The 72089-nt window shown below is 48.2% G+C and overlaps 5 protein-coding genes and 1 non-coding gene across 6 annotated transcripts; 2 read left to right on the forward strand and 4 right to left on the reverse strand.

The window, feature by feature from the left end:
- Positions 1-3654: 3654 nt before the first annotated feature.
- Positions 3655-4459, forward strand: EI90DRAFT_3128254 (uncharacterized protein; the record flags this gene model as incomplete). The annotated part of the gene is made up of 2 exons (XM_039064075.1): positions 3655-4158; positions 4211-4459. The coding sequence occupies 2 exons, from the start codon at positions 3655-3657 to the stop codon at positions 4457-4459; spliced, it is 753 nt and encodes a 250-aa protein (XP_038912733.1).
- A 7477-nt stretch (positions 4460-11936) lies between these two features.
- On the reverse strand, positions 11937-12413 carry EI90DRAFT_3018825 (uncharacterized protein; the record flags this gene model as incomplete). Its single annotated transcript, XM_039057264.1, has 2 exons — positions 11937-12081; positions 12157-12413. 2 exons carry the CDS (start codon positions 12411-12413, stop codon positions 11937-11939), a joined length of 402 nt encoding a protein of 133 aa, XP_038912734.1.
- Positions 12414-12729: 316 nt separating this feature from the next.
- On the reverse strand, positions 12730-14008 carry EI90DRAFT_3231753 (uncharacterized protein; the record flags this gene model as incomplete). The annotated part of the gene is made up of 5 exons (XM_039066504.1): positions 13632-14008; positions 13442-13571; positions 13324-13392; positions 13085-13270; positions 12730-13017 (listed from the first exon to the last, which is right to left on the reverse strand). The coding sequence occupies exons 1-5, from the start codon at positions 13973-13975 to the stop codon at positions 12730-12732; spliced, it is 1017 nt and encodes a 338-aa protein (XP_038912735.1). The 5' UTR covers positions 13976-14008.
- A 2039-nt stretch (positions 14009-16047) lies between these two features.
- Positions 16048-16121, forward strand: EI90DRAFT_t189. The gene has a single exon. It is a non-coding gene; the product is annotated as a tRNA-Ala (tRNA).
- A 1510-nt stretch (positions 16122-17631) lies between these two features.
- EI90DRAFT_3146597 (pyrroline-5-carboxylate reductase) lies at positions 17632-18848 on the reverse strand (the record flags this gene model as incomplete). Its single annotated transcript, XM_039065434.1, has 6 exons — positions 17632-17759; positions 17817-17888; positions 17941-18187; positions 18235-18403; positions 18459-18771; positions 18824-18848. The coding sequence occupies 6 exons, from the start codon at positions 18846-18848 to the stop codon at positions 17632-17634; spliced, it is 954 nt and encodes a 317-aa protein (XP_038912736.1).
- A 42277-nt stretch (positions 18849-61125) lies between these two features.
- EI90DRAFT_3128263 (uncharacterized protein) lies at positions 61126-61751 on the reverse strand (the record flags this gene model as incomplete). The annotated part of the gene is made up of 2 exons (XM_039064076.1): positions 61126-61243; positions 61309-61751. 2 exons carry the CDS (start codon positions 61749-61751, stop codon positions 61126-61128), a joined length of 561 nt encoding a protein of 186 aa, XP_038912737.1.
- Between the last annotated feature and the right edge of the window lie 10338 nt (positions 61752-72089).

Genomic DNA, 72089 nt, shown 5'->3' on the forward strand with positions numbered 1-72089 from the left:
CTTCAAGATAGTGATGCCAGGAATGGAAGGCTTCGTAAATGGCTAGGAGCTCCTTGTCATGTGTGTCGTAGTTGAGTTCCAGCACCGTCAATGTCTGTGAGCAGAAAGTGACAGGTTGTATGTATCTCTTCAATGGTACAATGAATAGAAATAATACCTGATATTGCATAGTCCAAAGTGTCAGTTTCAATGACTAGTGGCACATCGGGAACCCAATGCATCAATATAGGAGTGGCAGTAACTTGTGAAAAGTGATAGATGCTCCATGGGCTTCATGGAATTTCATGGAGTTCCATGGATTTTCTGACAAATGACATGACTTTTACAGCCTCCCATGGGTGGTCACGGGCTTCTGTGGATGTTCATGGACTCCCATGGATGTTCATGGACTCTCATGGGTACCCATGGGTGCTCATGGACACCCATGGATGCTCATGAACTCCCAAAGGCCATTTATGTGCTTGTTATTTTGCTCTGTTGCAAGGATTTGACACTCAATGCTGCCACAGTGATGTGCAGATGGTCAGAGCAGAGGGGGGGGGTTTCCATTGTTCAATCAAGTGTGAAGCAAATACATATTGCCATAATTAATGATGAAAGTTACTGAAGACAGGTAGCACTGACATGTCTATATTCACCAATACTATTTACATAAATTTTTCTGTGATCAAAACTGATGGAGATGTATGCATGTTTTTCCCTGGGCTCCTCACATGTATGATGCACCTGTGATTGGTTGTAAGGATTGTATTCCCCACCCTTGACCATATATGTAGCCTCATTATGGCATGTACTGATGGACTGGGAGTGTGAGGCTACACCAGTGCTTAAACAAGCACACCAACATATTCAGTGGACACTTGCAGTTGTGGCACAAAAATCAAAGTTCATATTTATTATTATAGAAATGGGATTTTCCCATTTTTAGCCTCTTACAGGCTCTGTGGAGTACAGTATCCCATGCCATGTAAATAGTTAGTATCCAACAACTATCATCACACAAAACCTGACCCAACCATGTTATTGTAAACCCAGCTCTCACAACCTCTGCCACATTATCTGTAGAATCATCCCTATGCTGACCCCCTATGCTGCACCCAAAACCTATGGAAATGGACCAATTCAGCCCCACAGTTCTAACATTTATACAGACTCCTGTTGTCAAAGACTGGATTTGAAAGGGAGGTATGACTCAGTGTTCAGAGGGCTTTGGCCTCAGCAACTCAAGCCAGGAGCACTGTGCCCAGTAGCATGTTGGGGCCCTAATTTGCAGATACATGGGAAGTCTAGGTGGAGGGCCCATAAATGGCAGAAACCAGGCAGAGCTGACATAACAGGGTCAAGGGTTAGTCAACTGAATATTACTGGCAACTTGGGTTACAGGTTTAACAGACAACAACCCAAGAATGGAGAGGGCGGTCCAAAGGCAGACTTGCAGGGCAGGCAACTAAATGGCCAAACGGAGTCAGGGGTGCACTTGTGGACATTGGAGCTGTCTGGAGGCCTTTGGGGTTCCATACTTAGGGAGGTGTAAGTAATATATATGGAAATGGGGAGGTGGTGACCATTGGGGGCCTCTGAGGTTGGTATGAGTGGAGCAGAGGTAATCAGGGATGGCTGGAGGTGACAGAAGGTGGTGGCAGAGGATGGATATGACACCTGTGAAGACATATGTATAAAGGCTTTTGGTTGGGTCCCCATCTCTGAGTCCTGCAATTTCAACTAATATTTTCACTTGCTATAGTATTGTCAGGGCACCTCACCTGAACATACAACCCTGAAAACCCTCCCCCCAGTCTCTCCCCATTTTTCCCTATTTTTCCATGTGTATTTACAACCAGGAGACCACATACAGACCCATGTGACACCCTTTCCAAGCTGTGGGAATGTGCCTGGCTTCTGCCTGCAGTCACACTATAAACTGGCACAGTCCACTTCCTTTTATAGTAGCTTAGCAGGGATAGGGAAACTCACCCTTCTTCTCAACTCACTCCCCACATAGCCCCTTCAGTGAGTTTGAGGAACTACAGGCAGGATCTAGTGCCCCACTGCCCAGAACACTGCACACACCCAACTCCGAGGTCAGGCTGCCCCCATGCACTGTCATGGACTTCTGTGGACCTCCATAAACATCCATGAACATTCATGGACATTCATGGACCCTTCTAATAATGCTCCCATGGGTATTCATGGGTATCCATGGGCATTCATGGTACCCATGGAATTTCACAGAAATTGGAAGATAATGTTGTACATGGGCTTTCATGGGTGTCCATGGGTGTTCATGGCCCCCCATGAAAACCCATGGATATCCATGGAGCCCATGGGAGATATTACACTTTTCAGATGTTACTCCCAGCTATCTGGCCCCCCTTTACTCTAAGCAATATTAATGACATAACTGTTAGCCAAGATTGCATGAGATATTTATGTAGTTAGAATGCAGGTACTATTCATTGCACTATTATCACTGTCATGTCACCCCTTACCCATTATTGCCCTTCCATCCACATCATCTATCTTCCTATCTGATGTCATACTTCTATCAGTTACCATGTGTTCCCAATGTAGCCACGCTCTCATGAGTTAGCGGAGCTCATGTATATAAGGCCCTTATGCCAGCTAGGCTAGCTCCCTAGCTTTGATATCGACTAGTTTCCTGGTGTCAGGGCATACACCCTGACCTAGCCCATACCGCATCCACACCCGCACTCGCACCCGCACCCGTGACTGCACCCAGCTGTTGCACTCCCCGCGCACGCCCTGTGCCGGATGCTCAGTGCAGCCGGATGGCCCGGACCTCGGGTCTCGGGTCTCATGTGACTTCCGGATATCTCCGGAAGTTTTCGATGTATTGTGGCCACTGTGGGAAGATGAGAAGTTAACTTCCTTCTCATCTCTGACCCACAGTAGGCAAGTTGTATATACTTGCCTCTCTTTTATATACCATCTCTGACCCACAGTAGGTTGTGCCCTGGACAGGGCTAGTTACACCTAGGACTGTGGACCATAGGGGAGGGTCATGGGGACCCGGGAGTCGTCCCCTGACACCTGGGGATATCTTTACACCATGAATAGATGCATGGACTCTGACAATAACCCAGTCAATGTACATTCCCGTCCAATGCAACATGTTCAAGTTTGATAAGTTCCACATATCAGAACATCTTGAAACTGGAGATCCCTAACAAGCAACCAATACTCATCATCTATGCCAACTTTCAGAGCTATTTGCACACTCAGTCTGAAGATTGAAGGCAGTTAAGCGCCAACCACTGAATCAGCCTCATAGATACTTTTTCAATGATTTAAACTTCTTGTTTTACAATGACAACTACATGAAAAATAGGCTTAGAAAAGAGGTCAACAGGTAATGGACCTCCTATGAAGAATTCAAATGCCTGGATGGCCTACAAACCCTGCACTGGTGGTTGTTTGCTGATCAGGAGAAACCCGGATCCAAAGTTGCTTCTGGTTGAATTGTGCATCCATTTCCCTCCTTTGTGTGCAACTCAAACTGCTGAAATGGGTCAGCATGCTTCTTCAAACAGTGCTGTGAAGTGAAAAATATCACAGGAAAGGGATCAACTCAATAAATCAGCTACTGAAGCATGGCTTAAGGCATATGAAGAAGCTTCACATTGTGAAGCACCAATGCCCTCCATTGGGAAGGTTGCCACTCAGTTTCCTGGAGTGGATAGAACTACCCTATGGTGCCATCTCAAGCATTCCCAGGATTCCAAACCTATTTCAGCAGCTAAACGTGGTCTTCTGACACCTACAGAATCTCAGGAACTTGTGGACTTCATTAAAGAAATGGGTGATCAGGGGTTTCCACTCATGTACAAAAAAATCACTGAATATGGACTTGCAATTGTGCAGATTCACAATGAAAATATAAAGTGCATTGGCCATAACTGGGCACAGCGGTTTGTTCAAAGGTTTGAAGATCAAATTGGTGCAAAAACTTGCACGCTTCTTGAGAAAACCCATGCATCAGCATTAAATCCTGAAAATGTGCGACACCACTTTGATCTTCTTTCCAAGACAATCCAGAGCTATGGGATCCACCCAAGAAATATCTACAACTGTGATGAGACTCGAATGTCCCACTTTGACAAAAAGTGGTGGTATTGGCAACTTCCAGACAGGGCCACTGTAGGAGGGACGAGCTGGTAGTACCCAAACAGCACTATATAATGGTCTACAGACATTACCTGGGACCCAACAGGCAGTACAGAGCCACGAGTTTTCTGGTGACACAGTTACAAAAGAGAACTTCCTTGAAATCTATGGGACTGCTCACCTTAAAGCCTTTACCAAGGAGAACATACTCAAGGCATTTCAGAAATCTGGAATTTGGCCACTCAATCAGGATGTTGTGACTCCTGAAATGATGTGGCCAAGCACTATGACATCACTTGATGCAAGTTCAGCAGTCCCAGTGATGCTTCCCTAACCAGTTAAAAAGGGAATGAACTTCTTCTGCACCATGTGTGAGCGTGAGGCAGACTACTGGCAGCATAGGCAACATGAGATGCAGTCATCAGCTCAACTGGACTCACTCCAAGAAGCCATCACAGGGACCCAAACCCCCAAAACATCTCGGATAACATGCTATTCTCCTTATCGGGCACCTAGAACTCCAAGAGAACATTGTCAGATACCGACAATAGACCCAAATTTACTCTCACCTTTCCTTCCTCCCTCATCTGCTGAGGATGTATTCTGCGAGTCTCTATCTCGCTCATCTGCATCAGTTTTACTCAGTCTAGTTGTCTACCATCAAATATGACATTGCTACCCCCAATTTATCAAAGCATGCACCACTCAAGAGGGCTCCCCCCACAACACACTGCCAGCACCACCTGTGGTAACCTGAGCTAATCAACTCCACATCGAGGATGAAGTACTAAGAGAGGATGTAAATGCATTGGACAATGCATTAGCCAATGTTTACAAGGAGATGCAAGATGGATTTGATGCAGCCAATACACCGATCCTACTGTTGGCATCATTCCTGGAGCAGTTCCTCAAGCAACATGCAGAGAAGGAGAAAAAGCACAAGAAGGATAGGTGCTGACTGCAGACTGGGAAAGCTGTTGTGTTGACAGAGGATGAGATGTTGGATTTGATTGAAAGGGCAGAAGCACTGCAACAGGTGAAGCCACATTAAGGAGTACATGAAGAGAGACTCAGAAGAAACTTGTAGGAGAGATTGCAGAGCTCAGGAAACTGAGGGCTGAAGCATGGGAGGCAGCTAGACTGGACAATGAGGTGCTGCTGGAGAATTGGGAGGTGATGAAGGAAGTGCACCGCAACCAGGGTGAGAAACCTCCACAAAAGCCATGTGTTGCCATGCATGCAGAGGTTTGGGCATTGGTAACAGAGTGTCATATCCATCCCTGGCCATCGACTTCCGATCCCTCCAATCCCTCTGGTCTACCTCCACTCCTCCTTCACTAACCTCGGAGCTCCCGTATTCCACAACCCCCTTGGTACCCCTTGATGGTCACCACCCCCTCCTTTCAATTTATTACCTACACCTCCCTAAGTACGGAGCCCTGAAGGCTTCCGGACAGCTCTGACGTCCGCTAGCGCACTCCCACCTCCGCTGGGCAATACACTCGCTTGCCCTGCAAGGCCACCTTCGGGCCTATCCCTCCTTTCTGTTTCTGGGTTAATGCCTACCATTCCGTTAAACCCGTAACCCAACTCGTCAGTAATATTCAATTGGCTAATGTCTAACCCTGTTAGCTCGGCTCTGCCATTTGCGGCCCCATCCTCGTTGTAACTATATATACTCAACTTGTACATAGGTTACACCTCAGTAATAAAATCGACTAGAGTTTACCCCCTTCAGTTCTGGTTGCCAGTTTAGTAAGTTAGGGCATGGACGTTGAAAGAGGGCTCGCAGCTCTCTATGCCAACTAAGCTCATGGGGGCCAAACTCCCTAAACTCCTACTTTCTTGATCTTCTCTCTGCTTATCTCGATCCTTAACTCCGTGGTGAGTTCCCCGGGATTTCCGCAAGGTCCAGGCTCAGTGTCCACTACTCACTCGTTGTGAGCTAGATCACTGCCCTTATTCCTACTGTTGGAATTCCACACACTCACACCCTCTCTAGCGCATCCTAGCACCTTAGAGAAAATGGGGGAGGGGAGAACTTCTTTTCAAAAATCCGGTATGTACAGGATTATAAGAAATAATTATTTTTAGAATAATTGATGGGAAATATTGGTACCATATGGCACCTGCATACCTTATTAGGCGAAATAATAAAAAAAGGGTAACAGTAACAATAAAAGAATATCAATCAATATCTGAAATGATGGCAAAATATGAAAATATAAGAAAATAAGCGATTTCTCAGCGAGTTTATGGAATTAAGAGCCTAAATTGGAAATGTAGCCGGAGATAACTCTCACGCAGCCAATGAGCATTTTACCAATTTATTAGACGCCGTGGGAACGAGTGAGGCAGGAATTCTGGGTTGCTGCTTGAGATTCCCACGCCTGCACATGCCCGTGCCTAACTTGCCCAACATAGAACTCTGTCAATTCTCCACCGATTGGGACATTCTTGATATCGTCAGAATCGTACGAATTAGGACTATTTTTAGATACCGAATCCGTATCGAGTTGTCACATGAATGGAAGGGGTTTTCTAATCATGGAAACGGGTATCCGAGCCGGTGCTGCGTGTGGGCAATTATCCCACCTACAACATGTTACTTGGCACAGTGCTCCTGGCATAAGTCGCTGAGGCCGAAGCCCTCCGCCATGGAGACATTCCCTTGTCTCAACCTGGTCTCTGACACAGAGCCTGAATTGGAGGAGCAGGCCAAAGAGGATAATGTTGGTGATTCTGAGTGCTTGGGGAGCTCAGGTGAGGATGGAGACAGTTCAGAGGAGGAGGATGAGTAGTGTGTTGCATTGGGTGGAAATGCATTTTCCATTATGAAATGTGCCATGTCAAAGATTCTGACTCTGCCCTTGAGTTTTAATCCCTTGATCTCCATTTTTTGCGATTATTTAGGTGACTACCTATTACACACTACTGTACTGGCACGACCAACAACCGGCTGGGTTGGGAGCATGACAAAAATTTTGTTTGGACATTCTGACTGGCATGGCTGCATGATGCGTGACAGTCAACCAGCAACCTTGGGAACTGCATGACACAACCCAGCCCTGGGGTGTTTTATATCCGTAAAATATGCAGAAAATTTTCGTTCTGTCCTGCCTTTCAAGTCCTACTGCTCATTATGGATGGGTTTGCTCTTGCCAGTCACATTGCTTTGTGTGCAGAGGAAACCATCATGCTGTTAGCAATATAGATACCAATTTAGGAAAATTTGAATATAATGTTTGCACAGCCGCCCAAATAGCATGACACCGGACTTTTGAACCGCTATACTCATGTGATGTGTGACAAATTTTGAAGAAGTACCGGACTGGCTGCCCTACTGGTTGTTGGTCATGTCAGTACAGTATCCCCAATTGTTAGAACCGGGCAGATTCGGACAACTCCGGAGTGGAATCGGAGACTTAGCGTGGAAGGACCTCGGCCTCAGCGACTCAGGCGGAGCGCTGTGCCATTGCTGGTTGTCCTGGGGGTCCCTAATTTCGGATCTAGCAGAGGGAAAGTCTCTTGGGGGGAATTCATGTCGATTTCGGACTAAACCAAAACAAGTATGTACAAGCGCCGATATATATAATGGAAGGGGCAAAAGCACAAGGAAAACAAAGGGTAACCGAATCGGAACGAAGACGTCCGAAAGGGAACAAAGGGTAGAGGGAGCGGAGCGGTACCGAAGGTCATAAGGCAGGACCTGTGATACATCCGAAAAGAGGTAGGGAGGGCGAGGCCCAGAGGGGCAGGAGGATGAGGGGAAGTGGGGATGATGACTAACTGGCTAGAATAGGAAGAAGCAGTAGTCCAAATAGGGATGAGGGGAAAACGCGAGAAATACATTACAAGCGGTGAGAGTGCCGAAGGCAATCCGTGAAGCTCAGGGGTTGCGGAGCTTACGGAGGTTACGGAGGCAGGGTTGAAAGTCCGAGGGATATTGGCAATGGTGTTTACGTAGTATGAGGTCACCAATGCAATGGACTAAGACCAAGGTGGAGTCAAAGTCCGAGGTAGGGACTATGATGGAGGCTCGGTGCAAGGTACGAGCGGTGTCCGAGTGCGAAGTACGGGACAGCGGTGGAAGGTCGTAACTTGGCGGAAGGGTGGCGGAGGAGTAATGGAGGGAGGAGAGAGGGGACAGGTAAGGGGAGAAGGAGTGGCGGAAAGGAGAGTAGTCAGGTCCGAAGGTGAGTATCGGAGCGGACGGGGGAAGCGTAGGAGGATAACGGGAGGGTGGAGGTGTTGTGAAGGGGGAGCGGAGTAGTAGGAGGGTGGCGAGAGGGGCGGTGTTCGGTCCGAGATGAGTATCGGAGCGGACGGAGATAGGGTCGGGGAGGTAAGGAGGAGGTGTGTTGCCAGGACCGAAGGTGAGTATCGGAACGGCAGCGGTAGGTTATGACTCCGGAGGTGAAGAGGGTGGAGGTCCGGAAGTCAAGTCGGGGTCGGGTATGCACGGATATGACACCAATAATAGTACCCATTGCTGCTGTCATCGGTGTGTGAGGACCATGGGAACATGAGTCGAAAGTGCATGTGCATTGACTGGGTTATTACTGTAGACTGTTGTGCTTGCTGTACCATTAAAATGCTCAAACGGTGAGAAACGGCACTGCCGTGCAGCATCTAATACCTGAGGCTTTGAATGGCAGGGTGGCGGTGTTACTCTGTTTGACTTCCTGTTTACAGCGAAAACCGGTTTATCAGGGAAAAGTTGTGCAACTGGAACCCTGTTAGTATTCTCCTTCTGGATTAGGAGGTCTTCTCACTGGACCCTAGTTCATATATGTCCCGTTTGCAAATTGTACATAATGTTTGCCGCTTTTGGTGAAGTTGAACATAAACAATAGCCAACAACATCCAACAGCCCTCATGTCCCAGCCTCCCCAACCATGCCCCTCGTACACTGCCTAAGTGATGACCTAAAGCTTCATATCCCCTTTCTCTGGATGGACAGTCTGAATGTTCAGCAGATATGTTGTACTTTATCTGTCAGCAAAACCCTAGTTTACAAAATCCTGAACCACTGGCACACCAACAATACTATCCAACCCCCATCACTTTGAAGAGTTGGATGGCCATGCACTCTCCCAGGAGAGGCTGTCACTTACATTGAGACCCACCTTGACAATGATGGCACACTTCTCTTGGATGAGCTTCAAGCCTGTATCCATACTGAATTTGGGGTTGATGTTGGCATAAGCACCCTCTGACGAACACTCAACTCACTTCTTTACACTCGCAAACAAGTAACTAGGATTGCAATAGAAAGAAATGAGGTCCTCCATGCTGCTTTCAAATGCTGCTATGCAGAGCTGGTCCATGACCCTGACATGCTCATTTGTATCGATGAGAGTTCAAAGGATGAATGCACCGTTGCACGTTGGTGGGGGTATGCCCAGCTTGGGAAGTGTTGCCCAGTTCGATCTCAGTTTGTTTGAGGGACTCGGTATTTGATTCTCCCTGTCTTAGGTGTAGATGGTTATCTTGCATATGAAGTTTTTGAGGGACCGGTAACAGGAGACCGATTTGTTGAATTCCTTCGTGAGCATGTTGTCAGTCTTACTCGCTGTTGTTTCCCTGATGAACCACTAATGTTTCCTTGCAACTAGGTACCACTTATGCAACCATACCCAGGACCACAGAGTGTCTTCCTCCTGGACAACTGTTCCATTCACCACAGTCAGGAGGTATGCACACTTATTGAACATGAAGCAGGTACAGTATTAGCTCTATTCCCATTCTCTTCCTTGATCTGATCAATCTAGGTGGCCATTTGTTGTATTTGCCACCGTACTCACCAGACTTTAATCCAATTGAGGAATCATTCATCAGCAAACCTGGAACGGACCTCTCAGAGCTCTCAGAGCTTTCAGAGCTCTGTGAGCAAATTGACCCTTTTGCTGTGCACCCTCTACACATAGAGTCAAGAAAATATATGATTTTGTTCTCATAAGGATGCAGAAGTGCAAAGATAATATGGATATCCATTTTTGGAAATGCATGTAAAATAGCCATCATCATCACTCGAAAAGCTCTATGAGCTCTATGAGCCCAGTGGGCTCATAGAGCTCATAGAGCTTTGTGTTTTTTTTTTACTAATGAATGGTCTTCATGTCTCCATGGAATCTGCTGAGTTATCTTGGCACCAGTAGTGCAATGGTAATATGGATATATGTTTCTGTAAATGTGTGGAAAATAGCCATCCTCATCACTCCAAAGGCTCCAAAGGCTCTATGAGCTCTATGATCTCAGCAGGCTCATAGACCTCATAGACCTTTTGTGTTTACTGATGTATCCATGGAATATGCTGAGATACAGCACCTTGTTTATTGCTATTTGCAAAATTTGAGGAAAACTCCAAAATTCAAAACTTTGCACTTTTGGCAATGTAACCATGCATGTTATGTAGGGTATAAATCAGTTTTGAAAAGTGTCCCAAAAAGAGTAAATTTAAATACAGCCCAATAAAGCAAACAGAAAGCTGATGTATCCTTCAGATATCATCCATACATCCATACCAAGCCTTTTCAATTGTCAAAATTGGGTGAGTTTTGGGTGAGAAAGGAGATGAAATATATAGTGTAAATTTTTGGATTTTGGAGTTTGCCTTGAAATTTTCAGATAGCAAAAATTTTATGATAGAAAGGTGATTTCAATTTTTTTAAATTATTTCTAAATGTCCTGAAATTTCTCTCCCTAACATTTACCAAGATTTCTGAATTTTCCCTGATTTTTTAGAAATTTTCCTTTTCTCAATTTTTTTTGAAAGTCCCCCATTTCTCCCTGAATTTTCTGAATTTTCCTTAATTTTCCCTGCCTTTTTTTCAAGTTTTTAGAAACCCCCCAGTTCCCCCTCATTTTCCTCCCATTTCCCCCTTCATCCCCCCCCCCCAATTCCTTCTGCAATTTTCCCCCCATCCCCCCCTTCAATTTTCCCCTCATTCCCCCCCATCCCCCCCCTTCAATTTTCCCCTCATTTATTCCCCCCTCATTCCCCCCCTCATTCCCCCCCTCATCCCCCCCTTTAATTTCCCCTCATTCCCCCTCCCAATTCCCCCCCAATTCCCCCTCAATTCCCCCCCCTCATTTTCCCCCTCATTTTCCCCCTCATTTTCCCCCCATTCTCCCCTTATTCTCCCCCCCCCATTTCCCCCCATTTTCCCCTAAGTAATTTCGGATTAACCCTATTTATAACCCTAAATTCAGTGTATATATCAATTGGGTTGTGTGCCTTTGGTGTGCAGTGCCACATGAGGGGTTGCAAGTTAAGTAGACTGTTGTCCAGTTGACCCTAGGGTAGGAACTTGACTGTGGCCAGTCACATGATACTGTAGTCAAGCTTTTTATTTTTTTGAATTTTTGTGAATTAAACATGGGCTCAGGGTGCCCATAGAGCTAATAGTCCTCTGTGGGCAAATATATCTCTATGAGCTCTCAGAGAGGGGGACCTGCAATTTTCAAAGTTCTTAGCTCTGTGAGCTCTGTGAGCTCTGAGAGCTCTATGAGCTCTCATACCTCCTGGTTGGGTTTGCTGATGTTTTCATTCATCAAGACCAGGATGCACTGTCAATATGATGATGCAGTCCACCATCCATCTCCTTTGTCATTTATTTATGATGCATGTTCTCAAGTTAGCGACAGTCAAGCCCAAGGATGGTACCGTTCATGTGGATACTTTTGAGCCCATCCAAATATTGTCATAGACTATGTAGATATGGCAAACATACATATAGACATGTTTCGTGGAGTTATTCACAGCAAAAATGGATCATCATCATGGGTATACAAACAAGGGTTGTCAGTTATGGGGTTGAAGAACCCTCCACAAGTGGGGGATGCATCCAATAACCCCCCTCAGCAACCATCACATAATCCTCAACCCCTTCATCATTGTGAAGTTTTTCTTGTTCCTCCACAAACTGATCCCACATGTCCGTGCTGTTTTGGCTAATGGGAATGTTGAACACGGGTCTTCCATCATCATATGTGGGGTCTCAGCCATCCTTGTATTTCTGCCTGTACATAACTACTGCCCAATCATCATCCAGTGCCTTGCGATTCTGGCCAGCTGAAGAAGAGCTTGCCATGGGATTGGGTGGAGAATTGGGAGGGTCAGATGCATGTTGTTTCTCTACCTTCCAGTTCCAAAATTCGGATGCCGCTGCATGAAATTGCTGAAGAGGACCCAGATGGAGGCCCAGAGCATGCCGGAGGTCATTATCAGAGCTCTTCCCAAGATGACCAGCTGGATATATCTCCTCTTCTTGCATACCCAGCATGCAAGAACTCTAGTCCTCACCACGTAACACATCACACCAGGTGACAAACTCTTGAATTGATGAGTGTCCGAGGATCAGCTTTGTCTTCTGGGGGCTACTGTAAGGCCGGTTGGGGTGCCGGCCTTGGTGACTCCTCAATCCTCAGGCTGTCGAGAACATAGACTGTATGGAGCTAGTATTCGACAGGGGGGGAGGAGAAGAGCAAAGCCCCTTTCCCCGACCCCGGACACTATATATATATACAGTTGTTTTACATTGTTTATTACGAAGAGTATTAAAGAATAAATGAATAAATGAAATGCGCGCAAAGCGCGCATCATCCCATCCCTGTCCATCCCTTACAGCTACCCAGGGGTTGGACCGTTGTAATTTGCTTTTTGGGCGATGGCACTTTGTCAGCATGTGTTGGAGGAACAAGCAATGCTGATGCTTTCGGGTTCAAAGTGGAGACCATGGCCACAAGGGCAAGTGTCATGAGAGTTTCAAGCTGATTGTTAGCTGGTGGATTTCCAGGGGTGTGGGACTGGGATTTGGAATGGTGATGGGTAGTCAAATCAAAATAATGACTATTAGGGGGACTGTTCAATGATGCTGTGCCCTCAATCTGCCATGCAAAATTGCCATGATTGTCACATACTAATATTGTCTGCCAATTTGATTTCAAAACTCACCCAACTAGATGCCCAGTGCTTCAGAGCATGTGGAGACAACGGTATGCACAGGTCACCAGCTTTACAGATGAAGCAGTATTGTCCATTAGTATGGTGAGGATCAATGCATGCCCACTGCTCTTGAAGTTGAACCACTTTTGCAGCACGTTCTGCCTCCAATGGGGTAAGATTTGTGATGCTGGGTGCCTGGTTTCTGGAATGTACAACCATAAAAATGACAGATCTGAAATAAAACTCACTTTACCCACATTGCCATAACCAGGTGGCTCATAACTCGCATGCCAATGTGCATTCGTAGTACTGGGAGTCTGTATTTGCAGTCAATAAACAACTTTTTCTATAATAAATGCATCTTACCGGCTGCAGCATTGCTTGAAAGTCGTCCAAGTTGACTTTTATGGTGATAGTGAGCAGCATCTGGCTGCGAATGGCCTGAATCATTGACGAAAATTCCACATTTGTCTCAATTAGGAGTCGCTTGCTCGCACTGAAGATGAGGATTAGTCAAAGCCTGAAGGATGAATGAAAAAGGGACTGTAGTACATACGCTGCACCTTCTTTGTGCCATTTGAAGATGGGCCATTTGCCAGTGCCATTTCCCAGCACATACACTGTGGAATAACCGGGACCCAATGCCCCGAGAGCAGCCCCCCAAAAGATGGATGGCTCAATTTCCCTATTGCTCCCAAGGACATCAAGTTGAAACTGCTTCTGGATGGTGTTGGGTTTCTTGTCCTTCCCATCCTTGCCCTTCTTTGGCACCAAAAGCGCAACTGTAATGCGTATTGGCTTGAATTGTTCACTGTACTCGCTGTTGGCATCTTCTTCTGTAGCAGGTTGGCTGCCTACACGGTGTGTGGGCATCTTTTCTAGCTGAAAGTTAGTGAGCATGTCAGTGACAAAGAGGGGAAAGATTTGGAGGGGGAGGGGCAAGTTTCAAGACAGGCTTTCAATTATCTTCTATTTGATTTTCCAATTCATGGCCGTTGCTGCCTGTCTGCCATGATCTCTCAAACACTTAGACCATTCTGGGATTTTCGAGATCAGGCAAGTCACTGGCTAGTACTTGCATAACATTCAAGACACACACCCTCACATATTATTGATGCTCTATGAAGCCCCCGGAGCTCCCAGAGCCCCCTAGTCCGCCATCATGCCTCAGTACCGAGTTTAGCCAGCTGCTGCCTCTCATACGCATTCTGTTGACATGTTTTGACAGGAAGCAAGCGATTCCCTTGTTAGGAACTCAACAGTGGGGGAGTACATAATTACCATGCTTATGCAAGTCTATCCCCTTTTTGCTATTTTCGGAGTGAACAGTAGGGCTCCTAGCGGATCGGATCGGTCCGGATCCGGATCAGAATCCATGGATTTTAGAGGTTTGAAACAAAAACCGTATCCAGCAGTTAGAAATCCGCGGATATGCAGATCAACCGCAGATTATAGATAATATGTTCCAAAATTATATTATGTTGGAACGGCCCTGATAAGAGCTTTCTAACAATACCAAATATGTCCATATTGGTGGAGAACTGACAGAGATATGGGGAAAATGGCACAAAAGATGGGTGTCAGATGTGTTAGAATGTGCGGATTCGGACGACTCCGGAATGGAATCGGAGACTTAGCGTGGAAGGACCTCGGCCTCAGTGACTCAGGCAGAGCACTGTGCCATTGCTGGTTGTCCTAGGGGTCCCTAATTTCGGATCTAGCAGAGGGAAAGTCTCTTGGGGGGAATTCATGTCAATTTCGGACTGAGGTTACAAGTTACTAGGTACATTGTATATAAGGAGGGGTCCAGAATCAAAAGGAACAAGGGTAGGACAAAAGGAGACAAAGGGAGATGGAAAGAGGAACAACACCGAGGGTCAAGTGTTTGACTCAATGGTGTTTCCCAAAGGAGGAATGAAGGGCCAAGGCCCAAGAAGGAAGGGAGGATGGGAGTCGGGAATGGCTAGCTGACTGAATAGAAAGGAAGCAGCAGCCCAAATAGGAATGAGGGAGAATAGCGGAATTGAAATGGACAATGCAATAGTTGCAAGGTCCGGAGTAAGTCCGGAAAGTCCGAACTCGGAGGTTAAACTCCAGAATATTGGCAAAGGTAATTAAATGGAATGAGCTAACCAATACAATGGATATAAGCGGAGGTGGGGTCAAAGTCCGAGGTCGGAGCTAAGACCAGAGGTTCCGGAGACGGAGACGCGAACGGGATTCCGGAGCGGAGGTCTGGAGTCGGGAGCATAGGTTTTGCGTACTCGTCTGGAAGGTGTCGAGGTTGGGGTCGGACCCGGAATGTTCCGGAGTCGGACCGAAGGTGGTGTTGGAGCCGGAGGTGGGATAACCTCTTGGGAGTCGGCAAGGAGAAGGTGACAGAAGGGAAGGAGGGCTCCGGAAGTCGGAGTTCGGAGTTCCAGGAGCCCGGAGCGGAGGTCGGGATTGTATGGATATGACAAGATGCCAAATTTGGAAATAACGGGCCTGGGTGGTTAGATTGGACTTGAAAAAATTGGGAGAAAATATGGAAACATAGGAGGGGTATCTAGGAAAGTGGGATATATTTAATCCACGGATAATCCGCCTATCTGCGGACTAGAAACCGCGGATATTATCCTCTCAAAAGCCACAGTAGAGTAGCAGTTACAGTAAATATGGGGAATTTCACCCTTATTTGCCTCAGATCTCCTGCATATCTGCAAGCAATAAATCATGTGATAAAACTGCGGATAATCCGCAAATCCGCGGATTAAAAACCGCGGATATTTTCCTCTGAAAATCCAAAACCGGATCCGTGAATTTCCGGATGCGGTTGCGGATATCCGCAGATCATCCGATCCGCTTAGAGCCCTAGTGAACAGGGTTCTCACTTGCACAACTTTTCCCTGATAAACCGGTTTTCACTGTAAGCACATTCATATCCCATCACCAATACATCATATTGTTGAAATAACCACTTCAGCCTAACAGGGTGTATGGTGTAATGGCTGTGCACACTGAGTTCGCGATCCAGAAGACTGGAGTTCGATTCCCAGTATGTCCAACTTTTAGGTTTCCCTAAAAGACCACGTGCAAATTCCAACACATATGACCACATGAGTTCCCATCAAACGGGACAATCCCGGCTGACCAAACCTGGTTCGGTTCTGCTGCGGTTCGGTTCCCGGTTCGAACCGGTTCTCTGTGAAGATGCAAAATAAGTAGTCGCAGAAGCCTAGGCAGAGCCAGAGACTGCCAAGTTCCTTTTTCCACTTCCGAATACGTCGATCGCGTTGCAGAAGCACCAGCTTCCTTCTCAATGGAACTACTGCCACTCTGAGGATGTCACGTACCCAGGATTTGGCTAATTCGATTTCGGTTTTCGAGCAGTTCACAAGAAAGTGGGCACTGTTGGTACTGTGCAAAGAGCGGAGTTGATAACTGCGAATCGATGCTGGCATCTGGCCTCTGCCAACGTTACGGTGCGTTGTTGATCCACATCCAAATATCTAGGGATCCAGAGATGTCCCCAATGAGTTTTTCAAGCAGCACGAAGGAATATGAAGCTTAAAGGTGACATAGCTGGTGAAGAGTGATGTCGGGGACTGAAAATCTATGGGGGTCGGCAAATGACCCATGTTGATGCCGATGCCGATGCCGGTGTTTCTATCTACTTCTTACGGACTCGGTGTCTTCGATCCACATTGGCTCCTTTCTCTAGAACCGTCGGGAAGCGACCGCACCACAAGCGCTTCCAATTGTGATCACAGCTGATACCATCAGCAGTTGTACAGAAAGAATTCCAATATTTTATGGACATTGAAAACATGGAAACAACATTCTGCACGATGAACTCTAGCTTCTCTTCAGGGCTGGTGTTGCGGTCGTCGGGACCGCCACTTTGCGCTTATGACACTCAGGCATCAGCGCGGAGAGTAATACCATCACATTCAGCACCCGCACTCGAAATACCGCACGAGGCGAAATTCGTAGTTTCCAAATTTGCTTTGCAAATTGTGGGTCCACCCGTCTGTTAGAGGACAACACCGTCCTGTCCAAAACGAGCCGGTGACGACGAGTTGCAAGGACTCCATTCTAAATGGGGCCCGTTTTTCCGTCGCAATGAAGATATGGCGGCTGATGAGGACACGGATAATCCGCCCACCTCCAACAGGTTTGAGCGTCCGAGAGTCCGTAAACCGAGGAATTCGCCTACAATTTCCTGCACTTCTGGTTTCATTATTGTAAAAAAAGGACAGTGATCTGCCTGGCTTGACTTTGATTGCCTGCTTCTCGTATGCCATATGATCGGGGTTTGTCCGAATATGATTAATCTCGTCGAGGGGAGGTATCCATGTCAAAAAAATTGGAGTACATTGTGCTGAGTGGGACAATAAGAAACAAGCACGCAGCACAAATACAAACGCCGAAACACGGTCCTAAACACCCCGCCGTGACAGGCGGCGTCCACCAGTTATAATGGATTCTTTTTTAATCTTGTCTGTGGCACATTATAATGCATGAATTCAACCACAACACACCTTTGTTTGGCGATTAAAAGAAAATAGCTGCTCCTAATGCTTCGTGGGCTGTCCAAGCTCATGAGCTTTGATAGTTGCCACCTGAATGGCTCGAGCAAAAGTGGACCGTACTCTGCCATCTTCCAGAGATAGCAATCCAGCAATCGTACATCCACCTGGTGCTGAAGCGGATCATCAGCCACCAATGTTGAATTCTCAGGGAAAAATAACCAGCTTACTCGTGACGGAATCTTTTAGCGCTGCCGGATGAATGCCTGTCTGTAACACCATGCGAGCAGTTCCCTGTACGGCTGGTGGAAATTGTGCCATCAACAGATTGACGTTACGAATCTGGCTGCTTACTTTGAGCCGCTAGCTCCAACGCCTCGACTCTAGGTAATCCCATCATCACACCCCCATCCGCCAGAGCCTCAAGCACGATTGAGACAAATGCTGGTCCAGATCCGCACAACGCCGTACATGCATCAAAGTGTTTCTCATCAAGGAAACGGCATCGACCAATGGAGGAAAAGATGGCAAGAATAATTTCACGCTCGTTCGCTTCGCAGGCTGAAGGAAGTGTTGATACGATAGTCATTCCTTCGCGAATCTGTACATTATCAGCTACGCCATTAGACGAGGATCAAGAGCACTCGCTTTCGATGGCGTATTCGGCATGGCACGAATAACTCTAACACTAGGGTCTAACCACTCACTTAGCTGGTTAATAGTGACCCCAGCCATGATACTAATGACGAGTTTCCCTCGGATGGCCTCTCGCATCCCTTCCTCTGTGAGTATTGCTTCGGCCAGTTGAGGTTTACAACTCCAGCCAGTTTGAGCATCGCTAAGGTAGTTAAAGGGGAAAAGAGAATGCACACCAGACCAGCACTACATCACTATCTCGCACTGCTGCAACGTTTTCTCCAACGAAAATGTCTACGAGGTTTGCCAGTTCCCCGAATGACTCCCAGAACAACTTGCGTAATTTCTTGGCACTTTCCTTACGACTTACGGTGGCCAAAAATTTTGACGGAAGTGCATCTTCCGATACACCCATCATGTATGAAGGGACAGGAGTGGATGTACCGGATGATGGAGGATGATCACCAAAAGTTTGAACGGGACTGTTCCATCGCGTCTCCAGGCTTGAAATCAAGCCAGAGGTGATCGCAATTCCCATCGTTCCGCATCCTACCATCAGGAGTATCACTAGGCGCTAATAATACGAGCTAGCTATGCATACCGAGTAGGCAAAGCTTATAGCCCATTGACGATCGGTCAATGGTGTGGCTGTGTGCTTCCATTGGTAGCGGGGCAGAGATCTCCGGTACAAATATACGGAAACAAAGGAATGACCTTCGCGATGAAGGCTCATATTTAGATATGTAAATTGTTAAATTCAGCCATACTTCGTGGTTGTCCACAATCAAGCATCTTGTTAATTGGGCTGTATCCAATGAGAATCAATCATGGCACAGGGGAAGATCAATTATGGGGTCCGGAGTGTTTTGTTAATGGAATGCCGACTCGTTTGGATTTCTTTTTTTTTTTGGTGGAACCTTCGATAGCTTTCGCAGGCAGGTATGCCTGAAGTTTGTGAGGAAGGGCGAGGCCTTCTAGTACACGAGAGTCATGTGCCTGTTGTGGAGGAGAATTGCCACCATTGGGAAATGCGTTTCCGCACTGGCAAATGTATTAATATTGCTCCGTGTGACCCACTACTGCCGGTTTCCATTCAATAGTACACGTGACAAATTTCGGTTCCGCACTCGCTCGTTGGTGTGAAAGCAAGCCTGACAAAGAATAGCTCATATCTCTGCAACCAGATGAGCTAGGGACTTGCGGTTTCTTTTAAAAGGCATGTATTTTACTCCTACAGATTACTTTACCACCGATAATCCTAATTCTCGTTTTTTATAAATTCATGTTTGTCACAGTCCCCCCCATTTTTCTCAACAATGGCTGGATGGAAAGGGATGAAAATTAGGCAGTAGGTAGTTCTTGTAAATATCTCAAACCCATTTTTTTTTTCTAACTGATAAGCCTTTTTTTCGTTTCTTAATAAGGTTGTGTGCCATCACGGTGACTCACACAGTCCCCCCCACATTTTTTTTCTAACCAATAGGATTTTTTTTCGTTTTTTAATTAGGCTGCGGGTTCATGACAGTGCTCAATACTGTCCCCCCCAATTTCCTCAACAATGGCAGGGTGCAGCGCAGCGAAAGTCAGGTGGTGAGTTCTTCTGGCATTTATCTCAGACCCATTATTTTTTCTAACTGATAGGATTTCTTTTCGTTTTTTAATTAGGCTGCATGTTCAAGACTGTGCTCAATGTGGCTTGGCACTGTCTTCCTCGACAGCAGGGTGTGGTGCGGTGAAAGTCTGGTGGAAAGGAGTTCTTGGATGTGGCCTGGGATCTCTCTTTTGTCTAATTGATAGGAGTCTTTGAAAAAAATTGTATTTCCATGCATGTCCATCAACCCTTCCTTTACGCAATCCCCCACTCTCAACCTGAGCTTACATCACCACCATCCTTTCCTCTCCATTCTCCTCAGTACCTCTCCCTTATGGAGCATTATATTCCATGCCAATCCTTTTCCATGCCTGCTCTTCCTGGGGCCAAACCAATGGCTTCTTCCGGAGACATGCAATTTGTTTTCCATTTATTCTTCCATTTGCACTTCATATTCCATGCACAATGAAAAGGGGAAGCAAGCGGGCAAATGCACAGGGACCAAGGGTAGAGGCCTTGCACTCAGCACAGAAGAAAATTCAGCCAGAATCCCTGGAGATGGCTTCTCCTTCGGACCCCCTGTTCATAGGTCAGGCTGTGGACCATAGGGGAGGGTCATGGGGACCCGGGAGTCGTCCCCTGACACCCAGGCACTATTGTGGTTGGGGTCACATGGGAGGAGCCACGTCATCTCCGCACACAGCCGCACTTCCCTGGGTATCTCCACAGGAGATCCCAGAGGTGTGCCACTCTGTGAGCAGGAATGCATGCAGCAGGCATGGCGATCAGGGGAGCGGGGTTAGGTGTGTAGTGATACATAGAGAAGGGGAAGTCGACCGTGGAACAGAAAGAAGGAAAGAGACAAGAAGAAACAGGAAGTGATAGTGGGGGAGCGGAGTAGGGTGGCATGGTGCGGGGTCAGGTGGGGTGTGCCCTGACAGCCACCCCCTGCGAATGGTGGACCGGAAATGGTTCTCATGCCGAATGCTCCTCTCCAAAGCGGTCCCATTCCAGTTGGTCCCTCTATGTGGCCTACAATGTACGCTGCATATCCTCCACCATATCACTATCCATACCCCTTTCCAGATCCAAGGACTGCTTTCCTCCCTCATCACTACCCATTCCCAGGTGGTTATAGTGCTGATGGTGTAGGCAGGATAATCGCCCACGTGCAGAGCCGGCTCGGATACCCGCTTCCAACATTCAGAAATCTACTTTCATTCATGCGACGACTCAGTACAAATTTGGTATCCAAAAATAGGGCTAATTTCTACGATTCCGACGATATCAAGAACGTCCCAATCGGTGGAGATTTGATGGAGTTCCATGTTGGAGATGTTAGGCACAGCAGGTCACGGGCATGTGTGAGCGTGGGAATCTCAAGCGGCAACCCAGGATTCCAGCCTCACTCGTTCCCACGGCGTCTAATAAATTGGTAAAAATGCTTATTGGCTGTGTGAAAGTTATCTCCGGCTACATTTTCAATTTAGGCTCTTAATTCCGCAAATCCATTGAGATATCGCTTATTTTCTTTTATTTTCATATTTTGCCATCATTTCAGATATTGATTGATATTCTTTTATTGTTACTGTTACCCTTTTTTATTATTTCGCCTAATAAGGTACCCAGGTGCCATATGGTACCAATATTCCCCATCTATTCTTTCTAAAAATAATTATTAGATATAATCCTGTACATACCGGTTTTGAAAGGAAGTTCTCCCCTCCCCCAATTTCTCTAAGGTGCTAGGATGCACTAGAGTTGGTGTGAGTGTGTGGAATTCCAACAGTAGGAATAAGGGCAACAATCTAGCCTGCAACGAGTGGGTAGTGGATTTGTTGAGCCCGGACCTTGCGGAAATCCCAGAGAACCCACCGTGGAGTTAAAGATTGAGCATAGTCAAGAAAGTAGGAGTTTAGGGAGTTTGGCCCCATGAGCTTAGTCGGCATAGAGAGCCATGAGCCCTCTTTCAACGGCCACTCCCATACCTATGGAGATTATCACTGGCAAACAGGATTATTGCAGTTAGCTCCACAAAGCAGTGAGGACCTTACTCCGCCCCCTTCAGCATTCCCCACTGTTGAGCACTGGCTAGACGAACTCGAGAATGACTCAGACTTCAATCTGGATGGACTGCTCTTCAGTCAATATCTGGCAGAGATCAATGACCTGGGGTACCTCCACATAGATGAGTTATCCAGAGCTTGTTTGAGCGATGGGCTTCACAGACTTGGGGTCAAAATCCCTTGTGGTCTTGCTGAGAAGCTGTGCCATGCAATGTGCCACAAAATCTGGAGAATTTCACAGGACTATATGGCAACTAGATTCAACTAGTTTATCATCCCCATCGTTTATACATTAATAATGTTACAATGCATGCTCAGTCTACATCATAACCACAATCTCTAAACCAACCTTTCACATCCTCAGGCAAAATGCTACAATAGGTATTGCACAAATGGTTTTCAATCAACATATCATTCTCAGTATTCATGACATCCTGAAAAGGTGTGCCATGATGACACAAAAGGTGTTTGAAGGTTGAAAATGACTCTTTGATTGGGTTGTAGTCTGGAGAGTAAGGAGGGAGATAAATCAATTTGCATCCCCTGAAAAAAGTGCAAGTCACCAACCAGGCCCCAAGAAAACTGGAAACTTCAGTGTACTTTTGCTCAATCAGGTCCTTGATTGAGCATCAGCAAACCTGGATGCGGAGGCCTGAGAGCTCATAGAGCTCTCAGAGCTCCCCAAAGTAGTCAAAGCTCATAGAGTTATATTTGCACACAGGGGACTATTATCTATATGAGCTCCCTGAGTGTTTAATTTATCCGATATCAAAATTAAAATTTAAGAGCATTGACTCTGGCATCATGTGATGAGTCACAGCCAAGTCCCTACCATGCAGGAAACTGAACAAACTGAGCTTAACTTTCAGTTCCCAGTGCGGCACTACACACCAAGGGTATATAGCCAAATTAATATATAGACCAAATTTAGGGATATACATATACAGTTAATCTGAAATTACTTAGGGAAAATGCGGGAAAATGAGTGGAGAAATGGGGGGGAAAATGAGGGGAAATTTGAGGGGGGGGGAATGGGGGGGAATGAGGGGGGAATGAGGGGGGAATGAGGAGGGGAATGAGGGGGGGAATGAAGGGAAATTTGAAGGGGGGAATGGGGGGAAATTTGGAGGGGAATGGGGGGGGGGAATTGAAGGGGGAATGGGGGGAAATGAGGGGAAAATTGAAGGGGGAAATTTGGAGGGGAGAATGGGGGGGAATGGGGGGAAAATGGGGGGAATGGGGGGAAAATGGGGGGGAATGGGGGGAAAATGGGGGGGAATGGGGGGAAAATGGGGGGGAATGGGGGGAAAATGGGGGGGAATGGGGGGAAAATGGGGGAAAATTGAGGAGGGAATTGAGGGGGGGGAATGAGGGGAAATTTGAAGGGGGAAATTGGGAGGGGGGAAGGAGGGGAAAATCGAAGGGGGGGATGGGGGGAAATTGAGGGGGGGGATGAAGGGGAAAATGGGAGGAAAATGAGGGGGAACTGGGGGGTTTCTAAAAAGTCAGGGAAAATTCAGAAAATGGGGGACTTTCTAAAAATGGAGAATGTCCAAAAAATCAGGGGAAATTAGGGGGAAAATCAGAAAATTTGGGATAAGTTAGGGAGAGATATTTCAGGAAATTAGGAATAATTGGAAAAGAAATTAAATCACTTTTTTGATAATTCAATGTGTATTGGAAAGTGCCAAAGTGGGGCAATGTAGCAATGTATGTTTCAGTGTTAGAAAAGTCTCCCACCATGTTTTGGTGAGCCAAATAACCATGGGAAATTTGGTGTCAAAGGCTTGGATGATATTTGAAGAATACATCAGCTTTTTGTTTGCTTTATTGGGTGGTATTTTTAATTTACTTCATTTGGAACACTTTTTTAAAACTGATTTATACCCTACATAACATGCATGGTTACATTGCCACACTTTGGTGCTTTCCAATTCACATAGAATCATCAAAATTGGTTGAGTTTTGAGCAAGAAATGAGATGAAAGATAAAGTGCAAATTTTTTGAATTTCAGAGTTTTCCTCATATTTTGTAAATAGCAATAAACAAATAAGGTGCTGATTTTAGTACACACAAAAGGTATATGAGCTTTCAGAGCAATGACAATGGCCATTTTACACACACATATATCCATATTATCTTTGCACTACTGGTGCCAAAATAACTAAGCAGATTTCATGGAGATATGAAGACCATCCATTATTTAAAAACAGAAAGCTCTATGAGCTCTATGAGCTCAGTGAGCTCATAGAGCTCATAGAGCTTTTCAAGTAATGATGCTGGCCATTTAATATGCATTTCCAAAAATGTATATACATATTGCACTTCTGCATCCTTAGGATAACAAAATCATTCAAACATTTAATTTTCTCCACCCAATGTGTAGAGGGTGCACAGCAAAAAGACTCAATTTGCTCACAGAGCTCTGTGAGCTCTGTGAGCTCCCTACCAAGTTTGCTGATGAGGGATGTTTGTATATTGAACAGTTGTCCATTATGATAATGGAGTTCTTGAGTGGGAAGGGGTTCATTTCTCTTAACAACTTGTGAATAAAGTGATGAAATGCCTCAGTATCATAAGATCCTTTTCATGCTTCAACATACAATGGGCCATCCAATGACAGCCCTGGGAGCACTGAGAACCTATGGAAAGATCTGAAGATTAGTTCCTCAGCAACCCAAGATAAAGTGCACACCTTTTGCCCTTTGAACGGCTTGAATGAACTGTTGCTCTGTACCCTCTTTGTGACCATCCTTGGATCCGAAGTGAGTTGCGCTTCTCCACAGCTGTCTCATCCACAAAGACAAGCTGGTCAGCAAGGTAGTTGTCAGTGATGTCCTGGTGCCACTCCACATGCTTTTCATCATTGCATTCCTGAGCTTTGCGTTGCACCTAATTGAAAGACAAGTTGCATTACAGTAAACAAAACACTTGGTTGTTCATACCTTCCTCATAGTATATCCTTGATGACACAGGGTCTTCCAGATACAGGACTGGGAGACAATTGTCCCACGCAGCCCCACCTGCATTCGGACTCACGCATTTATCCCTACAATCTGGGTTTTTGACAGGCGGCCATGAACAAAAGCTCAGTAAGGAAGATATCCAGGTATGTATTCTATATTCTCATCTAGCTCATTTACCTCAACTTTACATAGTTTCTTATTGGCTTGCTGGATGCGCGACCAGACTTCTTTTTGGATGAGCTTCAATGGAAGCTTATTGATTGCAACTAGAGGGGGTCCGAGAGCTCCAGTAGTGGGCCGAAGCTTCTCCAGGAAGCCCGGTTCTGCTGGGTGGTACAAGAGGCTCTAAGAAGGACGCGGCCTCAGCGACTCGGAGGGAGCGCTGTGCCTCCGTTATGTCTCAGTTAGTCCTTGTATTTCTTATGTCTGAGGTATCTTGTAGAATGGAAACGGGATTCACTCAGAGGGACTTTGGGTAACATTTTAGTCGAGATTAGAACTGAGGGACTACAGGTTCTAATCTATGGGTATTTATAAAGAGGAATGGAAAGGACTTAGTCAAAGTCCGAATGACAATGGGACAACACCGAAAGGTGCCGAATGATATCTTTAACGGGGAACCGAGGTGTCGGACCAAGAAGGGCAGAGTAAGAGGCCGGAAAATGAATGGGAACGAGAAATGGGTAAGGGGGGGTTAGCCGACTGAATGATAAGAAGATAGTTGTGCTAAGAATGGAAGGTGACTAATAAGTGATGACATGAGTGAGATCACTGAAGGATGCGGGTAACTCCAAAAGTGGAGTTGTGTATCCGAAGGATGTTGGGTGACTCAAATAAATGAAATGGGTGGAGGAATGGTTTAAGGGTATGTCACGGGATGTTGGAGGTCCATTGGGATATCGGAGCAAATCCGGAGTCTCTGAATGTTCCGACTCAGGACCGAGCTTCCGGGATGGGAGTGGCCAAGGTTCAGTGTGCTGCAACCCAACCAGGGCTGAGACAGTCAGGAGGGAAGGTGACTTGGGGAGTGGGGAGGCATGGTGTAGGGGATGGTGAAGTTGTTAGGAAGGAAGGTGTGGTGTGGTGGGAGTGCACGGGGTCGGGATTATGGGATATGACACCACCTTTGTTCAAATCAGGGTTGAAACGGCCAAACCTTCTATACCATGCATGCCAGCGTCTGACAGTGTGGCTGCTGACAGCAGAAAGAAAGTCCATCATATCTGAGCCTAGATAGGTGTCTATGTGGAGCACAAGCGCTTTGAAGTCATCACCATCAAAGTGAATAGGAGCCATCGAAGGAACAATGTAATGTTGGAAAGTGCCATTAGCATGCACCCACAACAGATGGCACAGTGCTCACAATTTTCATATTAAAAACACCTAAAGATGCATTACCCATACTTATTATATGGAATGGGAACTGAGGAGAGTGGAGAGGAAAGGATGGTGGTGATGTAAGTGTTAAGAATGGTAAAGGAAAGGTTGATGGGCATGTACGGAAATACGATTTCATTTGAAAACCTCTATCAATTAGACAAAAGAGATATCGGGCCACACATGAGAACTCCTCTCCACCAGACTTTCATCCTATTCTACCCATTGTCAGAGACCAGGTTGAGACGAGGGAGTGTCTCCATGGTGGAGGGCTTCGGCCTCAGCGACTTATGCCAGGAGCGCTGTGCCAAGTAACACATCCGTGCCCTAACTTACTAAACTGGCAACCAGAACTGAGGGGGGTAGGCTCTGGTCGATTTCATTACTGAGGTGTGGCCTATGTGCAGGCTGGGTATATATGTAGTTGCAGTGAGGGTGGGTCCGCAAATGGTGGAGCCGAGCGGAGCAGGGCTAACGGGGTTAGGCATTAGCCGATTGAATATTACCAACAAGTTGAGTTATGGGGTTAACGGAATGGTAGGCGATAACTGTCAGAGACCAGGTTGAGACAAAGGAGTGTCTCTGTGGCAGAGGGCTTTGGCCTCAGCAACTTGTGCCAGGAGCGCTGTGCCAAGTAACATGTCCGTGCCCTAACTTACTAACTGGCAACCAGAACTGAAGGGGGTAAACTCTAGTCGATTTTATTACTGAAGTGTAACCTATGTACAAGTTGGGTATATATATAGTTACAGCGAAGATGGGTCCGCAAATGGTGGAGCAGAGCTAACAGGGTTAATCATTAGCCGACTGAATGTTACTGACGAGTCAGGTTACGGGGTTAACGGAAAGGCAGGCGAGTGTATTGCCCAGCGGAGGCGGGAGTGCGCTAGCGGACATCGGAGCTGTCCGGAAGTCTTCAGGGCTCTGTACTTAGGGAGGCATAGGTAATAAATTGAAAGGAGGGGTGGTGACCATTGAGGGGTACCGAGGTGATTGCGGAATATGGGAGCTCTGAGGTTAGTGAAGAAGGAGTGGAGGTAGACCGGAGGGATCAGAGGGAGTGGAAGTCGATGGCTGGGGATGGATATGACACCCATCCACTGTTGAGGAAAGGACATCAAACCTGAGGTGAGCCCGCAATGAAGACAGAACCCAATTAAAAAACGAAAAAATATCCTATCAATTAGAAAACAAGGGGGGGTTGAGATAAATACCAGAAGAACTCACCGCCTGACTTTCGCTGTGCTGCACCCTGCCATTGTTGAGGAAATCAGGGGGGATGGTATCAAGCTACATTGAGCACTGTCATGAACCCGCAGCCTAATTAAAAAACGAAAAAAAATCCTATCAGTTAGAAAAAAAAATGGGTCCAAGACATATGGAAGAACTACTCACTGTGCAACTTTTATCCCATTTCACTCAGCAGTTGTTAAGAAAAGTGGGGGGGACTGTGTGAGTCACTGTGATGGCACACAACCTTATTAAGAAACGAAAAAAGGCCTATTGGTTAGAAAAAAAAAATGGGTTTGAGATATTTACAGGAACTACCTACTGCCTAATTTTCATCCCTTTCCATCTAGCCGTTGTTGGAAAAAATGGGGGGGACTGTGTCAGGGCACACCCACCTGACCCGGCTCTACCTGGGCCCATGTCAGGGCAATAGCCCCGAACCCCAAGCCACATGTAATTAGATACATATAGTCATGTGGGTAAGTGGGAACCTCCGGGTAACTGCTTACACACTACCGTAAAATACACACACTTGTATCACTTACGGCTCTGTGTGCTGAGCTACCCTGAGACCTCACACCTTTTTAAGTGTATGAAGTGTGTTTTACAACACAACCCACAAAAACTATCCAATCTTAACATCTGACTCGGTAGTGCCTATGGTGCCTAAACATGCCCACAAGGGCAAGGTCGCATCTGCAGCAACGCTAAAAAGAAACGAGCGGTTTATTAAGAAACCACAATCTCCCATCATGGGAGATTCAAACCAACAGCCATCGTCAGACGATGACAAGGATCAACACGATCTGGCATTAGCAACCACCTCAGGGCTGGCCCCTGAAGGTTTTAGAAACTTATGTGGAGTAAGTGCGGGGCCTAATACCCCTAGAACTCCATGACATACCGATCTAACCCAAGCTGGGGAAGATCCTTCACCTCCTCACGAGGTGATTGACTTGTGCAATAAACGCATAAGCGCTGAACGATCAGCTCAAAAAGCTGATCGGATAGAGTTGCAGGAAACTCCAGGGCCCAACTATCCCCTGGAGTCCTCCCTCATGTCCCCAAGTCAAGCCCCAAAGGCAGACAAAGGGAAACAAAGGGAAGAGCCCCTGCATCAGCTATCCGAAAAACTACTGGACTTGTTCCAGGTTCCATCCGAATGGAGGACAGAAAGCGGAGACCAACTTCTTCTCAGGCTGAAAGCCCGAGAAGGTGCGAAGATACGCCCTGAGAGCAGGATCTCCCAGAGTGTGGAAGCTCCAAAAGAACTTCCGCTGTTTACACTCCCCCATGCCATGCCAGACAAGGCAAGGTCGCCAACCTCGGAGGAGGTCTCCGAGATAATGAAGAGGAGGCGAACTGAAATGAGGGAGTTCACTGAGGAAGCCTTATGGAAAAGTAAGGAAAAACCAGCGAACAGACCCCTCTATGAAAGGGAAGCACCCTCTGCAACAGCCTCACCTAAACAAAGTGAGCATGGAGTGTTCACTCCAAGAACCCCTTCTGGAACCCCCAGAAGCGGCAATGTCAACTGGGGAGAGTCACTGCTCACCCAACCAAACTTCCTCCTGGAAAACCAGGAATCGCGCATAATAAACGCGATAAACTCAATCCAAAAAAAGATCGAGGAAACGAACCACAATAGTATGGCTCATCTAGAGATAACTCTAGAAAGAATGGCCAACGCAATCGACATGTTGACTGAAAAAATCAGCGAACAGACGGACTTGCTGAAGGAAATAAACTTCTCACAAAAAAGTTAGGAAACAAATAAACACCCCTGGACCACGGGCCAGGACATAAATAGAACTCGTGAAAAATTCATGAAAAGAACCACCAGTGAAAGCACACTGGAGTATCATCAGCGACTCGACAGAGACACTAAGGAGATCCTTCTCCCAAGGATAGGAGAAGACGATGCCGAAAGAAGGCATCGTTCAGAAATTAGGAGGAGAATTGGCACATACCAAAGGTTCAGCCAAACGTCCACTTACGACAGGCCTCTCGAACAGAGAGGCAACTCAAACACACACTCTCAAAACATTGAGAGAATCCAAATACAACTTCAGGTGAATTCGCCTGAAACCAAAGAAACGCTGCGAGGAAGATTTCCTCCAGCGAAAACCCCCCCAAGGAGAGATCTCCATTGGATAGCGACCCTGCAAAGGCAGGGGAGCAAGAGGAGTACCTGGAGAAATGGTACGAAAAGGCCATAAGAATGGCCAAAGTGAGAATACTCACTCCTTACCCAGAAGGAGTGAAGCCTGAAGCCAAAAAAATGGGCTGGCATTCCCTGACAAGAAATGGTCAGGGGAGAATGACATGGAATCGTTCTGGCAGTGGTTCACAGAACTACTGGGATTCCTCACTTCACGAGGATGCAAAGGTCCCCAATTCGATGAAGTCCATCTGGACTGCTTGATTCGTGGATTAGGGGGGCCCACGTTCGACCTCGGAATAAGACTCCGAGACGAAACTCTCCTCAGAGGAGATGAGGGCATGTTCCTCAAAGTTCTCAACATATTGATGAGAACTTTCATTAAAGCCACTGCTGCATTGAACACGACAAAGAAGTACTGCAACGTCAAATACAAAGCGGAAAAAGGCCTAAAACAGTTCTACCTAGAACTGTCCAAAGCAGTGTCCCAGATGGTGACGCTGCCAGACCAGGCATCTTTCAATGCCAGGTTCCTAAACTACATTCCCCTCGAATGGAAGAGGGAAATGATTGCTCATGATAGAATCAGAGCAGACTTCTCCTCAAATGAGGAGATGTTAAAAGCAATATCTTGTGTAGACGAGATAATCGACAGGCTGAAGACGTCTTCAGCCTACAAATCAGGATACTATACCTGAACAACTACCATGGCAACCACGAGCCATGGTAGAGCCCTCCCATCGGGAAAGAAGGCTGAAGAGCTGAAACCCAGATGGAAAGAGGATACATCCTCGAAAAACTCGAGGAAAACTGACCAAAAGTCAGTTCCAATTTGCGGCAAATGCGGCAAAATAGGGCAAACAAAAGATTGCCCAAGACACAATGTAACGAGCGATGAAAAACCAAGGTGCATAGCTGCCATGGAGATCGCGATCACAATGGAAGATGAGTCAAAAGACTCATCAGACAAGAAACCAGAGAACAACTCTGGTAACTCCGGAGCATCAAGCTTCGAAGTAGAGGACCCATATGAAGGACCTCAATACTCACCTGACTCAGAGGGTGAGGAAGTCAACGTTGGGACCATAAGGATGGGCCCAATGTCAGTCGTCGATCACGATGACATAAATTACAAAATCAAACTGGCTGTAGCATGCCAGTTAGAAAACACGGCAGATGAAAAAGTTGCCGAAGCCTTGGTGGAAGCACCAAGAAAAGATGCCTTGGGGAAATACACCAAAGTACCCAGGGAAAACAAGGACAAACGGGAAGAAGGACCAAAAGTCCATCGAAACCCAGTCCCCCTTGTTTGATGCGTAATTCCACATCTCAAAAGACACAGGAAAATACCCCGCAAACAGACCGCTCTCAACAAAGAGAATGCTGACAGCTCACATAAAAATAGCAGGCATAAAAGCCTATGCGCTATTCGACAGTGGAGCCGAAATGGACGCTATATCACCGGACTTTGTCCATGCAGTCCACATCCCAATTCTCCAATTGGAGAACCCAGTCGTCCTTCAAATGGGGATGAAAGGAACAAGATCACAGATCCTGTTCGGAACAAACGTGGATGTTGAGATCAATGGCCATGTAGAAAAACACTACTTCAATGTAATTAACATCGATAGATACGACACCATATTTGGCACCCCCTGGTTAAACAAAAACCAGGTAAGCTTAGACTTCCGGTCCCACAAAGTGAGAATGGTGAACAAGGGCAACATAGATACCCTTGGAGTAAACGAAGACTGTGTGACGAGATCACATGGATGGAAAACTCGAGCAAGAGCTCGAGAACAACCAAAAAAGAAGCCCCCCTGACAGGGAGGCAGGATTGAAACACACTGTTAAAACCAGGTGGATTCGGACAACTCCGGAATGGAATCGGAGACTTAGCATGGAAGGGCCTCGGCCTCAGCAACTCAGGTGGAGCACTGTGCCATTGCTGGTTGTCCTGGGGGTCCCTAATTTCGGATCTAGCAGAGGGAAAGTCTCTTGGGGGGAATTCAGGTCGATTTCGGACTGAGGTTACAAGTTACTATGTACATTGTATATAAGGAGGGGTCCGGAATCAAAAGGAGCGAGGGTAGGATGAAAGGAGACAAAGGGAGATGGAAAGAGGAACAACACCATGTCAGGGCACACCCGCCTGACCCCGTGCCGCACCCCATGCCATACCGCACTACCCCGCTATCACTCCCCGTCTCCCCTCCTCCACTTTCCTCTCTCTCTCTCTCTCTATTTCTATTTCTATTCTACAGTCGATTTCCCTTTCTCTATGTACCACTACATACTTAACCCCACCCCCCGATTGCTGCACACGCCGTGCACACTCCTGCCTACTGAGCGGCCACCTCCGGGATCTCCTGCGGAGGGGGTGGGAACAGAAGAAGCAGCCTTCTTCTCAATTTCGCACTTCAGGTAAGTACCGTAGCTTTCCCCTTTAATGATAACCTCAATTTCCCACTTCAGTGGTCGGGGACGCTCACCCCGTGACGGGATCGCTGCTACACACAGCCACTACTCGTCCCACTGAGTCCCGCGCGCAGGGACCTCGCCGCTTTCGGAGCTGTCCCTGACACACCGAGGGTCAAGGGTTTGACTCAATGGTGTTTCTCAAAGGAGGAATGAAGGGCCAAGGCCCAAGGAGGAAGGAAGGAGGGTGGGAGTGGGGAATGGCCAGCTGACTGAATAGAAAGGAAGCAGCAGCCCAAATAGGAATGAGGGAGAATAGCGGAACTGAATAGAGCAATGCAATAGTTGCAAGGTCCGACGTAAGTCCGGAAAGTCCGAACTCGGAAGTTCCGGAATATTGGCAAACATAATTAAATGGAATGAGCTAACCAATACAATGGGTATAAGTGGAGGTGGGGTCAAAGTCCGAGGTCGGAGCTAAGACCGGAGGTTCCAGAGATGGAGACGCAAACAGGATTCCGGAGCGGAGGTCCGGAGTCGGGAGCATAGGTTTTGCATACTCATCTGGAAGGTGTCGAGGTTGGGGTCGGACCCGGAATGTTGTGGAGTCGGACCGAAGGTGGTGTCCGAGCCGGAGGTGGGATAACCTCTTGGGAGTCGGCAAGGGGAAGGTGACGGAAGGGAAGTAGGGCTCCGGAAGTCGGAGTTCGGAGTTCTGGGTGCCTGGAGCGGAGGTCGGAATTGTATGGATATGACACACACCTCAGGGTAATTGAAAGAAAGTACCCTGAAGGTTGGCCCAATCATAGTCCGGAAGGACCAGAACTTCCAGACGTTGAAAGAGGGCTCACGGCTCTCTATGCTGACTAAGCTCGTGGGGCCAAACTCTCCAAAATCCTACTTTCTTGACTAAACTCGCTATTCTCTTGATCCTTAACTCTGCGGTGGGTTCTCCGGGATTCCGCAAGGTCCGGGCTCAACTAATCTACTACCCACTCATTGTGGGCTAGACAGTTGCCCTTATTCCTACTGTTGGATTCCACACACTCACTCCAACTCTAGCACGTCCTAGCACCTTAGAGAATTTTGGGGGAGGGGAGAACTTCTTTTTAAAAATCCGGTATGTACAAGATTATAAGAAATAATTATTTTTAGAAATAATTGATGGTGAATATTGGTACCATATGGCACCTGCATACCTTATTAGGCGAAATAATAAAAAGGGTAACAGTAACAATAAAAGAATATCAATCAATATCTGAAATGATGGCAAAATATGAAAATAAAAGGAAATAAGCGATTTCTCAACGGATTTGTAGAATTAAGAGCCGAAATTGGAAATGTAGCCGGAGATAACTCTCACACAGCCGATAAACATTTTTACCAATTTATTAGACGCCGTGGGAACGAGTGAGGCAGGAATTCTGGGTTGCCACGTGAGATTCCCACGCCCGCACATGCCCGTGCCTAACTTGCCCAACATGGAACTCCATCAAATCTCCTCCGATTGGGACGTTCTTGGTACCGTCAGAATCGTACGAATTAGCACTATTTTTATATGTCAAATCCGTATCGAGTTGTCGCATGAATGGAAGGGGTTTTCTGAATGGTGGAATCGGGTATCTGAGCCAGGTTTGTGCGTGGGCGATTATCCTGCCTACAACATACCACATCTGGAAGGTCTCTCCATGAACAACCCCGAGTTTGAAATACTCAGGGAGTGGTGGAGAGAGAAATTCGAAACCGTAATGGCGCCAGTGCCATTAGAAATGCCTCCCTTGAGGGAGATGAACCACCGAATCCCGTTGAAGGATCCGAACAAGAAATTTCGGGAAAACACCCCGAGATGTCCTGCAGCACTGCAGGAAGCACTAGCGACCAAAATAGATCGCTATGTAAAAGCAGGATGGTGGTATCCCGCAAACAGCGAGCAAGCATCCTGCTACTGTGTCAGGGCCCGGCCTCGGACTCGGAGGCTCCCTGACCTCAACCCCCATCTAACCTGTCCTCACACTATGCGGGGCATGAGATGTATAGTAAAAGGAAAGAGAATATATACACTTGCCTATGCAGGGCATGAGATGAGAAGAAGGGTAAAGGTCTCATCTCCCCGCATGGTTGCTATATAAAGGAATGGGTCACATGCCCACAACTATACAGCTCTTAGAGTTGTGTAGTGTGACCCGGAGGGAACATCCAGGTGGCAGTGCCAAGCATGGGAACGTTCTGGGCGAGTTGCTCGCCCAGAACTGTGGCTGTGACCCGTGGGAGCATTCTGGGCAAGCTGCTCGCTCAGAAAGTTCCCACGCTATCCCGTGTGCACGGATACACAACACAGAAAGGCAACAACAAGGCGGCGATGGAGGAATGGAAGGAAGGGATTGGTTGGGGAGTCTGGGGCACCCTAGGGCAGGGTGCTGAACCCTGACATACTGTGTATCTGCAAAGCAGATGGATCTTTGCACATGGTAATAGATGCGAGGAATCATAACTCAAACACGATCCTCGATGTCACACCAATGCCAGATGTGTGACTGATCCAAGAATCAGTCGCCAGAGCAACATACCAATCCAAGATCAATATGTCGGATGCATATGAACAAATACGCATGGATCCAGACGACGTCCATAGGACGACATTCTCTATGCCCCATGGGACATACAACTCGAACACGATGCAGCAAGGAGACTGCAATGCTCCCTGCACCTTCCAGTGCGCGCTGACCTGGGAACTACGAGGAGAAGTAGGCAGATGCCTACATGTCTGGTTTGACGATATATTCACCAGCACAAGCTCGGTGGAGAACCACAATAAAGCATTATTGTGGTTGTTCACTTGCCTAAAGGGGGCGAAATTCTACACAAGCCGGAAAAAATTCCAGCCATTTGCCCCAATCCTAGACGTTGTAATGGGGATTTGCCGGTGCACCCTAAACGAGCCAAATCCCGCGATTCTACTACCCTCAGCAAGCACCTCACATCCATCACATGTAGCCCATATCCACTCACACTCCTTACACATATTTCCTATTTTTCCTAATTTTTCTGATTTCATTTCCGGTGTCTAGAGGCCGATGTTTCCATTTTCTTATTGTCATGTGATACTCTTTCCTTATTTATCTATCGGACTCTTCCGAGACCCGCTGTATAGTAGTAGAGAGTATTAGCACCACACTCTAGAGGACCAATATACCCCACCTCTTACCTGACCTCAGTGAGATTTCTATCCCCCCTCCTTCCTGTTGCGAGTCTAGTTGGATAGACCCATTACAACGTTCTAGGAAGCCATGTGGACGAACAAGGCATCCACGCTCAAGTGGATAAAATGGAAAAATCCGCAACTGGCGAGAGCCAGTAGACCACACAGGAGTCCTAAGATTCCTGGGAATGGTAGAATATCTATCAATATTCATGCCAAACATCAGTGGCTACACAGGACCACTGCAAACAATCTGCTCAAACAAGCAGACATTCAGGTGGACACCACTCCACCAGAAATGCTTCGACGAGATTAAACGTCTAGCATGCAGGGCTCTGATCCTGAAGCCCGTCCAGTGGAATCCACCGGAAAGCCTCTCAGAAGAAGAGAGGACCAAACTCCATGTCTGGGTCATAACAGACGCATGCCCAGCGGGCATGGGCGCATTAATTGGACAAGGCAAAAAGTGGCAGACTTGCTGCCCGGCCGCATTCATGTCCAAAAAGTTCACCAACACACAACATAGGTACTTCGCCTACGAGCTCAAGGCACTGGGTGTCCTCGAAGCACTCATGAGATGGCAAGACGATCTCATGGGAGGCCGTGAATTCACAGTAATCACGGACCACAAAGCTTTGGAATATTTCAAAGCAAAAAACTGCAACTCAGGTAGACACCTGAGATGGCAAGCCTTCTTCACAAGTTTCAATTGCGAAATAAAATATGTGGAAGGCCACAAGAACAAAGTGGCAGATGCACTCTCACGGTACTACGACTCGTCAACGGACGAGGATCTGCATTTTGACGACTATGTGTCAGCGGACATCCATCTGGACAAAAATGCAGAAGATACTATCCCCGACAGAATCAAGGAATACGAAGAACTGCTGCTAAGCAGTACCCTGAGTAAAAACTCAGAGAGAAAGAGACTCACAGCAATATGTGTGAGAAATACCCTAGAGGAAGCTCTAGGGGGGAGCACCCAAAATCTGGAAGAAATCATAATTCCAGAAGAGAACCTTCGAAAACAATTCGAAGAGAAAGACCTCATTGAGGCAATAAAATCTGGATACTCGCAAAGCCAGATCCACCGGGAAATCCTAGAGAACCCAGGGAATTTCAAAAACTTCTCCATAAAAGATGGGCTGATAACCTGACTTGGAGAAGGAGGAACAACCCAAATAGTAGTCCTGAAGGGGAACTACAAAAGGAAGTCCATTTGAGGAATAATCCTCAAAAACATCCACGAAACAATTGGACACTTAGGATCCAAGAAAACAGTGGAAACCCTCTGTCAACACTTCTGGTGGAAGTTGATGAGGAAGGATACCCACAAGTTCTGCAGGTCTTGTGGAACTTTTCAAACAACAAAGAAAAGCACCAGGAGAAATCCCAGACTGCTTCACCCACTCCCAACACCAGAGACACCATGGTCGTCAATAGCTATGGACTTCACAGGTCCATTCCCAACAAGCTTGGGATATGATTACCTCTGGGTAATCATCTGTAGGTTGACGTCCAACATCCACCTAATTCCAATAAAAACAACAACGAACGCACTAGAACTAGCATTCGTATTTCTTCGTGAAGTTGTAAGACTCCATGGTCTACCACACTCAATCATATCAGATCGAGACTCAAAATTCACGTCAAAATTTTGGCGTGAACTGCACCAAATACTCGGTGTGCAGTTGAAATTCACAACTACATTCCACCCGCAAGGTGATGGCCAAGCGGAAAGAATGATACAAAAGTAGTACAAATACTACACACGATGGTTAGACCAGATCAACGTGACTGGGCAGCGAAACTGTCGATGGCGGAATTCGCGATCAATGCGAGCTCAAACACATCGACAGGATTTGCCCCATTTGAATTAATCTACGGCTGTCATATCCATCCCCGGCCATCGACTTCCGGTCCCTCCGTTCCCTCCGGTCTAACTCCGCTCCTCCTTCACTAACCTCGGAGCTCCTGTATTCCGCAATCCTCTCGGCACCCCTCAATGGTCACCACTCCCTCATTTCAATCTATTACCTACACCTCCCTAAGTACGGAGCCCTGAAGACTTCTGGACAGCTCCAACGTCCGCTAGCACACCCCCGCCTCCGCTGGGCAATACAATCGCCTGCCCTGCAGAGCCCACCTTCGGGCTTATCCCTCCTTTCCGTTTCTGGGTTATCGCCTGCCTTTCCGCTAACCCCGCGACCCGACTCGTCGGTAATATTCAGTCGGCTAATGTTTAACCCCGTTAGCTCCGCTCCGTTCGGCTCCGCCAATTGCGGACCCGTCTTCACTGTAACCATATATATATCCCGCTTGTACATAGGTTACACTCCAGTAATAAAATCAACTAGAGTTACCCCCCTTAGGTTCTAATTGCCAGTCAGTAAGTTAGGGCACGGACGTGTCACTAGGCACAGCGCTCTTGGCAGAAGTCGCTGAGGCCAAAGCCCTCCGCTACGGAGACATTCCTTCGTCTCGAATCTGGTCTCTGACAACGGCCATATGCCAAAGATATAATACACAATCACGCTGCTCAAACAATCCAGGCAAATAAGAAAAGACACCCAGACCCGCCTTCGAGAAAAGGCGAGCTTGCATACTATGGATAAGCTGAATCTACCCAAAGGAAGGGCAGGAAAACTAAAGCCCTTATACATAGGGCCTTATGAAATTCTGGAAACATTTCCAGAGACGTCAAACTACGTCCTCAAGTTGCCACCACAACTTGAACAATGTGGAATCCACCCAAGATTCCACGTATCCCGGCTTGTACCTCATGAGCCGAATGACCAAGAAATTTTCCCAAATAGGGAAGTAAACATATTCTACAATTTTGGGGAAGACCCCAATCACGAAGCAGTAGTTCGTGAAATCTTAAACCACATGTGGGTCCACAACGAACTCTGGTTTAAGGTCAAATGGGAACTAGGGGACACCACATGGGAACCCCTAGGAAATTGCAACAACCTCGTCCACCTGGACGAGTACCTCACATTACAAAATGTAAGGGAACCAGAAAAACTCCCTATCAAAGAAGACAGGGAACTCTCGGCATCACTATGCCCCCAAAAATGGAGGCAGAGGAAGTAAAGCCGAGGGACGATGGCCCACAGCCAAGAGCATGGGAAAGTTCTGGGCGAGTAACTTGCCTGGACAGCCACACCATGTACTAGAGATCACATGGGCCAGGCGAGTAACTCGCCTAGACCACGTGAACCACAGGCTCACGTGTAAAAGCACACACAACTGCAGCGAATCCCATGCATGCAAGAACAAAAACCCCTCCCACCACCACGAGAAACATAATGACGAAATGTCGTTCTCTGGGGGAGGCAACCCTTGGTTCGATCCAAACAAGCCACCAGACATCGAAATATGACAACCCAGGGAGCAAGGCTCCCTGGAACAACAACAACACCAGGCGCAGATAAGCGCCATGGACTACACAACACATGCAGCACAAATGAGTGCCGTGAACCAACAACCATCCACATTGCTAACAGGCACCACATACCCCAGCCTCCTCAGAGGGGCTTCCAACCATACGTGGTGCAAACTGCACTGATGGCGCAACAAGCACCATTCCAGGGGCAGCATTTGCTGCTGCAGCCCCAGGCATACTCCCAGGGAACTTCCCTGGCCAGATCAACCCCTGGATTGGCCAATTCGGCCCAGGTCCAACCAGGCTACAATTGTTATGAGGGTTCCCCTCAAACTGGATGGCCGAGCTTGCAGCGCCTTTGGCGCTGCGCTGCAAGCTTGGCCATCCAGTTTGGGAGGAACCCTCTAACAAACCGTACTGCAATTTCAAATATATGCCATCTTCATTTGTATGCAAAGTGTTTAGTTCAGGCAATGATCTATTTGTTGCAGTAAATAAACTCCATACCCAATCCAAGAATCTGAGCCATACCCACAGATTGAAATGTGCATTCAGTGTCAGGGATTGCTTGTCAGTCCAAGTCAAGTATCACCCAAAAACCTAGTCATAGACAAAGCTGAGGTTCCAACCCTCAGCAACACATAGGGCTATATACATGAGAGATATGAATCAATTGGAAGAAAAAGGATCAACAGAACTAAATGATGAGGTAGGCAACAAACAGGGAGATACTCAGATCAAGGGGTGGAGTCAGATCAGGGAAAGGGGTGAGAGAGTTATGGGCTGATGCAGCTACATGCAGTGATATATGTAGTCATATGCTATGTCCCTGACATTCAGATTGGCCCACAAAGATACTGTACTGGCACGATCAACAACCTGTCACGTGTCACGTGAAGGTCTTGGATTGAATTGAAAATCAACAAAATTGAATTGATTTATGGCTCCAGTAACTCCTGGAGGCCATGGGAAGAGGTTGTTGGTTGTGCCAGTACAGTAGGCCAATATGGGTCTGATCTGCTAGGAGCCCTAGATGTCAGGTAGAGGGAGGGTGCATGGACACTCCTCCACATGTATGTGGGTTAAAGTCTTGGCAGGTGACTGATAAAAATGGAAGCAGGATTGCATATATACATGCTACCCAGGGAAATCGATGTTATTAAGTTGCCATCATAGTGTTACATGCTACCCAGGGAAATCAATGTTATCAGAGACAGCTAGCCATGTGTTCTGCACTTGCTCCCTGTCCTTACTCCACATTGGTCACTGCAGGGGCTGTCCTGCTCTGCTCCATATGGCATTATTAAAGAGATACGTTCCCACCACACCACAGCCCCATACCCAACTTCCCAACCCCCTACCCGACCCAACCACCAACCCAACCCCCCAACCCAACCCATGGGCAATTACTTTCCAGGGATGCATACACACACACACACACAGCACACACACACACACACACACACACAGCACACAGCACACACCACACTGCACTCACACACCACACTCACACACCACACTCACACACCACACTCAGCACTCAGCACTCAACACTCAACACTCACACTCACACCACACACCACACACCACACACCACACACCACTCACACTCACACCACACACCACACACCACACACCGCACTCACACACCACACTCACCACACTGCACTCACACACTCCACACTCCACACCACACACACACTCCACACACTCAGCACTTGCACACACACAGCCCTTACCCAAACAAATGCATGCCTTGCAAGCTCAGCCAACAAACCACTGTCTCAACCCATGGCAGTTACTCTCTGGGCATACTGTGCTGCTGGATGTGACTGCATGTACAATGCCTCGCAAGCTTGGCCAATAATGTATAGATGTCAGAGGAAGAGGACCCAATCAATCAATCATCATCTAAAAATACATATTCAGATACATCAACATCATATGGGTTTTCATGAAAATCAAGCTGTTCACGTCTAACATTATCTCGGAGCAACATTCCCTGAATCCCACCTTCTGGATTATTGACTTTTTGGAGACGGGTCAGGTCAAATGATGTTCTGAATGCAATTCCCTTGATTGACTTGACCCGTGAGATTGCAACATATGATAATCCAACTGCAAAGTCACTTGGTCCCAAATCAATCACTGCCCTTTCAAGTGTTAGACCTTGACTCTTGTGGATGGATATACCCCATGCAAGTGTAAGTGGAAATTGGGTACGGGAAAGTGAGTGTTTATCCTGAGTCTCCCAGCGTGTAGTGAAGGGGATAATGGGCACAACTGGGCAATCTGGATTGTTTTGAGATAGCCACTTTGCATCCACTGGGCCAGTGTATGTTGGGAAGCATACAAAAACAACCAGAGGGATGTCTTTAGTGGGATCAGCATCTGGTGCATATCCAATATGGTCCACTGTCCCACGAGCACCATTCACAAGACCTGCATTTATATCAATACCTTGTGGGGAAGACCATGTATTTATATGTCTCACCTTTATCTGTCCAAATATTTCGAGTGAGCATGACAGAAGCACCTTCTGCTAGCAAGATCTCACTGTCCAAACCTTCTGCCTCATCTTTTGATGCAGCTGCTGCTCCTGCCCCATGGTTTATTGCCTTGATACGAACAACAGGCTTATTCAATGAGGCTAATCGATGAAGGTTAAAGGTATCAACAAGCTCATTCTGTGGGAGAAGATGAATTTCTGTTGAGAAACCCTCTCTTTCATGCTGGGGGAGGTTAGTCCACATGCGTGGAACCAGAAGCTGGTTGAAATCTTCCAAAGTGACCTCATTGGTTCGAAGACGTTGAAGGAAATCACGGAAATGTGTCTGCTCTCTATCTGCACCCTCTTGGCAGAAGATTTGTTTTAGCGTTATTGACTCAGGGATAGAATGGTAGAGACGATTTCCAATGCGACTGAGGTCATGCTTCAGATTGGCTGTGGTAAATAAAGGGGCTTCACCAACTGGTGGAAGTTGACAAAAGTCTCCAAAGAGGAGCAGGGACATGCCAGCCAGTTGGTTATCTGCTGCTTCAGGAAAGATATCTTTGAGGCGACTGACAATCTTTCCAGCAGTTCTACATCCAACCATTGACTTTTCATCAAGAATGATCAACTTGATGTCCTTCCACCTGTCTTGGAGGCGTGCTTTCCCAGAATTTGTCAACCCTACCCACTTCTTGGCACCAATTCCCAAAGCATAATGGATTGTCCAACCCCTGATCCCAAATGCTGCCACCCCAGTCGGTGCAAGACGCACAACAGGGGATCCTGGAATGCCATATTCAGTAGCTATCTCATTAAGGGATGTGCAAATGGCCCCAATGAGGAAGGATTTTCCAGTCCCAGCACTGCCATCAATGTTAATGTGGAGAGGGTCAGGCTTAGGGTTTATACGGTCCCGAAGGTGCATAAATAGTGCCTTGAAGTATGCCATAACCCGAATGAAGACAATTCTCTGGTTGCCTTTCAGTTTCTGGTATTCAACAGGGGCAAATTCCAATTCTGAACTGCCTCCTTCGATGGCTTTGGCCTCCTTCAGGAAGTTTTCTGCATCCCTCAGTATGTCGATGGGTAGTGAAGATTGGCACCAGTTGTGCTGACGATCCACAGGTCTGCTCCCCAATGCCTCAATTGTAACACCTGGCTGTCGATGGGGCCCAAGTAATGCTTCAAGCTGCCAACCCTCCATTGGGTTAAAACCCTCCTCCTGAGTGAGCTCCTCTAATTCATCTTCATCATCCTGACCATCCTGATCCTCAGTCCTACTCTGCTCCAAAGAAGGTAGTCCATCATTTAGAAGTTCATGATGGTCTTCAGACCATTCAGACCACTTCTCCACCCAGCAATCCTCATCCTCCAGCCAAGCATCACCTAATTTCCATGGACAATGAAGAAGCAACTTTGCAAAACAAAAGAAGGGATATGTTTCTTCATTTTCAGGGTGTGGGTGTGGGATGGGATACATGATGGTTACCCGTTCCTTTGCAGCATTTGCACGCTGTGGATTCGCACCACGCTCTTTATAGCTTTGATAATCATATCTCCGCAGAAATGCTAAATAGGACAGATTGCCAATATTATGAGGCCGCAAGCTGTATTTCTCCCTGAGTGTCTTGAACTCTCGTGTTGCATTCTCAAAGTCAAGTGGGAGTGAAGGCCTTGGGAAAAGTGGGACAGATATGTAGGAGTGTGTGGAATGGTGCATCTTCAGGCCATGGAGAAGGTGGCAGACCTCTTGTGCGGAAAAGTCTCGCTCAGTGATGAGGGTCTGAAGTAGCTTCAGATATACCCCTTGCACCCGGTCTGAAGCATTGGACCTGTCAAGGATGGCTTGTAAGACTTCATCATATGTTCGAGATTTGGATTCAGCCTTTGTGACATATTTTGCAGCATATGCCAGAACAGCACTGAAGCTTGTCACGGGACGGAAGTCAATGTTTCCACACCATCCCAGGATGACAGTATCATTGTAGGAGTTCAGGATTGGGTCATTCCTCCTTGTACAAAGATCAATGATCCCTTTCTCATCCCTGACAATTTTAGTGAGCTCATCAAGGTCCTTTGGGAAGCCAAATCGGCACTGCACTTCCTTTGTGTGTTTGTTTCGTCGTGAACAATATGAGGAAGGGCATTTGGAATGATGCTGAACACGGTTAAGGAGTTCTGCAAGTTCCTTCTGGGTGTCTTCTAGTAAAGTATAGGATAGTGAGGATGCGTGTTGATGGGAAAAGGCATGCATATCAGGATTCCAGGTTGACACAATTGGATCCCAGAAAGAAATGAAGTTCTGGATTGACTCCTGATCATCGAGGTCCAAATCATCCACAGGTGGTGCATCCCTCAACCAGATGAAGCCATGGACATGGCTACTCCCCCTAAACTGCCACTCATAACTAAGCATTTGATACAAATCAGACAACAGTACCAAGTAAACTGTCCATTGACTTACCGCCACCACATATCAACGATTTGGAACTTTTTTTTGAGGACTAAATCAACAAACAATTCCCATCTCTTCACAAAGTAGTATGCAGCAATGGCAGGATTGTCATTTAAGTCTTCTCGCCTTTTCTGATAGGCTGCCTGCTCCCCAACATCCTGTGATTCTGCCCACTGTGGCATGTGCTGGTGGAGGTCTGGCCATTGGAGGTCTGCAGCTGATGCAGTTATGAATGCATGAGGTGAACGGAGCTGATACATCATGGCGGTGAGTTCACTCTGATGTGCCATCCAAAATGGTTTAGTTCCCGCAAGTTTCACTCCTGATCTGGAGACACGCTTTGCTAGTTCCCTCAGCTGGTCAGGCCCAGCATCTGCCACCATTTCCCTTATCTGCTCAACTGTCCACTGTCGTTCATCTGGGTGAGTGGTAAGATACCATGAAGAGTCTTTTTTGGCCTGAGTGCGCATTATTGTGTTCAATGCCCAATAGCGAAAGCGAGGGTGTTTTGCAAAGCGACCATCCTCATATCGCATGAGGTGTGAAGCCCATTCAGAGAATGAGACTGGTTTTTGACGGGGACTGCAAAAGTCTGCCTGGCCAGAAGGGAAGAGGCTAGGGAAAGCCCTTGAGGCAATAGGATTGTCATGCCATTCACTGATTGGCTGGGACTCAATGTGCAGCATGAGAATAGGCCCTTGTCCTGCCTGTGCTGCCATGCGCAAGTTTTGGAGCTCAGAGACTCGCTCCTCATTCACATTTGGAACAAATCCTGATGTGAAAAGTGCCCTCCCCCCTCTGCTCCATCAGTCTCATCTCCATTTGATGGCCCCAGGATATCATCTCCTTCATCACCTGCTTCACTGATCCTAATGGACTGTAGGCGGTGCTGGACACTACCACTCTCTGGAAGTTGGGACAGATTCTCCTGGCTAATAATGACATGTTGATATGCTGGGTGATGCTCAACAAGCCATTCTAACCACAGCTGAACAACATGGCGCTGAACATAGTAGAGATGCTGGACATCATGACCAAGGACATGATCTGGACCCTCCCGTTGGATCTGGATGACTTCACACTCCTCAGGAAGGATGGGGAGCAACTGGCGAACTTCAGAAGTATCACGGACAAAGTTGCAAATGTGTCCAGAATACTTCATCTGTCCACCATACACAGTGTGGGCTTGCATGACAACATGAATTGGGGCAAGCAGCATCTCCTCGATCTGTGTGAGCTCCAAAGAAGGATCGTCCACAATGAACTGTGGCTTGCAGCCTGGGTCCATGGAATTTGCTGCTGTATACTTGATCGCATCCTTTCTGCACTTCGCACAATGTCCATCCTTGACTTTCAAGTCAAACCATGTCTCATGGCAAGCATCGCAGTGTTCCATTTGAACCTTCATCAGCTCTTCTCGAAACTTTTTTAACAGAGCACGATCATTGGCGGATACTGCAGATGCAAATCCTCTCATCAAATCTTCATCATTGAGCCCTTGATCCCACTGTGAATCTGATAGGTCTGGAGGTGAGGATGAAGGCAGAGGAGATAATGGCCTAGAGGGTGCAGGAGAAGGTTGTTCCTGTGATGAAATGGGAGATGAGGGGGGAGGTGAAGATTGATCCACCATTTGCTCCTGGGCTGCTTTTTGGCGAGCCTCCTTGTACCTGCGATCAGTGTCAATACATCTCCGACACCTGTTCCTATCTCCATCAAATGCAGAGACAGGTGCATTATGGCCACGATTGCATCTTTGCATTGGCTCTGGAGAATTATGAACTTGAACGGAATCTTGAGATGATTCATGATGATGACTTTGAGGCACAGATGAAGGCCCAGGAAGGGAGAAAGGCTCAAGAGGCCCAGAGGGTGAATACATGCCAACATCAGCTCCACCTTGAGCTGGAGACCCAATACGAGTCCTCTGGTGCTGTCTACGTGTCTCTTCAGGAGTATGTGAGAGACGGTCAGAGTGAAGTCGAGGACCAGCAGAGCTTGGTGGAGTGATTTCTGTGTAGAAAGTTATTCTGTGTATTCTACTGAGAACTGAATACAACATACATAGTGTATTCCTAGGAATTTCAGGGGTTTCAGACCCAACCTGAGATTGGACATCCAGTTGTTGAAGGTCAAGGGCAAGCTGTGTCCCAATAGATGGATTTCGATTATGTTGGGATCTCTGTTGAGATGTCCCAGAAGAGTTGGGTGGTTGGGAGGGCCCAGCAACAGTTGATTGAGAATGGATTTGAGTGAGTGGTGTATGTAGTGATCCTTGGCTAGCTGCACGATTCAGCTTCTTCCTCTCATTTCTTCTCCTCATCTTCTCTGCACGGAGGATCTCATCCTCAGTTGGCATCTAAAAATTTATTTAAATTAACTCCATAAGATGTTAATTATAAATATTCTTGCACCCACAGCTTCAATGTGCACACAGTATAAACAGAAAAGGCCTCTGCAAAGGCAATATGCCCTATTACAGGCAAATTGAATAAATTTCCTATTGTGAAGCAGGGAACAGGCTCGCTGCACAAGTTGCAGTAAGGAGCAAGGCTGACGTATTTTCCAAAAGGAAAAAAGGGGCCAGGAATCCCTACAACTTGTAGGCTATGAGAGGTGCTGGTCTTAAACTGCCGAACTGATCCCAGTCTGTGCGGGCTAACACAGGGGCTGGGGGACAGGGGTCGCACTTCAGTAGACCTTTGAACCCTATGGATCTGCTCCAAATAGTACTACTTATACAAAATCCTAAGCCCAGGGCACTTAAGGCTTTGCAGAAAGGGCCTGAGAGCCAGTAGCAAGGAGTTGCAGAGAGGGAGAGAGAGGGCTGCAGCTTGCGCGCGTGTATGTAGCACAGCCACAATATCACGGGTGAGCCATCCCTCTTATGTTGATAAGGTTAAAAGGCTACATAGAGCCTAAGTTTCCCTCAAAGTTAATAAATATATAGTTTAAATGATTGTTATGATTATTATGTATTTATTAACATACAACACTGCAAGTGTTGCCGCAATATTTTGTGGCACACACATTGCACGGATGAGATATACATTTGGATCCGATGTTGCACAGATCCCATGGGGTGGCCATTTCTCACGGGGTGGCCATGGGGGGTGGGATTGCACTTTCACACGGTATATTCCCACGAAAAAAAAACTAACCCCTCTGTAAACAACGCCTCGCAAGCTCGGCCAACAACACCCCAGCCAAATGCAGGCTGGGAATCAGCCATCGCATCAGCGGTAGCTGCTCAGACAGGTCAGCTCCGTGTAGGTGTGAATACAACAGAGCACGAAGAGAGGTCGATCTCCAAAAAAGGGAGATCGAATTACTGAAACACGAGCTCAGAGAGGCATGCGCACTGGCAGACCTTGCTCCCAAACCCATTATGATGGGGGCCTCCCAGGTCAGGGGGAGGGGATACGGTTCTGGGCCTCATGAGGTGCGACCCCACATGGGGACTAGCGCACCAACTATCCTGCCACCCCATGGGCAGGCGACCCTGTCCGGGTTGCATAAGGGCCCGCCCTCAGAAGGGCAAACCCATGTCGAGGGGAAGAGGGAGAGCGGTAGGCAACTGATGGCAGACCCTAAAATGGGGACCACTGCCAGAGGTGGCAGGCTGCTGAGTACCTCAGCACCCTATGGGCAAGCTACCCTGCAGGGAAGTGTCCACATGCTATACGAGACCGCCAAACTCAATGAGTTCAGCAAAGTCAAAGCTCCAGTCGATGTAACAATCGACCCCAACTTCCCCATGAGGAGAATAGCGGGGTCAGAAGCGGTGCACGATGCCACATACACTTGGTGGACAAGCGTGAGTGGGAAAGAATTCATACACTGGTACGAACAGGCCAAAGCCACCTTCAAAAGCGGCAAGGTACACAGAACCCTTCACGAAAAAGCGAAGGAAACTGAGAAATACTTCTTGGAACTCCCGAGTATTGCAAGACTCTTGGAGGAGTATAATTCCCTGGAGAACAAGGGAAAAATCTCCTGGGAAAGTCTAAGCAAAGCCACCTATCTAAAGTCCCAGTTCAAACCACTCAAGACTCCTGAGGAATGTGCCGCAAGAACTGTGGAGCGGGAAGCGAAAGCTTCCAAATACCGGGAAAGAGACACAAGTCTCCACGCTGGACAACCAGCCCAATGACCACCCTTCCCCATGGGAAGAACAGTAGACCTACCGTACTCCACACCTGAGCCAAGTAGCTCAGGAACACAACAACCCGCTCCCACCCAGGGAGCGCCCACTTCGTCGAGCCCACAGCCTGACAATGTAGCCCAGGCTATGTCATCGCATCCGACACAGCAATCGGATGTCCAGATGAACAACCTGGAGGAAAACCCTCCTCCAGGGCAATGACTCCACCCTTGAGGAAAGGGAAAGTGACACAGTAATATGCCATCGAGGCGCCCATGAAAACACCTTCCCCCAACTCGAGGCCCCGCACACAATACTGTATGCGAGGAACTGCAAGTAACAATTGCGGAAATCTCTACTCCATCAAAAGACCCACATCCACCACCGCTCGTGTGTAAACACCACTTACACATGAACCCTCACAGAACAAGTGAGGAACACCAAAGACATACAACCTTTGGGTCAAAATTCATTTTCGACAAACTCCACTACTTTTCTCCCTGTGATACCCATGTATCACCGTTCACTTCAAAGTGATGGCCCACACTCACTTATTCCCTAAACCCTTTTTCTCTCCTTCACCGACATGTACAAAAAATTGCCCACTTTAAAGTGGTGACAACAAAACACTCATTGATAATTTCAAACTCAATGTAAATCAATTCTTAAAACTTTATTTTCTTCACCATCAACCTTGTATGCATCGCAAATGCAATGCAAGGGGGGAGAATGTCAGGGCAATAGCCCCGAACCCCGAGCCACATGTAATTAGATACATATAGTCACGTGGGTAAGTGGGAACCTCCGGGTAACTGCTTACACACTACCATAAAATACACACACTTGTATCACTTATGGCTCTGTGTGCTGAGCTACCCTGAGACCTCACAGCCCACCCGGGTACACCTCACCTGCTCCCCCACTACCCATCCTTCTCCCTCCTCCTTCCTCCCTCTTCCCCTCCTTCTCTTTCTTCCCTTTTCTCTCTTTCCTCTTTCTCCTTTGTTTCATTCTCCCTTTCTGTGTATTCTTTCTATTTACACGGACCACCTTCCCTTGTATCATTGTACTGTTAACCCGTCCAGCTGCGGCTCTCTCCATGGATGACATGGCACCCGTCATGTGACCCAAGCTGCATGTACATAAATGTACCTGAAGTAGGAACTGAAGAAGTAACCTTCTTCTCACATTTTCCACTTCAGGTAAGTAGTGTAGTTCTTCCTTTTGATGACAATTCACATTTTCCACTTCAGTCTAAGTGGCCAGGGACTACAGTCCCAGATCAGGCTGTCAGCATGCATGCCCGCTTCGCTCCCCGAGAGGGTCCCTCTGCTGGGCATTACATCCGGGTGCCCTCCCCAGACGCATCCCTGACAGACTGTGGCAAACGTGAATTTATAAAAAGCGAGAATTAGGATTATTGGTGGTAAAGTAATCGTAGGAGTAAAATACATGCCTTTTAAAAGAAACCACAAGTCCCTAGCTCATCTGGTTGCAGAGATATGAGCTATTCTTTGTCGGGCTTGCTTTCATGCCAATGAGCGAGTGCAGAACCGAAATTTGTCACGTGGACTATTGAATGGAAAATGGCAGTAAAACTCCGTTGCACTTTAGCCAATTCTCAGGGAGGCACACTTCGTTTTCTAGGGTTCCGCTCCAGGTGTGCAGGATGAGTCTTCCTTGGAGGGCTCTGTTGTGGTACTTCTTCTTGTTTGTAAGATTCTTATCTTGGTTTAGTTTCTCGTTCATTGCTGCTTTGAGGGCGTTTAGGGCTTCTGGTTGCGATATTCCACGGTCTCCTCTTAGCTCATCACTGAGGATTCTCTTACACCTTAGTTTCCATGTTTTCCAGGTGCACTCGAGTATGACTATCCTGAAGAATCTTGTTGCACTGTGCCTAATGGCCCTGTTCCGGCCTTTAATCTGGATTAGGGGGGATGCCATGATGTGTTGTATTCCGATATTGGTGGGCCAGTTTATGTTTCTTGTTATGCACATGTTTCTAACGGTGGCCCAGAGGTATGGGCCTTGGTTATGGGGGCACTCAAAGATGATGTGGTACATCGATTCCATGGTTCTGCATTGCAGGCATTTGCCCCTGTCTTCACAGCCTGGGATCCGTTCCCAGTAGAGGCCATCTTTGTGGGCACCATGGACCAACTTCCATAGGAAGTTCCTGAGGTTGGGGTTTAGGTCTCTCTTATTTTTTAGTATCGCATGCCAGATGAGGGCATCAGTGGGGGTGGGGCAGTTGAGGTCGGTCAGGGCGCCTCTGATGTGATCTAGGTTAGCTGTCACTCTTCGGTTTTTCTTGCACATTTTCCTTGCCGATTTCCGGATTATTAGTTTTGTGGTGATTGATTGGGTGAGGGCGCTTAATCTGGCACCATTCTGTATGAAGGGGGGGTTGGGGTTTACAGGGTCACCATCAGGGGGTTCCTTGGACCCAGATACTGCAAGTTTATCGGTGTTTTCATTACCTTCGCATCTGTCGTGGCCTTTTATTTTATCCACTCAATGGATACTATTCTGTTTCTTTGTTGGAGGGAGTTTATGGTGGTTTTGATTGCTAGGGGCTGGGGAAGTTGTGGTCTTCGGATCTGTCTAGGTTTGAGGTGAGGGCGTTCATGCACCATCTTGAGTCAGTTTTGATGTGGAGCCTGGCTCTTAGGGGGGTCATGGTGATAGCGTGGTTTATCGCTAGTACTTCAGCCAAATTGTTTGTCTGGGGGAAGGAGTGGTTGACTGGGAGGCCGACATTTTGGGGGTTGTCAGCACTGAACCATATGCTGTAGCCCACATTAGCATTTGATTCACCATTGCCTGTGCAGGAGCCATCTGTGTATACAATGATGTCGGTTCTGAGGATTCCGGGCAATCTAAGGGTGGGTGGGTTTTTCTGGTTTTGGTTTTCGCGAAAAATGCGGAAGTACTCTGATATTGTGTTTTTCCAATCAGGGAAAGCATTAATCAACTTAACATTCTGCAAGTCGTTGAGCAAGTGGGACACCGCATTGGATCTGTCACTTCTGGAGGGGGGGAGGTGGCATGGCTGGACAGTGCAGGGATTGAACTGGGGTTTTAGGTTCATGAATATTTTCGGTGGTCAGGTAGCATGCACCGGGGTTTTTACAGCCACTCATTTTGTATCTTGTGCATGGGGGGTGTTAGATACTGATCCAGGGTCGGGCACTGAAGGTCGCCGATGCGGACCGCTAAGGGCCGCGATGGCCGCGATGCCTCAGACAAGGCCCGAGGGTAGGGCATTTGGCCTCAGCAACTCTAAAGGGAGTGCTGTGCCCCCTAGTTGTCTCTTGGCCCTCATTTCGAACTTACTGGGGCTGCCTTGTTGGGGTCAGGGCTTGGGGTCGTGGTCAAGTCGATATTAGAGCTAAGGTACTATAATGTAGTATACAGGATATATATATGAAGGTGGAATGAATAGAAGCGGACCCGGGCCGAAGGCCGAAGGGTCCGGAAGCAAATAGGAACAAAGAGCGGGGTTGGCCGCACCGCGGCCAGCAATGACCGAGGGTCAAAACAAACAATAACAGATAAATAAACGAAGGGGTGTAGGGCCGCGATAGCGGCGATGGTATCATAGCGGAGTAGGCGATGTCGCGGAGTCACGCTAGGTCGGTACCAGAGGCGGACTCGGGGCAGGGAGGTCGGTGTGGCTGTGGGGGAGTCGGCCAAGTGTAGGGGAGCCGAGGGGCAAGTGGGGGAGTGAGCAGGGAACCCTCAGGGAGGATAGGGCTGAGGTCGGGGCTCGCGCTCACGCTCGCATAGCGGTAACGGGCTCGGGCGGCATCGGGACGGGCGGCTAACGGGCCGGAATGCACGGCCGTGACAGGGGGCAGGTGCAGGTTTTACTCCACCTTCTGTGGTTTGGGGCATCGAGGATGTTAGCTTGGGTGAGGAGGTCTCTGATGTGGGAGCAGTTGTGAGTTTTCCTTAGGCATCTCACTGCCAGGGAATTTTCACTTATTTTGATGTTGTCTTTTTCCTGATGTGGTACCATGTGGGGAGGTCTAGTCTAATGTCCAGGGGGAGGTTAATGTCGTCAAGGGTGAGGTTGTATTTGGCCCCAGTGTTGAGGATGGTCTTAATCTTGCAGGGGAGGGTTCTGCTTGTGTGGTGTTGTTTGTTGAAAATCCATTGGGAAGATATCGATTATTCATGGGTCGCAGGCCTCTTCGTTTCAGATGGGTTTAGGGAGTGTGGCGATGATGATGGTCTCCACAGCATCTGCAGTGAGTGGCCTATTGGGGGACCTGTCCAGGATTTTTTTCAGTTTCATGAGGAGGATTGCCTCATTCCTCGCTTTGATGTTTAAGACACTTCTCCCCCCTTCACTGGGCAAGTTGTTTAGGGTTTGCATATTAAGTGGGGGGATCTGTGAGTTCCACATAAAGTCTTTTATTAGGGTACTGAGTTGTTTCTCGATTCTTGTTGGCATTCCATGGGCAGAGGTTTGGAACTGGGTCATACCTCCAATGACCATTTGGGTGATGAGTTTTCATCCCTCAATGGTTGGGTATGTGTCAGGGGACGGACCCCGGGCCCCCATGACCCCTCTCTACTGTCCACAGCCTGACCTGTAAACACAGCCCATGTTAGAGACCAGAAGCGAGATGAAGGAGTTGTCTCCATGGCGGAGGGCTTCAGCCTCAGCAACTCAGACCAGGAGCGCTGTGCCAAGTTACACATCCATGCCCTAATTTACTTACTGGCAACGAGAACTAAAAAGGGGGATCAACTCCAGTCGATTTTATCACTGGGGTGTAACCTATCTACAAGTTAAGTATATATAGTTACAGCGAGGTGGGCCTGTGAATGGTGGGACCGAGTGGAGCAGAGCTAATGGAGTTAAACATTAGTCGACTGAATATTACTGACAAGTCAGGTTATGGAGTTAGCAGAATGGCAGGCGATAACCCAGAAAGGGAAAGGAGGGATAGGCCCGAAGGTAGACTTGCAGGGAAAGCAAGTGAATTGCCCAGTGGGGGTGGGAGTGCACTAGCGGAAGTCAGAGCTGTCCGGAAGCCTTCGGGGCTCCATACTTAGGGAGGCATAGGTAATATATTGAAAAGAGGGGGGTGGTGACCATTGAGGGAGTTGGAGGTGATTGCTGAATACAGGGGCTCCGAGGTTGGTGAAGAAGGAGCAGAGGTGTCAGAGACCAGACTTGAGACGAAGGAATGTCTCCGTAACGGAGGGCTTTGGCCTCAGCGACTTCTGCCAAGAGCGCTGTGCCTAGTGACACGTCCGTGCCCTAACTTACTGACTGGCAATTAGAACCTAGGGGGGTAACTCTAGTTGATTTTTCTGCTGGGGCGTAACCTATGTACAAGTGGTGTATATATATGGTTACAGCGGAGACGGTTCCGCAATTGGCGGAGCCGAACGGAGCGGAGCTAACGGGGTTAAGACATTAGCCGACTGAATATTACCGACGAGTCGGTTCGCGGGGTTAGCGGAAAGGCAGGCGTTAACCCAGAAACGGAAAGGAGGGATAGGCCCAAAGGTGGGCTCTGCAGGGCAGGCGAGTGTATTGCCCAGCGGAGGCGGGAGTGCGCTAGCGGACGTCGGAGCTGTCCGGAAGTCTTCGGGGCTCCGTACTTAGGGAGGCGTAGGTAATAAATTGAAATGAGGGGGTGGTGACCATCGAGGGGTACCGAGAGGTTTGCAGAATACGGGGACTCCGAGGTTGGTGAGGGGGGAGCGGAGTTAGAACGGAGGGATCGGAGCGACCGGAAGTCGATGGCCGGGGATGGATATGACAAGAGGTAATCCGGAAGGGTCGGAGGTAGTGGAAGATGATGGATATGACAGCCCACCTCAGGGCATGATTACTGTGGGTAAGAAAGTGAGAGGAAGGTTAACTTCTCACTTTCCCACAGTGGCCCCAATATGGCAAAAACTTCCGGGGATACCCGGAAGTCACATGAAGGATGGGAACCGGGCCCAGAGCATGCGTTGTGCAGGGTGGAAGTGCACATGCGGGTCTGGGTCCGGGCTAGTCAGGGTGTGTGCCGTGACAGTATGTTTTCTGCCAGTTTCTTAGGCTTGTGTTAGCCTTTGACATTATGTCCAGCCAAGGGTCAATTCTGCTTGGGCAGTTCCCACACTGGGCTCCCAGGTATCTTGTAGTTTGGCCATCTTGGAGGATTGTTATGTCACCATGGAATAGTGTAGTTGCATTGGGGTTCAGTTTCCACATGTTCAGTAGGTTTTCACTGTATGATGGTGAGCCTACAGGGATAACAACAGATTTTTCGTTATTGAATTTAGCACCCAAGGTGGCACACCAGGTATTGAGGATGTCGTAGAGGTCATCAATCTCGTCCATTTTTGAGAGGTAGACAGCAGTGTCACCTGCAAGCAGGGAGGTGATGACTCGTTGTGTGAGTGCAGGGGTTTTTATCTCGAGGCCTTGGATTTTTTCTGACTTCCTTAGCATTGCAGACAGGGGTTCAATGGCTATGTTGAATAGGAGGCATGATAGTGGGTCACCCAGTCTTACACCCCTATGTATCGTGAACTCATCACTTATTTCCCCATTTAAGATCATGCAGGTTTTGGGTTCAGAGTACAGGGCTTTTATAGAGTTGATAGTGGGGGGTGGGATCCTGATGTGATCTAGTGTGTGCCATAGGTAGTCATGGTGAATTCTATCATCTGCTTTTTCCTGGTCAAGGGTGATAATTGCACCATCTTGGTTTATAATCTCACATAAATCTATCATGCAGTTGACCAGATCAATCTGGTCAAAGATACTTCTTCCTTTCATGAAGGTAGCTTGGCATCTATTTACGAGGTTAGGTGTTATGGGAATGGACCTAGAATCTTATGGTCCGTGACTATAGACAATCAAACCTTAGCCCCTTCAACTTTATTTCTTTGTCAAACCCCATGCCAAGCTTTCCCACTGGGTTTTGGTGCTGGCTGGGGGATTTGTTGAGTTTCAAGGGACTTCCTTTGACCATTATGATTTTTATATTAGATAGTTAGAAGTCATATGATGTATAAGGCAGATGCCGGAACTGTTCTGATTATCAAATACATAACCCACAAACCTTGTACCGCAATTGTAACATCCTCACCATTGTGTCACCACTGTAAACTCAACCTGTAACCCTGGAACCATGTCCACCTCCCTATTCCTCCTTTCCATGACAAAACCGCAGCGAGGAGGGCATTCCCACGCCCAACCTCCTGCTGCCCACTCCCATCAGTCCACCGGGTGGTTGAGTGGTTACTCCCATCCAACCAGAAGTTCCCTATCAGGAACTGTAGCCTATCCCACCTCCTCAGGAGAAGGATACGGTCCAGGCAGCTCCAGGATGCCTGGCCACGCACCCATGGGTCCCACTTCCCACGGTCACCCACTACCGCGCACTGGTCCACCAGCCCACTTTCCCCAACAACTCCCGCTACCGGTACGCTCCCATGAGCGCCAAGTCACCAATAGCTACCAACTGGGTGACTCCCTTTGGGAGTCCCAGTATCCCTCTCTACCAGTATGCTCCATTGAGCGCCAAGTCACCGCTAGCCAAACACTCCCAGCACACCCGCTACCGGCATGCTCCCAGGAGCGCCAAGTCCCCGTTAGCAGACAGCCAGGTGGCTCCCTCAAGGAGCCCACATCATACTTGCTACCGGTACGCTCCCAGGAGCGCCAAGTTACCGTTGGCCGACACACCGGTTGTACTTCCGTACACTCATCCTATTCCGCTCTCCCTCCGATGGCTATGCAGCCACCTCCATTAGTGAGCCGAACAGCTCAGGTTGGGTTCCCTGGAACCCATTCCTGTAACATTAGGGGCGATTGGTGCTATTCTGTTCATGGTTGTCATGATTTTATATTCTGCGTTTAGCACAGTTATAGGTCTGTAGTTCTCTATTTCTCTCTTGTCTTTTTCTTGTATAGGGGGCATAGCCAGCTGGCTGTGAATTGAGGGGAGGATATGCCCTGCGTTTTGATATCATTAAATACATGTTGGAGTTTAACTATATCTAGGCTGCCTTCAGTTTTTGTCACCCATCTATCATGGAGTTTCTTGTAGAGTTCAGTTGGAACGCTGTTTAGTCCAGGGGCTTTCCCATTCAGCAATTGTTTCAAGGTGGCGAGGGTTTCATTGTAGCTTAAGTCAGATGATATGGAGGCAGTCAGAGATGTGGAGGCTGCAGTGATTTGTGCAAGGCATTTTGTTATGCAGGGTTCTCTCTTGGAGGGGGTGTTGTGGTTGATGTCTCTTGTCTGTACAGAGTCGTAGTGTTTGGCTGCAATTTTAGCCATCTCAAGAGAGTTGGAGGTGTAGTGGGGGGGGGTCAGTTGTTATAGAATGGACCTAGAATCTTATGGTCTGTGACTATAGATGATTAGATTGTTGGGAATTCACCACCTTACTTCACTGTAAAACCCCATGTCAAGCTTTCCCACTGGGTTTTGGTGCTGGCTGGGGGATTTGTTAAGTTTCAAGGGATTTCCTTTGACCATTTATAACTTTTGTATTAGATAGTTGAAAGTCATATGACATGTAAGGCAGATGCCAAAAGATGTTTTGGATTATCAAATACATAACCCTCACACCATTGTGCCACCACTGTAAATTCAACCTGTAACCCTGGAACCATGTCCACCTCCCTATTCATCCTTTCCATGACAAAACTGCAATGAGGAGGGCATTCCCATGCCCAACCTCCTGCTGCCCACTCCCATCCAACCAGTAGTTCCCTATCAGGAACTGTAGCCTATCCCACCTCCTTAGGAGAGGGATATGGTCCAGGCAGCTCCAGGATGCCTGGCCACGCACCCATGGGTCCCACTTCCCACGGTCACCCACTACCGTGCACTGGTCCACCAGCCCGCTTTCCCCAACAACTCCCGCTACCAGTATGCTCCCATGAGCGCCAAGTCGCCAATAGCCACCAACTGGGTGACTCCCTTTGGGAGTCCCAGTATCCCACACTACTGGTACGCTCCATTGAGTGCCAAGTCACTGCTAGCTGACCACTCCCAGCACACCCACTACCAGCACGCTCCCAGGAGTGCCAAGTCCCCATTAGCGGACAGCCAGGTGGCTCTCTCAAGGAGCCCATGTTATACTTGCTACCGGTACATTCCCAGGAGCACCAAGTTACCATTGGCCAACCCACAGGTTGTACTTCCAGACACTCATCCCATTCCACTCTCCCTCCAATGGTTATGCAGCCACCTCTGTTAGTGAGCTGAACGTTCAGGTTGGGTTCCCTGGAACCCATTCCTGTAACATTGGTGCAGGGGATTTGTAGTTCATTGATTGTGTCACGTGGCTTTTTGTCTTTGCCCCACCTGCACCAGTACTTGTTGATCAATTCAGTGAATAGGTGTTTGTTGGTACTAGCTGTGATCTTGTTGTTCCTATGATGGGTTTTCTCGATCTCATTGATTCTTACTGTTAAGGCCGATACCTGGTATTGGGTTTCCTCCAGATGGCATGCTGATTGGGGGGAGCTCAGTTTTCTCATGGCTTTGTCTCTGCACTTTTCGAGACAGCTGAGCATTGAGTTTAGTTTGCCTGCTTTGATTTTTGCAAGCTTGCATGCAAAAGTTATTGTGGCTTGCATGAATTTGAGGAAGATGTCTTGGGTCCCGGTGGGGTTTGGAGTGGAGATGTCGTCTATCCAGGTGTTCTGGATGTCCCAGGTGTGGGCTCTGTTCATTAGCTTGCTTGTGGTGTAGGTTCTGTTGGTCCACAACATGTGGGTTCTGGTCATATGTCCGAAGGTGTAGTTCCTTTCCAGGGGGGGGATTTGTTCTGCACCATCTGTCTTCCAGGTAGTGGAGGCAGAGGAGTTCCTTGAGGGCTTCCACACCTGCATTGGCATCTTCATGCTGGGGCATGCGGTTGATTGCACTTTCAACAATGTTGAAGTCACCCCGATCTGGAGGTTTTCAGTGAGTTCACACAGTCTGTGCATCAGCAAACTTGGTAGGGAGCTCTTGGAGCTCTCAGAGCTCTCAGAGCTCTGTGAGCAAATTGAGTCTTTTTGCTGTGCACCCTCTACACATTGGGTGGAGAAAATTAAATGTTTGAATGATTTTATTCTCCTAAGGATGCAGAAGTGCAAAGATAATATGTATATACATTTTTGGAAATGCATATTAAATGGCCAGCATCATTACTTGAAACACTCTATGAGCTCTATGAGCTCAGTGAGCTCATAGAGCTCATAGAGCTTTTTGTTTTTAAATCATGGATGGTCTTCATATCTCCATGAAATCTGCTTAGTTATTTTGGCACCAGTAGTGCAAAGATAATATGGATATATATGTGTGTAAAATGGCCATTGTCATTGCTCTGAAAGCTCTATGAGCTCTATGAACTCTATGAACTCAGTGGGCTCATAGAGCTCATATACCTTTTGTGTTTACTAAAATCAGCACCTTATTTGTTTATTGCTATTTACAAAATATGAGGAAAACTCTGAAATTCAAAAATTTGCACTTTATCTTTCATCTCATTTCTTGCTCAAAACTCAACCAATTTTGATGATTCTATGTGAATTGGAAAGCACCAAAGTGTGGCAATGTAACCATGCATGTTATGTGGGTATAAATCAGTTTTAACAAAGTGTTCCAAATGAAGTAAATTGAAAATACCACCCAATAAAGCAAACAAAAAGCTGATGTATTCTTCAGATATCATCCAAGCCTTTGACACCAAATTTCCCATGGTCAAAAAGCCATGGTTATTTGGCTCACTGTCAGGGCCCAGCCCTTGTTCTGTGATGGGCCCAGGGGGATCCTCCTAGTCGCTGGGGTATCTAGTCCCAGTCCGAGATCCTCAAACTCACTGAGGGGGCTAAACCTTCTCAACCTCCTCTACAAATGGGAGCCAGGAACTATACAGTTTTCAGCTCTTTGTTGACTTTCCATAAATGGCACCCCCCCCGTGGGAACGAGCTGCTCACCCAGAAAGTTCCCACAGTTGTGGCTGTGATGGTTTCTGGGTGAGTAACTTGCCCAGAACTTTCCCATGGGTCTGCATGCATGCGGGATTGTGGAATAGTGAGGGGCTGTGCCCTGACACTCACCAAAACATGGTGGGAGACTTTTCTAACACTGAAACATACATTGCTACATTGCCCCACTTTGGCACTTTCCAATGCACATTGAATTATCAAAAAAGTGAATTAATTTTTTTTTTCCAATTATTCCTAATTTCCTGAAATATCTCTCCCTAACTTATCCCAAAATTTCTGATTTTTCCCCTGATTTTTTGGACATTCTCCTTTTTTAGAAAGTCCCCCATTTTCTGAATTTTCCTTAATTTTCCCTGACTTTTTTTCAAGTTTTTAGAAACCCCCCAGTTCCCCCTCATTTTCCTCCCATTTTCCCCTTCATCCCCCCCCCCCTCAATTTCCCCCCCATCCCCCCCTTCGATTTCCCCCTCATTCCCCCCCCCAATTCCCACCTCAATTTCCCCCCCATTTCTCCCCCATTCCCCCCTCCAAATTTCCCCTCATTCCCCCCCCATTCCCCCCTCAATTTTCCCCCCATTCCCCCCCATTCTCCCCTCCAAATTTCCCCCTTCAAATTTCCCCTCATTCCCCCCCCATTTCCCCCCTCCATTTCCTCCCTCATTTTCCCCCTCATTCCCCCCTCATTCCCCCCTCCAAATTTCACCCCATTCCCCCCTCCATTTTCCCCCCACTTCCCCCCTAAATTTCCCCCCATTTCCTCCCCCATTTCCTCCCTCATTCCCCCCAATTCCCTCCTCATTTCCCCCTCCAAATGTCACCCCATTCCCCCCCTCCATTTTCCCCTCATTTCCCCCCTCATTTTCCCCCCATTTCCCCCCCACTCATTTTCCCACTCATTTTCCCGCATTTTCCCTAAGTAATTTCAGATTAACTGCATTTATATCCCTAAATTTGGCTTATATATTGATTGGGCTACATACCCTTGGTGTCTGGTGCTGCATTGGTGCTGAAAGTGAAGCTGAGTTTGTTCAGTCCCTTGTATGGTAGGGACTTGGCTATGGCTAGTCACATGATGCCATAGTCAATGCTTTTAAATTTTAATTTTAATATCGGGTAAATTAAACACTCAGGGAGCTCATATAGATAATAGTCCCCTGTGTGCAAATATAGCTCTATGAGCTCTCAGAGCTTTGACTACTTTTCGGAGCTCTCAGAGAAGGGGACCTGCAATTTCAAAGTACTGAAGCTCTGAGAGCTCTGAGAGCTCTATGAGCTCTATGAGCTCTCAGGCCTCTGCATCCAGGTTTGCTGATGTGCCAGAATGATGCATTTTCAGCACCAGACCCTCTGGTGTTCAGCACATATATAGCTAGGACTGTATCTTGCTTCCAGTTAGCCATTCAATTGTGGTGAGAAGTGCCTGGCCAGGAATAAGGTTCATCGTTTTGACTTAATGAAGTTTTTGTTGATGATTGTTACAGGAATGGGTTCTGGGGAACCCAACCTGAGCTGTTTGGCTCACTAACAGAGGTGGCTGTGTAGCCATCAGAGGGAGAGCAGAATGGGATGAGTGTCTGGAAGTACAACCTGTGGGTTGGCCAATGGTAACTTGGTGCTCCTGGGAGCGTACTGGTAGCGAGTATAACATGGGCTCCTTGAGGGAGCCACCTGGCTGTCTGCTAATGGGGACTTGGCGCTCCTGGGAGCATGCTGGTAGTGGGTGTGCTGGGAGCAGTCAACTAGCGGTGACTTGGCACTCAATGGAGCGTACCGGTAGTGTGGGATACTGGGACTCCCAAAGGGAGTCACCCAGTTGGTGGCTATTGGTGACTTGGCACTCATGGGAGCGTACCGGTAGTGGGAGTTGTTGTGGAAAGTGGGCTGGTGGACCAGTGCACGGTAGTGGGTGACCATGGGAAGCGGGACCTGCAGGTGCATCCTGGAGCTGCCTGGACCATATCCCTCTCCTAAGGAGGTGGGATAGGCTACAGTTCCTGATAGGGAACTACTGGCTGGATGGGAGTGACCGCTCAACCACCTGGTGGACTGGTGGGAGCGGGCAGCAGGAGGTTGGGCATGGGAATGCCCTCCTCGTTGTGGTTTTGTCATGGAAAGGATGAATAGGGAGGTGGACATGGTTCCAGGGTTACAGGTTGAGTTTACAGTGGTGGCACAATGGTGTGATGGTTACAATCACAGTACAAGGCTTGTGGGTTATGTACCCGATAATGAAAACATCTTTCGGTGTCTGCCTTACATGTCATATGACTTTCAACTATCTAATATAAAAGTTATGAATGGTCAAAGGAAATCCCTTGAAACTCAACAAATCCCCCAGCCAGCACCAAAACCCAGTGGGAAAGCTTGGCATGGGGTTTGACAGTGAAGTAAGGTGGTGAATTCCCAACAATCTAATCATCTATAGTCACGGACCATAAGATTCTAGGTCCATTCTATAACAACGATGATGGTGACCCCAGCTGCTCTGCTGTGGTTGGGGTCGAAGGTGTCAAGAACACGTGAGGAGGGCAGTGTCCCTGGACCTTTCCCCAGAAGGAGGCTGGAGGTAGAGAACGAGTGGAGGGACCATGGCCTCAGCGACTCGGAGAGGAGCACTGTGCCTACGTTCGGTGATGCTTAGGAGTCTGGTCCTTAACTTCAGAACAGGAGGGCGCAAACTCTGGGGGGTAGTCTAGTCGTCGATTTTGCACTGAGGTGCCATCAACTACAGTACAGGACTTATATACATAATAGAAGACAAATGGGAACAAAGGGGAAAACCCTGGAAGATTGGGGTTGTAGAAAATATCAAATGATAAAACAATAAGATTATCAAGATCGGAGGTAAGATAGGAATGAGGAGGTACTGGAGGTGTGGAGACCAGAGGTAGGAAGGAGGATGGAATGACAAGTTGGGATTCATCAACAATGAGCAAGCCCATCTCCTTTGAACAAGGGGTCTGAGGAGGTGGAGGTATGGTGGTAGAGGTCTGGAGGTGCTGTGGATGTAGGTGGGTGGCAGAGTCGGAGAGAGGAGGAGGAGGAGGTAGTCCTAGGGTCATTGGCATTGACCAGAGGCAGCGGAGAGAGATTGGGAGGGCTGGTGGAGGTCATAGGAGTCGTGTAGGGATAGAGTGGAGGGAGGCGGAAGATCCGGGATATGACAGCAGGTGTGCATGCTGGGTGTGTTGTGCATGGACTGTGGATGGGTCAATAGTACATTGATCAAGGAAAGTCATTTGTGTAAATAGAAATAGAAAGAATAAAGAATGATACAGAGGGAGAATGGAAAGGGGGGGAGTAGAGTGAGGAGGAAATAGGAAGGGGGAGAAGGGGGTAGCAGGTGGAGTGGAACCGGGTGGAGCCGGGCTGTCATGGGTGGCTCTGCAGGTGATCCTGAGTGTCAGAGAAGAGAAATACAAGTAGAGGTGCACAGTGCATCCAGTGGTGTGGTACCCATGCAGGGTACCTGGCGTTGGATGTGTCCAGGCTACAGGTATAAAGGAGAAGGTCGTCTGTATGGAGAAAGAAGGAAAGAAGGAAGGAAGAAAAGAAAGAAAGACCAACAGGAGAGAGAGAAGGAGGCAGCACAGCATGGTGCAGGGCGGCATGCCCTGACAGGCGACAAGTGTGCCTCCACCCATACCAGTCAGGGGACAGGACAGAGAACCCACCCAGTGACAAAACTTGCTGGAGGACGAAGTCTCTGCTGACGAAGACTACATCAAGACAACCACCTACCTCCCTGTGCCTGGGCATCCCAGTGTGAGGATGATGACATACATCCCTTGCACTGACAAACCCGAGCCTGGGAGTCCTTTGACCTCATCGCCAAGGAGAATCCCTCCTTATCTGAACGGAAAGAGTGTCGATTGGGGCCCTAAGGGCCCGCCTGTTGTCCTCAGAAGGACACAGCCACTTCCTCAGTCTCCTCCTGCACCTGAAGTGCCCATTGTTTTGGAAAATTTGACAGACAAAGGGGAGACTGATTGCAATCTGCAATTGACCCGGAACCTATGTCATGGTTCCGGGCCTGCCCTCATGATGAACACATGGGGCGAAATAAAGAAAAGCAAAGAACTATCTTTGCTCCCTGTGCACTTAGTGAGATGTCTGTGGAGTATGGGACACAGATGGATGGTGATGCTGTCTACATGCACAGACCTGAAGGTCTGGACAATCATGCCTGGGAGATCAGATGTAGGCTAGGTTCCTACAGTCGATTTACCATGCAGGACCCACAAAGTGGGGCCTTTGGAAGATTAGGCCAAGATTGGCCCAGTTGGGTGGATGCCCAACAAATTCCTCTCAGGGGGTTGAGACAAGAAGTCTCAACCCCACAGCCAACCATCCGTACTCTCCAAGATCCTCTTGGAGGGGCTTCACATCCCATCGTAGTTTCCCCAGTAAAGAGGGAAAGGGAGCCTAGCTCCCAAGTTCCATGTGTTGTGAGCTCTATCCACCCTCAGGTGGTGAGCTCAACTATCCCCTGCGATGGATTTGTTGAATCCACTCTCAGGTCCTATTCTGGGGACCCAAATAGTTTGTCCCCAAGGGATTCATGGAGGAGCTGGTTCACCATATTGCAAACCTGATCGGGATAAGGAACCTGACCCCTCTTCCTGCTGATGTAAAAACAGAGTTATTAAAGAAAAACTCTGTTCCATTCCCCACGACTGTCATATCCTGGATCTTCCACCTCCCTCCGCCCTAGTCCTAGACGACTCCTATGACCTCCACCAGCCCTCCCAATCTCTCTCTGCTGCCTCCAGTCGATGCCAACGATCCTAAGACCACCTCCTCCTTCAACTCTCTCCTGCTCTGCCTCCCATCTACGTCCACATCACCTCCAGACCTCCCCTACCACACTTCCACCTCCTCAGACCTCTTGTTCAAAGGATATGAATCTGCTTGTTGTTGTTAACCCTGAACTTGCCTATCCATCCTCCTTACTATTCATAAACAGGCCCAGGCCTTACCATTCAGTTGGCTTCTAATCCTCCCACTCCACAAACTTCAGACATAATTCAGGCTTTTCGTCTATTCTATATTTGTCCTGTGGAATCTTTCTATTTACTTCTCCTTCCCCTTGGTAACCTTTGTTTACCTTCGGATCCAATTATCTCGGATATATGTATGTGCATACCACTCTAGTAAATAGTTCCCCCAGTTATAATATTAAGTCCTCGAATCCAAACCCTCTCCCAGGATGTCTATCGCATTCTACTCATCTGTGTTAAAAACCCGAGTTGTGGAAGAGGGTGTAAATGCATGAGTCCGAATGCAGGCGGGGCTCAACTAGAGGGGGGTCCGAGGGCTCCGGTAGTGAACCGAAGCTTCTCAGGGAGCCCGGTTCTGCTGGATGGTACAAGAGGCTCTAAGAAGGATGCGGCCTCAGCGACTCGGAGGGAGCGCTGTGCCTCCGTTACGTCTCAGTTAGTCCTTGTATTTCTTATGTCTGAGGTGTCTTGTAGAACAGGGACAGGATTCACTCAGAGGGACTTTGGGTGGCATTTTAGTCGAGATTAGAACTGAGGAACTACAGGTTCTAATCTACATGTATTTATAAAGGAGGATGGGGAGGACTTTAGTCAAAGCCCGAAATGACAAAATGGGGGAAAACACCGAAAGGTACCGAATGATACCGAGAGGTACCGAAAGGTTCCGGACGATATCTAAAACGGGGAACCGAGGTGTCGGGCCAAGGAGGGCGGAGTTGGAGGCCGGAAAATGAATGGGGAAGACAAATGGGTAAAGGGGGTTAGCCGACTGAATGGTAGTAAGAAGGTAGTCGTGCTAAGAATGGAAGATGACTAATAAGTGATAACGTGAGGGAGATCACCGAAGGATGCGGGTAGCTCCGAAAGCGGAGTTGCATATCCGAAGGATGTTGGGTGACTCCAATAAATGAAGTGGGTGGGGGAATGGTTTAAGGGCATGTCACAGGGTGTCGGAGGTCCGTCAGGATATCGGAGCAAATCCAGGGTCTCCGAATGTACCGACTCGGGACCGAGGTTCCGGGATGGGAGTGGCCAAGGTTCAGTGTGCCGCAACCAGACCGGAGCTGAGACAGTCAGGGGGGGAAGGTGACTTGGAGAGTGGGGAGGCATGGTGTAGGGGATGGTGGGGTTGTTAGGAAGGTGTGATGTGGTGGGAGTGCGCGGGGTCGGGATTCCGGGATATGACAATCTGCTACTCCACCCTGAACCAAGAACTGAGTGACAGACGTGTCTAAAGGCACCTTGGTATAAACCCCAACGAATTGCATGACAAATGATTGACCCTCACTAACACCTCCATTGTTAAGTAGTGAGGGGGGGTGTTAGACACTGATCCAGGGTCGGCACCGAAGGTTGCTGTTAGCGGGCTGCTATAGGCCGTGATGGCCGTGATGCCGTGAACAAGGCCTGAGGGTAGGGCATTTGGCCTCAGTGACTCTAAAGGAGCGCTGTGCCCCCTAGCTGTCTCTTGGCCCTCATTTCAGACTTACTGGGGTTGCCTTGTTGGGGTCAGGACTTAGGGGTCGTGGTCACATCGATATTAGAGCTAAGGTACAATAAAGTAACATACAGGATATATATATGAAGGCAGAATGAATTGAAGCGGACCCGGGCCGAAGGCCGAAGGGTCCGGAAGCAAAAGGGAACAAGGAGCGGGGTTGGCCACACAGTGGCCAGCAATGACCGAGGGTCAAAACAAACAATAACAGATAAATAAAGGAAGGAGTGTAGGGCCGCGATAGTGGTGATGGTATCGTAGCGGTGCTGGACTCAGAGTTGGGCCGGAGTCGGGCGTGGGAATGGTAGCGGCCCTGTAGGGGCCAAGTGGGCAGGGTAGAGGAGTCACGCTGGGCACAGTGCTGGAGGTGGACTCGGGGCAGGAAGGTTGGTGTGGCTGGGTGTAAGGGATTAACCTTACTTCACTATAATTCCGATTATAGTGATATTTATATTATGTTGCATCACCATAATTCCCATTATAGTGATGTGTTTATTTCTTTATTTATTTGTGCCGAGATATGTAAATTACATATATATACCTCGGAGTAGTTGTAAAGGCCCGGTAGCCTTTTACCTCTACCCCGTTGAATATACAGCACATTAAAGCTTATATTTAGACGGACTACCTGAGGCCTGAGGCGAACAGGGGAATGGAACGTACCATCCCCAAAATAGTAAGCAAACCTTTCACTGGGGGGGAGTCAGCCAGGTGCAGGGGAGCCTAGGGGCAAGCGGGGGAGTGAGCAGGGAGTCCTCAGGGAGGATAGGGCTGAGGTCGGGGCTTGCACTCATGCTCACATAGCGGGAATGGGCTTGGGCGGCATCAGGATGGGCAGCTAACGGGCTGGAATGCATGGCTGTGACAGGGGGCCTCTGGCCCCCTTCTGCTGGTGGCCTCGGTTCCTCCATCACCAGCTCCCCTGACAGATTGGGGACAACAAGAACATAATGGATGCAGCACACCATTCCGAGTTGCTGAAGCCGAGTGTTAGAATGCGGGGATTCGGACGACTCCGGAATGGAATCGGAGACTTAGCATGGAAGGACCTTGGCCTCAGCGACTCAGGCGGAGCGCTGTGCCATTGCTGGTTGTCCTAGGGGTCCCTAATTTCGGATCTAGCAGAGGGAAAGTCTCTTGGGGAATTCCAGTCGATTTCGGACTGAGGTTACAAGTTACTAGGTACATTGTATATAAGGAGGGGTCCGGAATCAAAAGGAACAAGGGTAGGACAAAAGGAGACAAAGGGAGATGGAAAGAGGAACAACACCGAGGGTCAAGTGTTTGACTCAATGGTGTTTCCCAAAGGAGGAATGAAGGGCCAAGACCCAAGAAGGAAGGAAGGAGGATGGGAGTCGGGAATGGCTAGCTGACTGAATAGAAAGGAAGCAGCAGCCCAAATAGGAATGAGGGAGAATAGCGGAATTGAAATGGACAATGCAATAGTTGCAAGGTCCGGAGTAAGTCCAGAAAGTCCGAACTCGGAAGTTAAACTCCGGAATATTGGCAAAGGTAATTAAATGGAATGAGCTAACCAATACAATGGGTATAAGCGGAGGTGGGGTCAAAGTCCGAGGTCGGAGCTAAGACCGGAGGTTCCGGAGACGAGACGTGAATGGGATTCCGGAGCGGAGGTCCGGAGTCGGGAGCATAGGTTTTGCGTACTTGTCTGGAAGGTGTCGAGGTTGGGGTCGGACCCAGAATGTTCCGGAGTCGGACCGAAGGTGGTGTCCGAGCCGGAGGTGGGATAACCTCTTGGGAGTCGGCAAGGAGAAGGTGACGGAAGGGAAGGAGGGCTCCGGAAGTCGGAGTTCGGTGTTCCGGGAGCCCGGAGCGGAGGTCGGGATTGTATGGATATGACACCGAGTCCCTTCAACACCCCATCACCCTCGGAGCTCTGCCCCACCTCTGGTCAGTCTCCGACTCACTGTTAGACGGCCTGGAACACCAAGCTCCACCAACCTGGGTAGCGATCGGATCTATCCCTGGGTGGGTTCGTGACAACAACCCTATGGTCTGGGGAGAACAATCTCGAATTTTTCGAGAGTTGGCTCATCGAACTCACTTCCTGGATTTCAGGAAATGGGTGGAAAGGTGAGAGCTACAATGAGCTTCACATACATATGTAGACTGAAGTGGGAATGTTGAGTTATTATTAAAAAGGGGAACTATGCTACTTACCTGAAGTGGGAATGTTGAGAAGAAGGTTACTTCTTCGGTTCCCACCCCAGGTGTGTTTATATACATGCGGCTTGGGTCACATGAGGTCCACCATGTCACCCTGCATACAGCCACGGTCACCTGGGTGTCCCCATGGGGGATCCTGAGGGCATATGCTACATGCATGTGCACTAGGTTGCACCCTAGAGCCGTCCAGGGTCATCTGGGGTTAGGCATGTCATGTGCGCATTGCGGGTGGGTCAATAATACATAGATATAAGGGAAAGGTCATCCGTGTGAAATAGAAATAGAAATAGGAATAGAAATAGAAGTGGGAGAGGGATAGAGGGGGAAGGGATATGAAGGAAGGGTGCAGGGTGGGAGAAGGGGTACTGGGTGAGGTGGGCCCAGGTGGAGGCGGGTCGAGTGGGTGTGCCCTGACACGTTGCGATTTCTTGCATCAATTACAGTTCACAATGAACCATCCTTCTTTGCAAGGCAAAGAAGGGGAGTAGCCATCATGACTGCTTTGCATTCCCACCATCTGGCTCGCTCATAATGAGTGATTTTCCCTCAAAGCTATGGTTCAAGAGCTTGAGGGCAAGTATCCCTCCTTTCTATAATCAATCAGGTTGATCCTGTGGTTAACCTCCCTGAATGGAGGTAAGATCTCAGGGGCTGGTGCCATAACATCCTTGAAACATTCACACCACCAATTTCTGAGTGGCATGAATTCAGGGTCTGTCATTGGCAGCCCTTCTAAGTGGGAACAGTTGGGAACCCTGAGGTCTTTCGACCTCAGGCTTTGTCAAAGACCCGTGAGACATGATCCTAATGCAGACAGGGCTCAGCTAGAGGGATTCTGAGAGCTCCAGTAGTGAACCAAAGCTTCTCCAGGAAGTGTCAAAAACCCCAAAAGAAGGTGTGAGTCTGAATGCAGGTGGGGCTCAACTAGAGGGGTTCTGAGAGCTCTGGTAGTGAACCGAAGCTTCTCCAGGAAGCCTGAGTCTGCTGGGTGGTACAAGAGGCTCTAAGAAGGACGTGGCCTCAGCGACTTGGAGGGAGCGCTGTGCCTCCGTTACATCTCAGTTAGTCTCTGAGGTATCTTGTAGGAGGGGGTCAGGATTCACTCATAGAGGGACTTGGGGTAAGTTTTAGTTGAGATTAGAACTGAGGTACAACGGGTTCTAATCTACAAGTATATATAGAGGGAGGAGGAGAAGGACTTTAGTCAAAGTCCGAGTGATACTGACAACACCGAAAGGTGCTGAATGATATCTTGAACAGGGAACTGAGGTGTCAGGTTGAGGAGGGCAGAGTAGAAGGCTGGAGGATAAATGGGAACGAGAAATGGGTTAGCTGACTGAATGGAAAGAAGACAACAGTCGTACTACAAATGGGAGGTGACTAATTTATGATGATGTGAGCAGGATCACCAGAGGATGCGGGTAGCTCTGAAGCCGGAGTTACATATCCAAAGGATGTTGGGTGACTCCACTAAATGAAATGGAAGGGGGAATGGTTTAGAGGTATGTAACAAGACATCGGAGATCCATTGGGAGGTCAGAGCAAATCTGGAGGCTCTGAATGTTCTGACTCGGGACCGAGCTTCCGGGATGGGAGTGGCCAAGGGCAAGTGTGCCAAAATCCAGGCTGGAGCTGAGACAGTTGGGATGGAAGGTGACATTGGGAAGTGGGGAGGTATGGTGTAGGGGATGATGAGGTTGTTAGGAAGGTGTAATGAGGTGGGAGAGTACGGGGCCGGGATTCTGGGATATGACAGGAAGCCCAGGTCTGCAGGATGTTACAAGAGGCTCTAAGAAGGACGCAGCCTCAGCGACTCAGAAAGGAGCACTGTGCCTCCGTTACATCTTCGTTAGTCCTTAATTTTAGAGGTCTGAGGTATCTTGTAAGAGGGAGACATGAGTCACTCATAGGGGGAACTTGGAGTATGTTTTAGTTGAGATTAGAACTAGAGTACAACAGGTTTGAATCTACTGGTATATATAAGAGGGAGGAGAAGGACTTTAGTCAAAGTCTGAGTGATACCGACAGGTACCGAAAGGTGCCAAAAGATACCGAAAGGTACCAAACGATATCTTTAACAGGGAACCGAGGTGTCGGGTCGAGGAGGGCAAAGTAGAAGGCTGGAGGTGTCAGGGCACACACCCTGACTAGCGGCCTCCCATGAGATCGTCTTGCCATCTCATGGTGGCTTCGAGGACACCCAGTGCCTCGAGCTCGTAGGCAAAGTACCTGTTAGAATGGGCGGAAACGGACGACTCCGGAGTGGAATCGGAGACTTAGCGTGGAGGGACCTTGGCCTCAGTGACTCAAGCGGAGCGCTGTGCCATTGCTGTTTGTCCATTTGGTCCTTAATTTCACAGTAGGTGAGCAGGAAATCTCTTGGGGGCATTTCAGGTCGTAACTTGGCAGAAGGGTGGTGGAGGAGTAACAGAGGGAGGAGAGAGTGGCGGAAAGGAGAGTAGTCAGGTCCGAAGGTGAGTATCGGAGCGGACGGGGGAAGCGTAGGAGGATAACAGGAGGGTGGAGGTGTTGTGAAGGGGGAGCGGAGTAGTAGGAGGAGGTGTGTTGCCAGGACCGAAGGTGAGTATCGGAACGGCAGCGGTAGGTTATGACTCCGGAGGTGAAGAGGGTGGAGGTCCGGAAGTCGGGTCGGGGTCGGGTATGCACGGATATGACAGTATCCCCTTCTTAGGCCTGAACCCTTGAAGGCCATAGAATAGGTCTCTGGATATACCTGCTGCAATACCGACGAAGGTGGTGATGGAACACGAGGAGCGTGGTGAAGTGGAACAAGGAAGACTTACAACGACCAGCTCGGGATCTTGGGGATGGTGTTCGATCAACGAAGGGAGGAAGGGGGGAGTGAGGTCCGACAGGACTTCACGAGGAACTAGGGAGAGTGGGAGACTCGGAGGGGCGGAGTCGGGTACGGAGATGGCAAGGACTCAATCGGGAATAGGGAAGCGGTACTATAGGAAGGGTTGGGTCGCACAGATATAGGTAGTCGTCTGGCGAGTAAGAGCTGAAAGGTGAGTGAAGAGGTCATGTAGACGCGGTCTTCGAGGAGAGTTTCAGTCTTAACTTCCATGAAATTCCTAAGAGTTGAGGTCCGGGGGTCGTGGTGGAAAGTCCGGAGCAAGGTCTGTTCCAAGACCAAGCTTTGGTGGGTTGGGAGGTCCTCAAGGAATGGAGGAATCCCGGGGTGACACAATGGAGGCCGGATGGGCGACTCACAAAGTGTGTTGGGGGGACCGAAGGTCCATGTGGTGATACAAGGAGGACCGAAGTCAGCTCCGAAGTATCCGAAGGAGCGGAGTGAAGGAGTTCCCAATTGCAACAGCAATCTCAAGGATGGGATTGTGCTGTGCATGGTACAACTCAGTCACAGGAGGGATGATGAGATGAGACGAGTCCGTGGAGTTCCGAGGAACTTGTAGGTCTGGAGCTCGCTCAGGAGGAGTAGAGGTCCATGTGGTGAGGCTTATGGCGAAGAGTGGAGGTGCTAACGTAGCAACTCATACGAACACTCAGCATGTTTGTCTTCCCGGAATGGGTACCGGAGTAGACAGGTACCAAAGGAGGCCATAACCAGAGGACAGTGGAAGGTCGGAGAACAAACTCGGCATCCCTTTCGGAGCTGGCAAGGGGAGGAACTCAAGGTTTGACAACACAAGAGTGGAGTTCCATGGTCGTAAGGGAGTCGGGGTTGTTCAGGGTACAAGCCAAAGGCTTGAGAAGGGTACCATGGACTAGTGAGGGGGGTCCGAAGGTCCGGAGTAGACACTCGGGGTACTGTCCAGGTAAGGTTTGTCGGAGGAAGGGAGTGTATCATAGATACAGGGTCGAGGGTAGTCGATGTCAGGGAGGAGAGGTTGGTTGCCCACCTGAATGGGTCTTATGCATCGATGGAATCTCGATTGTCGGAAATGATGGAGGTCCGAGGGTGTGCGAGGCACAGGGTGACGAAGGTGGAGGTTGGGTATGATGTTAGGGTACAGCTTTCGGCATCGGAGGTAGAACTAGCTCAGGGAACTTGAGCAGCTAGGGTTGTCCATAGGGACGACGCGAAAAAATACTCTTGGTGGAGACCGATGTATAGCGCTGAGGTAGATAGAAGCGGAGTCCATATCCCCTTCTTAGGATTAGACGTCCCAGCATCTAATCGACACTACAGGCTAAAGTCGGATCATCCGGAAGCGGAAGTGGAACATCATAGGGAAGGTGGAAGAGAGGAGTGTGGAGTAACTGGAGGGTTCCGGAATACTTCCAAGGAGATGTGGGATGGCGAGGATCGTGATAACGATCGTCCAGAGAACTCTCGGAGGTGAGCCCGAAGGCAAGAGAGTAAGTGGAGTAGAGATGTGTGCGTGCCATGTGCAAAGGTTAAAAGTTAACCGGTAGCAAGCTTTGGCGTAGCATACAAGGTTACCAATGGTGTAGGAGTCTTCCTCAGGGTAAGAGGTAGACAGAGAAAGAGTGTCTGCCATCGGAGCAAGGTCCGGAGGCGACAGGGAAAGGCGAGGGTGGAAGGAAAGGGAGTGATCTCATACCTAGACAACGTTTTACTCGGGTCCATTACTCAACGGAGTCTCAGGGTGAGCAGACATTAGCCAGATACTTGAGCACAAACTTATCCAATGGGGAGACGTGGGAACGTCAACAGATGGGATCCTAACTCAAAGAGAGAGGACGGAGGGAACGGGTCAACCAGCGGAACTAGG

The sequence above is a fragment of the Cantharellus anzutake genome (genome assembly GCF_015039405.1).
Source record: "Cantharellus anzutake strain C23 chromosome Unknown EI90scaffold_48, whole genome shotgun sequence".
In the NCBI taxonomy this organism is placed as follows: Eukaryota; Fungi; Basidiomycota; class Agaricomycetes; order Cantharellales; family Hydnaceae; genus Cantharellus; species Cantharellus anzutake.